This window comes from Emys orbicularis, chromosome 3 (assembly GCF_028017835.1).
Source record: "Emys orbicularis isolate rEmyOrb1 chromosome 3, rEmyOrb1.hap1, whole genome shotgun sequence".
NCBI lineage: Eukaryota > Metazoa > Chordata > Testudines > Emydidae > Emys > Emys orbicularis.
Genome location: NC_088685.1, coordinates 167000463 through 167072551, shown reverse-complemented (window position 1 = coordinate 167072551; position 72089 = coordinate 167000463). Strand labels below are relative to the sequence as shown.

At 41.5% G+C, this 72089-nt stretch overlaps 2 protein-coding genes across 2 annotated transcripts; one reads left to right on the top strand and one right to left on the bottom strand.

Annotated features, from left to right (window-relative positions):
• The first annotated feature begins 25945 nt into the window (after positions 1-25945).
• On the top strand, positions 25946-65742 carry RRP15 (ribosomal RNA processing 15 homolog). The gene is made up of 5 exons (XM_065401560.1): positions 25946-26033; positions 37245-37519; positions 39797-39894; positions 40832-41033; positions 65265-65742. Exons 1-5 carry the CDS (start codon positions 25961-25963, stop codon positions 65415-65417), a joined length of 801 nt encoding a protein of 266 aa, XP_065257632.1. The 5' UTR covers positions 25946-25960; the 3' UTR covers positions 65418-65742.
• On the bottom strand, positions 58216-58680 carry LOC135875648 (signal peptidase complex subunit 1-like). Its single transcript, XM_065400603.1, has one exon. It carries the CDS (start codon positions 58639-58641, stop codon positions 58216-58218), a length of 426 nt encoding a protein of 141 aa, XP_065256675.1. The 5' UTR covers positions 58642-58680.
• Positions 65743-72089: the final 6347 nt, after the last annotated feature.

Genomic DNA, 72089 nt, shown 5'->3' with positions numbered 1-72089 from the left:
CTGACTACAAGTACATTTTTCAGTGTGTGCATGTTTCACTTCCAATCAACTGAAGATGTGACAGTATTACTAGCAAATCTTGTTTTCCAGTATAGAAAGGCCTGAGATTCAAACATTTTTGAGTGATAATTCAATAGGATTAAATTACACTCATGTGACAGTTCAACCTCACTAATGAGGTACATTTCAGTAAACTGTTGACAGAACTGTCTGGAAGATTTCTTTAATTTACCAACATGTAACAACATGGGAAAAGCATTAGTCAACTAGATGAAGATGAATAAGCGGTGGGGTCTAGGGGCATTTTACATTAACACATGACAACCTGAAAGTGTTTTTGTCACTTGCTCTACTTAGCCCAAGGCAGTTGTGGAATAAGTGGTACCTGTTAGCGTGATTGACTTACCAAAGCAACAGAAGGGATTATATTTAAGAATGCCTGTGTGGAAAACATGTCAGAGAAATTTCTCTCTCTTTTTCTTATAAGAGAAAGCTTGTTTTGTGAGAGGATCTCTTATAGCTACGGTACAGTTGAAAGAATTCTTAAATAACTTCAAACAGACTGCTGCATTGACTCTTCCATTTTAAAAGCTCTTTAGGATTGCATTAAAAGACTAAATAATGTATGCCTGTATATATTTCAGTAGAGATGTTGACAAGCAATAATATAACCTTTTACTAAATGGAATACATTTGTCTAAATGGAACAGGTTGGGGGGGAGCAAGAGAGAGAGACAGAATTTGTGACTTCTGATAAGACGTCCAAGCAATTTATTTTCTTTCCATTTATATTTCTTGGTTTCTGTTATCTATCTGATTTAGCACATTTAATTGGAGGCTGTTAGGTATTTAAGGCACTATTGGTATAATTATATATGGGCACGTGAGCTGGTAAAGATCACCAGAAAATTGAAAACACCCTCATGAATTCAGGGGGCAAAGATGTAATGATAGCTTTGAACCTGCAACTTCATGCAGGTGCAACTTAACCTGCAAGTTAATGTAGGTAATTCTGAAGGTGTGATGAAAGGTCTCTCGCCATAATGCAGTCAACTAAAGATTGCATTCAACTATAGGATCTTCTATGACTTAAAAATGCTCTAACTAGAAACTGTTCAATATGTGTGCATAGCTTAAGGCATATACTGAACAGACACATGCCTATGGAGCCACACTTTAGGTGGCACTGTGATGGGGGGGGAGGGTTCCACTGATGGAAGAGGCAGTCTGTCAACAATATTGCTCTCATACTCAGAAAATGCACTGCAGGAAGAGGAGGCTAACCAGCCAGAAGACAAGCCTTCCACTGCAGTGGAAATGGATGGATGGAATGAGAAAAATTTAGGGGGGAAAAAAGATTTTGGGGGTAACCAAGGGAGGTGGGATGGACTCACTTTGCTAGAATAATTAGGACCAGCCCTGAAAACATGTATGCAGTTATCTCCTAGACTGCATGCTGCAGAGGGACAATGTGGATAGAGGAAAAACCCTACGGTAGTGAGGTGAGCTCAGCAGGAGTAAAGCTGGTGAGATTTGAAGACACATACATTGATTCTTTGAAAAGGTTAATCATTAGTGGTTTGGGTTTGTGCTGCTACTTCATGCTGTTAGAGGGGGAGAGTGACCCTTAGCTAACTCTTATAAACATAGGTTGTACTAGCAAAACTACAAAAGTAAGTTGTACTAGAAAAAAATGGTCCTACCCAGCTCTGTCATTATTTTAGACTGTTGAACGATGGGCGTGTTGAAACAGAGGGAGGCTATTAATGCAACTGTACATTTGTTGTTTGGCGAGTCAAAGAAAAAATGTTACGTACAATCTCCATGTCTTCCTGCTCACTGTTCTTCCTTCTCAATCCCCGCACGTATAGGACTAGTCCCATTCATTTGAACAGGAGGCTTGGGGACCTTTGGATCCCAATATAACAATTACTAAGGATGTCCGGAGAAGTGCTGAGTGCTCCAAAGATGGGGCTCAGCACTTCACAGGCTCAACTTCCTTCATATGGAAAGGAGCTGAACTTCTGGCACCATAAGTGACATTAACAAAATCACTCTCATCCATTTAACTAGTCTCTCACCTGAGGTTACTTTTGAGACTCTTCTTTACGTGGGTGTGTTGGGTGTATTCTGGGGGTGGGGTGTGCTCCTCTGTGGCGGGTGGCCGGAAGCCAAGCATTTTACCATATTGAAATTCCATGCATTGGTAAAACTGTTTTCCAAAGTTACTGAGAAGTGTCTCAGATGAGGAATAACCTGGAATGAGGAGAAGGGAAGGGGAAAGCAAGCTGTAATATATAGAACAGCTCATTCCAAATTGTTTTTGAAGACCCCTGCACCTTGTAATCCCAGTGATGGCTGATTGAAAGCACTGATGCACTGCTGCCACAACAACACAGTAGAAAAATAGATCCATGCACTGCTGATAATGTATCTTTTTGAACAGCTTGTGTCTCTTGGGCTAAGAAAGGAAGTCATGCACCAGCCTATCTCCTTCCATTTTTTTCTTTTATTTTGCACCGAACAGAGAACTCTTTAGTTATAAAAGGAAGCTAATTACCTGATCACATTTTATTTTATTATTTTTATTTCCTAGCATCTGAGCATCTCAGTCTTTCACAAATTTATCCTCACCATCTCCCTGCGAGGTCAGGGACCACTATTATCCCCATTGTACATATGGTGGAAATGAGGCTCAGAGAGGCTAAATGATTTACCCAAAGTAACCCAGCCAGAGTAGGGTCTTGAACCCAGGTCACCCCAGTCTTAGGCAGTGCTTGAACCACTGGAGCACCCTGCATTCTCTTGCCTGTACTGAGGCCAATTGGTAATCAAGGGGTCTAATATGTTTTAGTCAAGGCACAGTTTTGAAAATTACTCAGCTTTCACTTCTATCAATATCTGCAGCTGCAAGATGAGACATTCATTGACCTTCAAAAAACAGGGCTGACCATATTAATAAGTTTGTTGCTGGATTTACCTGCCACATTTTCCTGTTCAGTTATTTTCTTAGTAGTTTTCTAACTACCTGTCACCAGTAAAACAGACTGACCATATTCACGGGGCTCAGGTAGCCAGGAAAGGACTAAAACAATAAAATAAAACTGCCAAAGTCATTCAAAGTAATTTGTATAGTGTTCTGAAAACAAACTTTCATGCTCATTTTTTAAAAGTTTTGTAATTGCCTGAACAATCATCACCTATCCAAAATGTAGTAATTATTCTAATATGAATTAGAAAATACCCCCACATTCAATATGAATTTTTAAAGGGGAGGATTGCATTCTGTGTTTTTATGCTAGATATGTATTAATGCATTCATAAAGTCATACATTGTTCTGGATCCAGATTTAATTGAATTTCCGAATCTACGTTGTTGGCCACTGTACCATATGCCATATTTTTTGCTAGTTGGTATAACTTTTTGTATATTGCTGTGACTTCAGATGAGTTATCCAGTCTTGGCTTCGATCCATTATAAAATATGGCAGTGTAGCGAAGTGAGACTCACTGCCGCGGTGCCTCATGAATTGCTGTGGTAATCTGCAACGGGACCAACAGAGGTGATGCTAGCCTGGTGGGGGCCCTCAGCTGGAATATTTTGGGGGGTTTCCCCACACAACATTTAATAAAAAGCAAATAGGGGGCCCCCTTGAGCTGCTTGGGGCCCCCAAGAAATTGCTTAGTCTGCTTATGCCTCGTGCTGGCTCTGGGAACCAATCTTCAATAATTCCTAAGTGAGCTCTAAAACTCCCCACAAGTAAACTGATTTTACTTTTGAATTAAAAAACACACAGACTATTCAGATCTGATCATTCAAAGGAAAGGGCTCTTTCATATAGTTATTCTATGTATTGCCAAAAAGATATAAAAATGAGGAAGATTTCCAATTAACATGTTGATTGCTTATTTGTTTATTTATTTATTGGTGAGACAGAGAGAGCACTAATCATACACTGGTCACTTCTGTTCCTTGACAAGGCATCCAAGCAGAGCCACACAACAGTGGATTATACCACTCGTGGCCTTTTGACCTGACTGAGGAGCACATTGGGATGCTGCTGGGAAAAGTGAGTGCAGTGGTGCCATGTAGTGTGTTCTGAGTTGGACTGGCTGTAACTCCATCACATCCAATCCAGCAGCACATTAATCAGCAGACAAGGTTTCTACTCTTGCACTTGGGCAGTGATGGCTGTGATTTAATTCACGCCCTGCAGCTTCCATTCTTGCCTACACATGAGGAACACCAGCAGCATTTAGGGGAGGGCTATTGAAACCCCTAACGTTGAGTGCACCTCCCCCAGTACAGCCAGCACCAGCTGCAGCTCAGTGAGCAGGGGTTAAATCAAGGCCTTCAAGCCCCCAACCACCTAACCTGAGTTAGAGGGGAACCCTCAAGGCACTGAGGGTTCCCACATGGGGAAAAAACAGCAGCAGCCAGGAAGCCTTCACAGCCTTCTGACATCATCATCACTCGATTCTGAAGGTTGGACTCCAGATTGTTTTTTTTTCTTCTCTTTTTCTGTCTTGCCATTGATGGCTGGTCGCCCTTCATCCTGCCCTCTTCGACTACCGCAGCAACCCATCTGCTCCCAGCTTCACTCTGCCTACCTATTATGCGCCTTCTCTTCCCTGCCCCTTTTCCTTTCCCTTTGTACTTCCCTTCCCCTCCATTTCCCTCTTCCTTTACCCAGGGCTCTCTCTTACTCAACACTCACTCCATCTTCCCGACTTCAACCCTGAGTGCCCCTCTAAAAACAAACCAAAAATTATGTTTGCAAAATAAATAAAAATAAATGTAAAAAACCACCCCCTCAAACAATATGGACACAGTGGTGCTAGCGTGTGCCTGCTGTTACCCTGATCACTTTGCTTGTGTGCTGTATCCTTTTACCCCACTTCTTGTCTGCTTTATTTATTTATAATACTATAAGAAGTTTAGAGCAAGGACTGGACTCTGTATGTGTTTGTTCAGCACCTGGCAAAATGGGGTTCCAACCCTGATTGGGGCTTTTGGGCACTACCCCAGTATAAATAATAACAATTATAATAGTTAAAACCAACATTCTCCTTTCAGATCTACAGCACTCTCCTCCAACATTTTGCATTCCCTTACACTGTGAGAATATTCAGGTAGGGAGAGCAGGATATTAAGTTCCATCTTTCAGATCCAAGAAGAAAATTCCCTAAGCCATTATTGTTCTGTTGTACCAGCTTGGAAAGCTGACAATTCTAAGGCTGCTGCCCTTACCTTTTACAAGATCTGCCTGCCAAAAGATGACACACATGCCTTGTGACAAATTGCTTAATTACAAGTTTGGCAATGCATAATACTTTGTATTTGCTATTATCATCAAAGCAGAAGAAAACGAAAAATACATCCATTACCCTGGGGAAAAAAAGTCGACTGTTACCATAAATTTCTGATAAAGAAATGAAGTAGGTTCAAGTTTAATCACACCAGCAGTAAATCAAATATCAAATTTAAAACAACGAATTACAAAGAGCCTCCTTGCAGTCACTTAGCATTGATAAATTAGTAATGTAATATTAAATTATTCATATCTTTTTTTTCCTTAGGACTATAATGATATACTGTACACAGCACTGATAATTTACTTAGGCTGAGTCCATTCATTTAATTATGCTGCTAAACTTGGTAGGCCAATTGGTCATCATGAGAATTTCCAGGCAAGCTAATCACAAATATATAGAACATGTCCCTTATTGTCCCCAGCGGCTAAGTGCTAAAATGCTATTTAGTGCTCAGAAGGTTAATGTCCTGCTTATGTAAATTGTCCAATTTAACATTCAGCAGCAGTATCATAAATTCTGGCTCCAGGATTTCATTAAACGTATGTTCAAACTAGTTGACCTTAAAGGTTAACAAGCACAAGTTAAACAGGACAATTATTTAACTCGCTTCTTATCAAGAGACTGAAGCATTCTAGCCATTTAATAGTTATGCATACTTCACAATTAGAATTCTTAAAAGGTCCCTGATAAAGCTGCAGGTCATGAATTTTCATAAGGATGTCAGATAATAACTATTTATCTGCGCTTGTTTTTCTTTCTTATAAACTTAAACTTTGATCTTAACATTCAATTAGAAATGATTCCACAGAGAAGGACTAGGTGACTCAAAGAACTTGCCTTGACATTAATTTGAATCTAAATTAAGCTTTAAAAACTTTGTATCCATGTTGTCTCCAACAGAAATTAATTCTCAAGTTAGAGACCTATTCTTCATGTAAAAAACACCTGAGCCTTTGAACTGTACCCAATCAAAAAACATTGGCTGCAAAATTGTCTCAGGCTGACATTTTTATTTTGATATAAATTACAGAAAAAAAGACCATCTCCTTATTGCAAAGTAATTTGTATTATATCCAGCAGAGCTAGCAACATGTGCATCTTAATATGGTAAAAAAAATAGCCACAACTTTTTTTTTAGGTGCTCTATTTTCCTCACTGCTTTTTTTTAGGCTTTGTGAACTATGAGCAACAACAGCTTCTGGAAGAAGCTGCCACAGCCACTGCTACCTTTGGCAGCAGTGATGAATCGAGAGCAACCCCTGTGCTGACATTTCAAATCCCAGCCTCACAACTTCTAAATGCAACAGGATCAAGTCATAGCTTCAGGCATGCATTAATACAGTAAACATGTACCAGAAATCTCAGGAGCAGATAGTAGCTATACTGCAGGAAAGTCATAAGAAACATTTTCTTCTTTTACGCTTAACTGCATAAAGTTTATTTTATTTATCAGATAAAACAGGAACTAAGCAAACAGTTTCATACTCATAAATTGTGCACTGCATTCCTGTTGCATTCTAGAGATGCGGAAAGCATAGGGTGGTTTTGGTTTTTGCAAACATTCTTAGTTGATTTTCATTTCTGTAAAACTGGAACTGGACTTTCTAGAATCCATTTTCTACTTTCTCAAAACTCGCTATATGGTTCTGGTTTTGCAAAACTTTGCTGATCAGTCTTGTTTTGCAAAAGCAATTCTAACGGTGCTTTGGATCTGAATCCAATTTTATCATAACCCATGAACTCTGAGTAGATAGCAGGTTTTTGGTATCTCTAATATTTAATCATTTTATGAAAAAGTAAGTACTCTATCCTGCAAATGCTTATGCACAGAAGTGCACATTATTTGTCCCATTGCAGTTAATGGAAATATTCAAGAGTAAAGTTATATCACCTGTGTGCTTGCAGTATTAAGGTCTGCGACTGCATAATATATATACATTAATAGCTGGTGGAAGCATAATGTACTATATGTATTCACAGCATATGTGATTAGCAGATTACTTTGGTTTGGTTTGTCTGAGTTGTGTTTCTTAAAGACATTTTAGTTTAATGATGGCAAAAAAATAGCTGGTAAGTACTCACTTTTTCTCCTGAAAGTTATTGTCAGACTCGGAGTTTGTTTTTTTTAAAAAGAATTCTGTTGCATAAAGAATGTGACAGTGTTTTATAACCTCATGTGTTGCTCTTTTTCCAAACTTCATCTTTTGAATTCTGGCCTCAAATCCTGCCTGAAAGAGGACATAAATAAAACTGAATGGCTAATGGACTAAAAACACTTATGATCAGGTTTTCATAACTAACATTATTGATAGCTTCCTTTGCACATGCACTCACATATAGTGCGATATTCATTTCTAAAGTATGATTTAGAGCCCTATTTGCAATAAAAAGACTAACACATGCAAATAAAAAAAATGAGAAATTCCATTACATAGCTACATGCAATGGATACTGTTAAGGGTATAAAGAAACTTTCTATTCTATAGGCTAAAAGGGCCTCTGTAGAGCTTCCATTAGGGTTTCATGCATGTCACCATCCTCACAGATATTCATGGGCACATTTCCCTTATCCCCCGAACTGTGCTGAAAGCATATGGACTGATTTTTAGAGGTGCTGAGCACCTGCATTTCCCATTAACTTCATCTAGACTTGTGAATGCTCAGCACCTCTGAAAAATCAGCTGTGAGATTAAAGATACTCTTCAGGAGATTTTTTTTAAAAACTTGTGCCCTTTTTTCTTTGTTATGGTGTATAAAGAAGAAAGGAAAGATTTATATCTAGCAATGAAGTCATACAACCCTAAAAAGCTCTAGCTGATTCAAAATGCAGCAGTCCATCTGTTTAGTAACAGACGTGACCATGAGCATTGTGCTCTCTCTGCTCTAGCTCTTCATTGAATACAGAGACCATTTTGATGTCTCTCTCCTGATATTCCAAGCTCCCCATGCAATTAGCTTTAGCTACTTATGACATTGTCTCTCCCTCCCCTGCCATGATCTCCCATGACAAGTGCATTCCCACAGGACAATTAAACTGTCTACCATTATGGGGAGACTCATGAGAGCACAAGACAGGACATTCTTAGGAGCCTGATCTTGAGTATGGAGTTGTACCTGGTCTACTCTTAAAACTTACACCCGGATAGCTATGTTGGTCAGGGGTGTGAAAAAACACACCCACACACCCACCACCAACACAGCTATGCTGACCAAACCACCAGTGTAGATGTAGCTATGCTGACAAGAGAGTGCATTGGGGAAGGTGGCTATTCCTACACTGGCAATAGAATTCCTTCTGTTGGCGTATGCTGAGATAGCTATGCCGGCATACAATCTGTAGTGTAGACGTAACCTCACTCCTGCAAGAAAATTAAGAGGAACCATGGAACGAACCACCTTCAGAATGCAAAACTAAGGGCTGGTCTACACGAGAAAATTAAGTGACCCAGCTATGTTGCTCAGTGGTGTGAAAAATCCATGCCCCGAGTGACCTAAGTCCCTGTATAGACAGCACTAGGTCGATGGAAGAATTCTTCTGTTAAGCTAGTGAAGGGAATGCTTGTGTTCATTTTGGATAAAATGTGGTTTGCAGGGTGCTTATGCATAGGGAAGCATGCTGTGGCTCACCACCCTAGGAACATTCTAGAGAAGGCCAAGGGGAGGGGGGTGAGCTCAACATGTGGAGTGGAGAACTATGAGCATGTGATGAACAAATCCATATATGGAAAGGTTAAATTTGATTGGTTAGAGGTTTGTGTTATGTAACTTGTTATGTAAGTGCCATGTGCTATAAAATAGCAAGGGGAGGGGCTCCTTGCTGGAGGGACTCTGCCTGATTTTTGTACCAGGGGCTCTCCCTTTGTGCACATTGAATAAAGCCTTGTTGAATCGAATCGAATTGAATCACATCGAATCGAAGTCCCTTGATTCTGCCCAGCATCTGACTCATTGGGAACCACAAAATCCCAACACTAGCTACCGCCTCTCGGAGAGACGGATTTACTACAGAGACAGGAGAACCCCTCCCATCACTGTAATAAGTGTCTACTGTGCCACTGTAGCAATTTAAGTGTAGACATAGCCTAATTTCTTTGATTTAGCTTTCACTCAGTAAGTTCTTCCCACTCTAGTCAAAACATCCACTCACTTAAAACATAAACAGGCAAACAAACAAAAATATAAACTAGTAACTATTTTTCTACAGGCTGGGGTGAAGAGAGATACTGCTATTGGTATTTGTTTTTAAATACCTTGTAGGCACACTGATAGTATAGCCAGGGACTCAAATAAGAACCTAGATAAATGGACAGAGCTCCAGGAATTGAACCTCTATGGTTTCCTGGCCTCTCTGTGAATTTTTACTGTACAGAGAATGATATATCCTGAAAAACTCTATTTTGCAGAAATTTTTAGGGCTGGTTGAAATGACCATAGAAACTGTTTTTGATGGAAAATTGGGGTTCAACTAAATACATTTTCTTGTGAAAAGTGTCTGCTATCCACAGAAAACTTTGACTTTTAGTTGAAAATCCAAACACCAAAAAATGATAGATTTTTTTTGGGGGGGGGGCAAAAATTGGAAAAAAAATGATTTGGAAATGCTGCCTTGGTGCCTCTAGGGAATTGTAGTACAGGTGTCTCATGCCCCATTCTCCTCTTGGACCAGGTTCCCCTGCTGAACTAAATCTTCCATGATGCATTGCAAGAGGGGAGACCATAGGCATCATGGGAGGTTTTACATAGCCACCTTTCTGACACAAACCACACTCTAGAGAGTTATGGGAAATTAACATGATCAGTCTCCAATCACAGTTGCAGTCTGTCCAGTACTCCTCTTTGGGTGGTACAATTCTGGATGAAATGGTCAGTCAAATGAAAAATGGGTTGTAGAAAATAATGGTGATGGCCACATAGGTATGACTAAGCCATGGTTCCAGTCAGTAACTCAATGCCTTTTAGACTGCACCTTGCTTTCTCAGTGAATTATTCTGAAAGTTCATGTGGGTGATGATCATTTCTGTAGGGAGCTGAGGAGGGAGAGGGGAAGAACTTACTTGAAGATTTGTGATTCAGGTTTGGTTAAGTTTTGCATTTAGATGAACTGGTAATTTTATCAGAATTGGTTTGTCCATTAATCATTCCATCATGATGATAAATGCATACCTTTAGTGCTCAAAGTTTTTAAGCAAGGAAATGGAAATGAAGACTCTTACTAATGATAGTTCTTGGGTAAGCAATAAAAGCGTTGGGTGAAATCCTGGCTCTATTGAAGTCAGTGGGAGATTTGTTATTGACTTCAATGGAGCCAGGATTTTGCCCATTGCTGTTGGTCTTTGACTTAAAAAAAGAGTCCCCTCAAACCATATGAAAAATGGCTTCCTTTGAGGATGCATGTTTCATGAGTGCAGGGCAAAGAAGACTTAATCACCACTGATACACCTTTATTTCTGTTTGCTGTACAGGTAAGTATTAATGTGAGATATAATTCAAATATCTAGTGCACTCCATGCTGCTGTGTAGATTTAGTAGCATAATAAAATGAAGGCACCTTTGCAGGTAGATAGGCTGGATGATTTGATGGATCATACCTATATCTACCTTAAGTGATCCTATGATGGATAAATGTCATTTTCCATTCACATATGTCCAATGATAGAATGTGGCTCCTGAGTCATGTCCTCGTGCTTAAACAAGTTTTTACCACTATTAGTCCCACAGATCCCATTCAGCTAAGGGAGAGTGAGCTAGATTCCATTCTATTTACACATATTCGCTATTATTATGATGATGAAAGAGGCAGCAATAATATAATTTGATTTTCAGAAATAAAGGACGTTGCTCCAGTATTGCTAAGCACAGAATTAAACTTCATATGGTGAATTGTAAGTGGCACTTCTGACGTTACTGCTAGCAAACTCCATCTTCCTAAAAAAAGTGACACAATTTGGAAGACAGATAGTAGGAGGCCAATAGTAACCAGTTCCCATTATGCTTTAGTCATCGGAAGAAAAACTTTAGATCTACTTTTTTCTACAAAACACCTTACAATATGGTAGGTATCAGTAATTAAATGCAGATGCAAAATTCCAGGCATAACTAATTATTCACCTATTCAGGCCCCAGTTCAGCAAGATATTTGAGCCTGTGCTTAACTTTATTCCCACAAGTAGTCCCATAGGCCTCAATAGAGCTACTCGTGCTTAAAGTTAATAAGCACTTACTCTACCTTGATGTTTCAGGCTTCAGAAGCCTGACTATGAACCAGTCTGACACTGAGCCCAAAGAGACCACTCATGCAGTCAGGTGCTACTCAAAGTAAGAATGTCAGAATCTGGCCTTAAGTGGGTTGTAAATATAAGTGCAATTGCTAGTATAATTCGCTTTTGTTTCTGGAAGCAAAGTTCAGGTTCAGTTATAAATCAGGGCTGTCATATCTCATAGTTGAACAGAATGTTATTTTTTAAAAACACTGAAGTTATTTTAATGGTTATTCCCAACTTAAAGCAAAATATAAAGTTACCAGCAACCTCTTATCTATTACCACAAAGGGATATTTTTTTCACCTTCCAATACCAATTCTTGCCCTGTAGCTACGGTAGCACTTTGGCTAAACCTTCTGCATCTGTATTTAATAATGATGTTAATGGTCTGTGCAAAGCAACTGCAGTGAGGCTTTACCAGGTTTTATGAGGATGGCAGTAATTGCTAACAATGTTGATTCAGGAAGATTTTATAATTTAAGATAATAATTGGACATATCTAGCAAGGGTTCCCATAACAAATAAACGTGTTAATACAAATGTATATGAATCCTGTTAGACCTGGGACTTTAATTCCCCTGCAGCTGTTCTGAAACACTAAATAACGCATCCTTCATCAAATCACTTTCTGGTGATGATTTTTTTCCTGGAGTTTGTTAAGGTTGCATAACCCCTGAGATGTGCGCATTGTCGGAATGACACAAATCTGTGTAGAATTTACAGGAATTGTCCTTGCAGTATCTTCCTTGCATACAAACCACACCACTCTCCTGTGACTCTCATTTCCTTCATTCTGATATGGGCATTAAGTATTCAGCTGGCCTGGTGCTAAGGAGTTATTTGAGCTGAATTAGTCATATAGTCTCTTTCCAATTTCCGGAGAGCATGACAGGACTTTCTAAATCTATCTAAGCCTCAAAATCTTTCCATGAGGTCTTATTTGCAACCAGAAGTACATGAAGCTGACTCTTACACTACAGCTTAGGTTGTTATAACTTATGTCGCTCAGGGGTGTGAATAAGCCCCCACCCACCCCCGAGTGACGTAAATTATACCTACCTAAGAGCTGGTGTGGACAGCACCATGTTGATGGGAGAGCTTCTCCTGCCGGCATAGCTACCACTGCTCATTGGGGGTGGGGTAATTAAGTTGATGGCAAAGCTCTCTCCCGTCGGCTTAGAGCGTCTCCCATCTGCATTAGCAGTGCTACAGTGCAGCTGCGCCTCTGTGAGCTCTCTAATGTAGCCATAGCCACAGCCTTCTCTTGGTAACACTGATGTAAATCTGACATACTCCACTGACATTGGTAAACTCGATGTCGTTACTCTAGTTTTACATCAGGGTAAATGAGAACAGAATTTGGCCTGTGGCAAACTTCTATACAATGCTATTAATTCACCTTTTGTGGTGTAAAATTAGGTCTTTACTTTTTTCCAAAAATTGTCCTAAGAATGTTTGGCTGGTTTTAGGTATACTGGTGTAAATCAGAAGTAATTCCAGCCACTGACTATAATTATGCCAGTGGAAGTGAGAGCAGAATCTGACCTGCTGTCTTCTAAAGCAAGTCAGAAACTGGATTAGCAGCAGAAGCAGCAGGAGTTTCAGAGTCAGGCTATGATGTGGCTTTTTTTAAAGTGGGCCATGTGTTTACAGTGTGTTCTGGTATCTTTCTCACATCTGCATACATGTTGCACAATAAGAATGAGTATTACACAAATGGTGTTACACGGATACCTGACAAGCAGGGGTGAAAGTAAAATTGAAAAACTTACCGGTACGGGGGCCGACTCTGGCCCCCCTGGAAGGGGCGCGGCCTCGGGTGGAAGGGGTGGTGCTGGGGGTCAGCATCCCCCAGCCAGCCCTTCCAGGCTGCCGCTATCGCAGAGCAGCCGGAGCCCTGGGCCCTTTTAAATCACCGGCCCTGGGGCAGCTGCTCCTTTTGCCCCCCCACCCTCCGTTGGCAGCCTGGGGGGGCAAAAGGGGCAGGGACGATAAAGCCCTTTAAGCACATTTTTTGCCATGGCAGTGCTTAAGGACCCTGCTTTAAGCACTGCCGGAGCAGCAGTGCTTTAACGTTGCTGCCCCTTTTGCGCTCCCCCGTCGGCGGCCCTGCCGCTAGGGACCTGGCAGGGCCGCCGCCAGGGGGTGCAAAAGCGGCAGTGATGTTAAAGCGCTGCCGCGGCAGCAACGTTAGGCAGCGCTTTAAGCAGGGTACTTAAAACCCTGCTGCGGCAGTGCTTTAAAGTAAGGCAGTAGGGGCCGGTACCAGCGGCCACATTTTACCGGTGCGCCGTACCAGCCCGTACCGCCTTACTTTCACCCCTGCTGACAAGTGACTTAGGATCATGGAAGTGATTAAACCCCTAGACCTGAGCAAGGAATTGGCTGATATGATGATATGGTTTTTTGGTTCGGTTGTTGAACTGAAAAACCAGGAAAAGCATTTGTTTGTTTGACCCAAAATTGATTTTTTTTTTCTTTTTCTCACTGAAATGGAAAAAAAAAGAGAGACAATTGTTTTGTGTTGAACTAAACATTTTGTTCAACCCCAAACAACTTTTGCTGTTTGTTTGTTTTTTCATTTTGTTTGTGGGTTTTTTTTTAATTTTGTTATTGTTTTTTAAATTTAAAAGTCAATAAATTTCAAAATGAAACATTGTTTTGAAATGAAAAGTCAAAACATTTAATTTGAAAATGTGGAAATGAAACATTGCAACTTTTTGAATATTTATTTTCACCAAAACTATTCGCCAAATATGACACAAATTTGCAAATAGTTTTAGTTGACCCAAAACTGCATTTGTTGTCAAATAAACTATTCTTCAGAAAAATGTCACCCAGCTCTATTCACCACTTTTTGGCATAGGAGTGCAAAATGCCCCCTCTGCAAGAGTGAGCATTCTCCCATATGGGAGAACCGGTGGTGTTTGGACTGCTAGTCGGTGCTAGACATTGCTCATTGGGGCTGGGACTGTCTTATATCATGTATCCCTGCTCTTGGAGTGAGGTGCCTAAACCACTTCTTGTGAGAAAGAATTACATGCCTGCCTCAGTCCATGCTAAATGGCCAGAGGAGAAGGTGCTGCCACCTTCCTCATAACTTCTACCTGGTTGATGGAGCACTCACTAGGGATGTGGGAATATGAGATTCAGTTCTACCCTCTGCCTTGTGGGGAGAGGGGATTTAAATAGGGATCTCCCACCTCTCAGATGAGTGCATTAACCAGTGGGCTATGAGATAGTCTGATATGGATTTCTCTCAGTCTATCCTGTTGAAGCTGTTCCATTTTGGATAAATTATTAGTCATCGGAGTGGGGGCACTGGACCCTTTGTCTCCCGTGGGGGTGCCTAAATGACCAGGCTAGAGAGTCAGTCTCTTGCTCTGGCCTAATGACTCTAAGTAGTTATACAAAGTGGAACAGCTTCAACAGGAGAGACAGAGACCCACCCCGTGGAAAAAATAATATATGTTCATGTAATTAACAACTTTATCATAATGCATCCATTATGGATTATGTTCATCCATAATGCACAGGCAATCTGAATTCTGGCATTTCCTAACTTTTGAATGCTTGACTTTGCAACCTTAATAATGTTCTTTTAATGTAGTACTTTGGGATGTGATATCCCCAAACCCCTGAAAACAGAAATTTCGTTATGTGGACCCACACCGACCCCCAGTTTGGGTCACCAGCAGGTTTGGGATCCACAACACAGACCTCTACCACTTGAGCTGATGAAGTTACCAGTAACACTAGAAGGCTGTTGTTATCTTTATGGACCAGCCACTAGCAAGTGATGAGACACATACTTTGCCAGTAGGTTTCACAGATACATGCAGACCTCAGAGGAATGTAGAGACTCAGGACTCTTTCCTCCCTCCATTCCAGGTTTGGGGTGAGGGGTGGAGTGTGCGCTAGTGATTATAAACACTTCTGCTCCCAGCCTGTCTCCGTTCCCCTCTGCTCCCATCCACCCCCATCACCTCCCTTTCAGTAGCTAAAATGTTTGTAAAGGAATATATAAGCTTTTATTGTTATTTATTAATAAAAGTTTGGGCAAGTATTGCTAGCACATTGGTTATTGGATGTAGGTGCAATATAGTTAACTGACTTGCTCACTACTGGTTCTTCTCTCTTCATTGGTAAATGATCTGAAATGCTTAGGGATAACTTGGGACCAGCTAATTCACAGAAATGAAAATGGAAACAAACATGGTGAAGTCTAGGGCCAATGGAGAGCTTTAGCATGCTCATCTTCTATCTGCTGTTATTGATCTTTTGTAGTATGGGAATCAGGCCGTGAATATGACTTATGAAGGTGGCAAACATTTTGAACTTTCTCATATTGGCCAGGGATTCAGCCTTCACTGGAACTGAAAGGGCAATTGTTCTGGGGATATGTGTGATTCAAGGCAATTTGTTCACAAAGTGAAGGAGAGGCGAGTGATAGAAGCAATAGGGGAAAGTGAGGAGAAAAAGAAACAAACAAACAAACCCCCAAACCAAAACACCACTGTTTATTTTGGATAATGTTCAAGTCTTCTACATACTGTAAGTGTATTATAATACCATAGAAGCCTATGGGGAATGTCCTCCTGCTCATTTCTGATGGATATCAGTAAGAATTCTTCTAATAGAACAAGGAACTATATATCCCTATATATGTCTTCTTAATTATTTATAAATTGTGTTATATCTCTCATCTTATGAAAATTCGGGATAAAGGGTCTGATCCAAAGCCCATAAAGGAGCTGATTTCAATGGGCTTTGGATCAGACACAAAAATATAGGACTTCATAGCTGTGGCCATGTTACACCCCATTGGGACACCATCATTAAACCTGTGTTCTGTTTTGCACTTAAAGAGGAAGTCCATCCTGTTTTTTGACAGAGGAAAAAAAGGGTAGATCTGTCCCAATTTTTCAGTACATAATCTCTGAGTATAGCATGGATTTTTCTTGGGAGCTTAAAAAATAGGCTCATTCATTTGAGTTCTAACGTCACATTCTGAGTCTCATGATTCTTGCGGGGGGGGGCCTCCAATATAAACTACAAACTGAAGAAAGTTTTTTTTAAATGTACATAGTGGGCATTTGATGGGCTTGCTGGGGCTATATAATTTTGTTATTTAACAAAAAGAATTTAAAACAATTACTGTTATTGGCCATAAATGAATCCTTATGCACCACAGCTAGCCAGCAGAGAACAAGGCTCATGATGACTAGGGTCCTCTGAAGCCATGGCTGCTGGTTCAGCAAAGTCTAGGAGTGCCATGAAACTTCAGGAAAGCTCTTGCACTAGCTAAACAGTTTCACAGAGAACAGCACCAAAGCAAAACATTAGGAAAGCATTAAACAGAACAAAAGCGACTGTGTCAATGATCCTGTTCTTCATGAAACTGCACAGCAGCTCAGGAGCTCCTGCTCTTAGTGAAGAAAATGACTACCAGTGTCAAAGATCCTGTTCTTCATCAAACTGTTAAGCCAGTTTAGGAGCAGAGTGAACTTATAAGGTCTGTGACAAGGCAACTGCTACTTTGATAAACACTAGGATTTTTGTGAACACACCCAGCTGGTAGAGAAGCAGCTCTCGTCCTTTGTGAAAGGAATCACTGCTGTGTCTGAGGTCCCTATGTAAGCATTATGTGTAATACTGCATTCCTCAGGTACAATGACGAGCTAATAAAGAACATGAAAAAGTTTCATTTTCACAAAGGAAAGCAAAAAGTGTTGGTTTAGCAAAATGTTGATTACTTTAGGGGAGCAGTACAATATTGCCTCAGTAAAATGCCCTCCATCCAAATCTGGGGCCTACCCCAGCAGAGGAGAAGTGGGTTTTTAAAGCCCAGCAGCATTAAAGTTGTGTTGTCGAGGGAAAACTTTGATAAAGCAGTGGTTGCTTCCACAGAGAAAAGGACCTTCATGAAAGCGGAGCTCCTGAGCCAACTGGACACTAATACAACAGGATTTTTGTGAAAAAAGCTATTGCTGTGTTAGAACCTTTTTTTAGCTAGAATGATTAGGGGAAGATAATACACACAAACACTTCTCAAGTTGTGTGCATAAGACACCTAACCCAAAACCACCAAAGACAATGAAAAGTTAGTTTTGGATTGTGGATTTCATTTTCATATATATATTTTTGTTCCTGACATAAATTGTGGATTAATCTATGTAGTTACAAGAAATATGGTCTCTGAGCACACAAGGAATCTTATCCTCTGTATTATCTAGAAAAACAATCATAGAAATGTAGGGCTAGAAGGAACCTTAAGAGATCATCTTGTCCATCCCCCTATGCTGTAGCAGGATTACAGATCTGTGCTTGTATTGCCAAAAAGTAAAGAAAAACAAAAGCAAAAAACCCAAGGGAATCGCCTCTTTTCCTCTTTAAATATTCTCCTGTCTTCTCTCTGTCTCTTCTCCTACTTCTCTTTACTTTGTTTTCTTTTCCCCGTCTTCTCTAGCCTTGTGTGGCCTCCTCACTTTATTTTCTGTCATCTCTTCTGGATCTTACCTCTCTTTTCCAGGTCTCCTTCCTGCAACACAATAGCAGGTGGTAAACTCTATGGCAGTGGTTCTCAAAGTGTGGGTCAGGACCCCAAAGTGGGTCGTGACCCCATTTTAATGGGGTCACCAGGGCTGGCATTAGACTTGCTGGGGGCCCAGGGCCGAAGCTGAAGCTTGAGGGCTTCAGCCCTGGGTGGCGGTGCTCAGGTTACAGCCTCCTCCCCTCCCCCGCTTGGGGCTGAAGCCCTTGGGCTTTGGCTTTGCCCTCCCCCCGCCCAGGATGATGGGGCTCAGGGGCGGCAGGGCTCAGGCTTCGGTCCCCCTGCTGGGGTCATGTAGTAATTTTTGTTGTCAGAAGGGGGTCATGGTGCAATACAATTTGAGAACCCCTGCTCTATGGTTAAGTGACGTAACAGAGTCCATAGCACACTGCAAAACAGTCCTGCATGGGGTTGGAGTAAGATATAGGCTTGGGCCCCAGCTCCTGAAGTGATGTCATCACCTCACTCTCTGAGCTTTCATTTTAAAAAAAAGCTTCTATGCCTGAACGGAGTCTCACAGAATTCCACACAGGTCTAAGGGTATATACAAGTTGATCTTTTTTGCAGGATCAGGACCTAATGCTTCATTATTGGTATTTACCTCTTTCCAATATGTATAGAGAATTATCGTAGGTGTCATGCAAACCATTCTGGGTTTGGCACTTACTATCAGAAGTAGTCCCATTGAATTCATCAGCAGGATCGTTCGCAGTAGAAGCTATAAGCCTAGTAATGTTTGCACTTGCTTGGCACTTAACCAAGTGGTACATATTTAGCTCTTTTAATCTTTCCTCATAAATCAATCTCTCCAGCCCCATATTCACGTCTGTTGCTATCTTCTGAACTCCCTCCACTTTATCAATTTTTTTCTGATATTGAGGTGCCCAAACTGAATTTTCTATCTCCAGTGCAACCCACATGATTGGGGGGGGGGAGGGGGGAGAGGAATGATAGAACATCATCTATGCAGAGCAAAGCATAAAATAATGGAAGTAGAAAATTAGCAGAAACTAAAAAGTCTCATTTATAAAATACATAGTGTAATAATTAGTTAAAAACTCCAACTATTAACATTGTTCAAAATGTAACATTGGTAGACCTATCTACTGCTATTTTTAAGGCAATCAACAGCATGATGGATTTTTAAGAACAGGTTAGACAAACACCTGACAGGATGGTCTAGTTGTTTTGTCCTGCCTTGAGTGCAGGGGACTGGACTAGATGACCTATTGAGGTCCCTTCCAGTCCTATACTTCTATGATTCTATGATATTTGAACTTTACCATCTTAAAATCAATCTTCCAGTCTGAGATCAGTAACACCCACATGTTGCATCTTGTCTGAAACTAGGTCCTGCTGAAAATCTGCTCTGGTGGATCCATAGCCTACACTGAGTCCCATTTAAGTCAATGATGAGCCACACTGTGGAAGGGGTTCACCCCATGTTCAAGCTGTAGTATTAGGACCATAGCTTATAAGCTTTACAAGCAGAGACCATGTCTTGACAAGTGTTTGCATAGCACATATGGGACTCCAATACATACAGGAACCTCTGGTTACCACTATAATAGTAACAATTATTAATAATAACAAGCCTTCATGTGTTTTGTTTAGGGCACATTTTAGGAGAAAGTTACTCGAGAACCTTTCTTAATTCAACATGTTTTAATTGGTACTCTTTATGTCCCTCCTCTTGCAAAGCCAAGTCGCCATAGTTCCTGTATTCTATGGGCTGCGTTATGCAGGAGGTTAGCCTAGAGTACATGATCATAACAGTCCCCTCTGGCCTTAACTCTATGAATTGATATGATGGCCTTGGAGTGACTAAAAGTACTAATAAACTAATGTGACCCTCTAAAAATGATGTAGGAATAGTGTTTTATGTCAGCTCAATCATGAACCACCAGAACGAAAAGCAAATGCCTATTACTATTAAAAGGAAGGGATCCCAGTCCTTGTGCCAAACAAAGGCCCCATTTCTAGTCGGCCAGATATTGTATATTAAAACTGTTACTGGTCCAGGACTAAAATTTATCCATCCTAAATCTGAGACCAGTGTAATTTGGGGATGTGAGGAGGATATTTCTCATTTGGAAAGAATTTTTTTGTGACAGGTTCCTTTTATTAAAAAGAGCAGCTGTTTGAAAGCCTTTAAGATATTTGGAATGTCATAATAACCCGGGAGGATGGTGAAAGTGCAGGTGAGAAAGTCAAAGTTGCTGAATACATGCAGTTTATTCCTTAGTTCTGCAGTTTATTTAATGGACACAGAAATAAAAGCCATTTATTCCATGGCTATCATGACACGTATACAATTTAAATATTTAGGGCCAGATCCTCAAGTGCACCAGAGCTGTGCTTGCTGCACTGAAAGAGTGTGTGTGGGGGGGGGGGGGGGGAGAGAGAGCATATATGGTTTTCTGCCACTCTTCATACCACCTCCTCAATCCTGTTTCAGTCCCCAGCCCAAGTTGGAATAGCCTCAGGACTGCTCTAGTTTGTGTCAGTAACACAGCTCCCCAAGGGGCTATTCTGCCAGCCCAGGATAGCCAGAGTGCAGTGTGTTCTGGCCATGCTTCCTCCCTGGCCTCTGTGATGTGGGGGAGCAGGCAGGAGCAAGAGGGAAAGACTTGGCTACACTGGTTCTATGCTACCCCTTTATAAAGGGAATCCTCCACTGGCTGTTTAGGCCAGCTTTCTAGTCCCTTTGCACTGCTGGAGTGGGAGAAAGGAACTGGAGTGGGGCTAGAGATCTGTCCAATATCCACTATCTATTCCTTTTCTGATTTACCTTTCTATAACACTGAGGCCTATTTTCTTTTTACAGGATATTTCTGATGTAAGTAGGAAAAAAAAACCTATTCAAAATAGCACATGGACACATCATGACTAAAATGGTACATCTTTATATTTTGAAGAGGATGCAATAAATGTTTTAGTCATCTTTTTATAGTTGATTCTCTGAGTGAACAGCAAACAGAATAATAATTTCAATTTCTCATTCTTTCCCATGCAATGGATGTCTTTTAAACTGAAGTGAGCCTAACACAGGGCTAAATTCATCTCTAGTGTAACTCCACAGACTATTATGGATTTACACCAAAGATGACTTTGGCTCATGATGTTTTTGCATAGTGAATATGGAAATTAGCATGCAGTGCACTATGGCATGTTAGTATTATATTTATTGCATTTGTGGCATAGCACCCTCTTGAAAATGTAAGTACACTGACCCTGAAGTCACATTTCCCAATAATCTGCTGTATAAAACAAACGGTTTCCTGGCTAAATTGGCTTGTTTTGCAATTAAGAAATATAATATTAATTAAAAAAATACCCTACTATTTTAGTAGATATCTGGAAGGTATAAAATGCAGAGGTTATGACACAAAAATAGTCTGATGCAAAACTGCAAATCAGATTAGAGGGCCAGATCCTCAGTCAGTGTAAATTGCCATAGCTTTATTGATGTTAGTGGAGCTGCACCAATATACATCAGCTGAGGATCGGGCCCAGAAACCTGAATCACCCTTTACATTCTGTATGGTTTGAATAACTAGAACTATGAATATGCTTTGAAGTATCTCAGCTAACTTCTGTCTTGTTACTGGGGCTTGAAAGAATGTATGAAACTGTGTTTAAGCCTTCTAGGGTGCATCTACAATGGAAAAATTGGGACCCAGGTACACTAGTCATTGCAACAGAGGAGGCCATAGTGTAGACAGGGGGCAGGCATTTTTACCAATATAACTTCCACCATAGCTAGCACTGGTAGGGGTTGCATAGGTGGTGAATAATGGTTTTGAATTTTTGCAGTGTAGATGCACCTATATTGCTTAGATTAAGACATGCTCCTTGTCTCAGTGGCTCTGTCTACATTAGGAAAACTGGGACCCAAAATTCACTACCAGGCAGCTTCAGCAGTGGTAGCATCAGTGGAGATTGTAATGTACTCAGGGATTAAGTCTTTTTACTACTGTGTCATAGGATCCTGATGCAGTGGGTTTCTGATATGTTCACAGCATACACACATAGAAATCAGATTAAAAACATAGGTTTCAGAGTAGCAGCCATGTTAGTCTGTATCTGCAAAAAGAACAGGAGTACGTGTGGCACCTTAGAGACTAACAAATTTATTTGAGCATAAGCTTTCGTGGGCTACATCCCACTTCATCGGATGCATAGAATGGAACATGTAGTAAGGAGATATATATACACATACAGAGAACATGAAAAGGTGGGAGTTGCACTACCACTCTAAGAGGCTAATTAATTAAGATGAGCAATTATCAGCTGGAGAAAAAAAGCTTTTGTAGTGATAATGACAAGAAGGTGTGAGGCTACTTAATATGGGGAAATAGATTCAATGTGTGTAATGGCTCAGCCATTCCCAGTCTCTATTCAAGCCTAAATTGATGGTATCTAGTTTGCATATTAATTCAAGTTCAGCAGTTTCTTGTTGGAGTCTGTTTTTGAAGCTTTTTTGTTGCAAGATTGCCACTTTTAAGTCTGTTACTGACCAGAGAGGTTGAAGTGTTCTCCTACTGGTTTTTGAATGTTATGATTCCTGATGTCAGATTTGTGTTCATTCTTCTGCATATTATTTTATTAAAAACATAAATACTCTTGCTGGAAGGTTGCAATGTAACACTATATTCTCTTAGAATTCAGAATCACACACAAGAACCCCAAAACAGAGAGAGACAAAGCAGGCTGCTCCCTAAAACAGAGCCAAAGTTCAACCCATCTTACTCCAGGCACGATGTCTGACTGCTGGCAAGCCCCGCGGCCCCGCTACCCCGGCCGGAGCACGGCAATCCCCGCGGCCCCGCTACCCCGGCCGGAGCACGGCAATCCCCACGGCCCCGCTACCCCGGCCGGAGCACGGCAATCCCCGCGGCCCCGCTACCCCGGCCGGAGCGCGGCAATCCCCGCGGCCTCGCTACCCCGGCCCGAGTGCAGCAATCCGAAGTACCGCCGAAGACTCGGAGAGCCGCCCGGTGAGACAAGCCCCACGAATCGGGCCCCGCACTTGCTAAAGCCGGCCCTGTGCAGGGCCACAGAACCCCTCCCACTCTTAAAGCTTTTCTAGCTGGAATTAAAATATAGTCCTTACACCAGTGTTCCATACAGAGATCTTGCAGAACCCCCAGAACCAGAAGGAGGCCAGGGAAAACCCACACAGAGCCCTTTGACTATGATAGCTTTGCTTAAGCTTCCCTTAGCTGCTGCCTTTGGCATACTCCTCAAGAGGGTTTTTCTAATGCAGAGGGTTTCATGACATAGTTGTTACATCCTCAGGCTGCAATTTCTGAAAAAAACTTTCCCTTGTTGTCTCAGGAGGCCAGTGTACATCCCACTGGCCCTGTTGAGTTCTTTCTTCAGCCATGGCTCCCCCTACTGAGAGGGGGGTGAACCCTTCTCCTTCCTCCCCTCCACACTGGAAATAATGGGAGAATGACTGGGCCCTGTGTTTCTAGATGGAAATGCTAGGCTGCTAGTAAGGTGGCATTTTGATTTCATCAGAAAGATGGTGAGTTTGGTGTTCTTAGCATCAACCCCTGCTGGTTAATCAGGAATGGAGCACAGTTCAGCTTCCCGGATCAAATTGACATGAGACTTGTATAAAGACAGGTAAGGGAAGATAAATTGGTTGAATTAAGAAAGCAATATTATATCACCAATGGCCATAATATTTTTGGCTTTAACCTTTCTAGTAAAAGGCAAACAGCAAATACCATGGTAAAGTCAAATACTGTGGCACAGTAAATGTTGATTGTCTAATTCCTTGCAGTGTACAGGGAAACCTAAGGTTTTTGTGACAGTGACATTTAAACATGGATCCCCAGCTGCCATGTATTTCAGGAATGGGTCAGATTATTTCAGCCTGGACCAAACTGTCTGAACCTGCAAGGTCTGAATCTTTTCCCGCAGCTAGATGAGAACTGGATAGGGCTGGAACACCTACCTTTGGATGGAGGTACTCCAAAACAAAGAATAAAAAAATATTGGCTAGTATGGGAACAAGAGCAGCAATTCTAAGCTGATCAGTCTACTGATCACTATCACGGTGTTTGCTTAGTATTTCTCAGGAGCCTAAAGTATTGATTTTTTGTTTTTTTTTGTGAGCCATTGAACACAACACTTAAATGTGTCTGGTTTTGTAGCTCAGAATTGATTCCTGAAGAAATTCACAAGGTCTATGGGGATCAGAGTACTAAGTGGAAGCATACACTTCCTGCGCAGGAGATACTGACTAGGAAAAGAGCCTAAACTGAGAGGTTCAGAGCTGCAGGACTACATAAGTTTTAAAACAATGCATGATCCTAATATCATCATTACGACAAAGCCAAAGGATCATGGCGTCCGGACCTTTGGATACCGAAGTGGTCCTTTTGCAAGGTTTCATTGGTCATTTTTGCCTGAGCGGCAGAAAAACTCCTGGCTGTTTTAGCTACCAGATTGTTGTAGCTGGTCAACTTCAGTATAAACACCCTCAAGACACAAATATACTGACCCCAGAGGTCCCAGATCTTAAATGTCATAAATGGGGGGAAAGAGGCCTGGGAAGCCACAGTGTAGCTGCCGCAATGGGTGCAATTGCATGGGCTTGAAGAGTCGTTCTCAGTACTGTAAAAAAGACTTCTGCTATGACAAGTAACTCCCCACTTTTTATCTCTCTCTTGCCTGTTCCTTCAAAACATCTTGGCAAATTTTGTCAACCTTGATGAATTCTGTGTGAGAGGCTGCAACCCCCATGGTAAGGTGAGGATTCTTAATGGAAAGGTTTTATGCAAGGTGGAATATATCTCCTTGGGTACGTCTTCACTTACATCCGGGTCCGGATGTAAGCAATCGATTTTCTGAGTTCGATTTATCGCGTCTGGTTAAGACGCGATAAATCGATCCCGGATCGATCCCGGAAGTGCCCCGGATCGATCCCGGAAGTGCTCGCCTTCGACGCTGGTACTCCAGCTCGGCGAGCGGAGTACGCAGCATCGACGGGGGAGCCTTCCTGCCGCGTCTGGACCGCGGTAACTTCGGACTAAGGTACTTCGAATTCAGCTACGTTATTAACGTAGCTGAATTTGCGTACCTTAGTCCGAAGTGGGGGGGTTAGTGTGGACCAGGCCCTTGATGCATGACAGTAGCCATCTCACTACTGTAGGCTTTGAGCCTGGGAGTCCAAGTATAATTTGTTCAAATCAAATAAAATGTATTAGTCTTGCCAACATTCACATTGCTCAATATCAACCAGATCATGTAATCTAGCCCTCTCTTGTTTACTAGAATGTTTCTTGTTTCAAGGCGGCCATGAAAATTAGATGCTACTTTTAATACAAAGAACACAGTCAGGACAGAAATAATATGATTACCAAGTATCACACAGCTTATGGCAGAGTAGCCTGCGAGCAAGGTCTGCAGGTTTTTAGGAGGAAAAGGAAAGTTGCCGCCTGGAATGTATTTCAAAAGAAGTTTATTAAGGAATCAAACTCTAGCTCCATACGAACCTGAATTAGTCCCATAAAGTCCCCCCCGGTGCTGCTGCCCCCCGCCCGTGTTCCTGCCCCGCCCCACTCCTACCCGAGTCCCGCCCCCTTTGAAACGCCGACACCGCGCCCCACCCGAGCAAGAGCCCAGCGCCGCCGTGCGGGAAGCGGGTGTCCCCCTGTTTACGGTCCCCCAGGGGAAGGCGGCGGCTCTCACCCTGCGCGTCTGAGGCCCGGCTTCTCCCCGCGAAGGCAGCTTCCGGAAGTGGGGCCGCGGAACCCGTGTTCACAGCTCCAGCGGCGCCGCCCGGGCGGGATTAGCGGGACACGCTGCGGTCAAGATGGCGGCCGCCATGGGGGGCCCACGTGGGGTCGGTGCTGCAGATGCCGCCGCCGACTCGGCAGAGGAGAGCGGTAAAGGGCTGATGGCTCCTGACCCTGGGAGGGGCTGGGGGCACCGGGTAGAGGCCTGGGCTTGGGGATGTAGTAAAACTAACTGCGGTTTCGCTGCGGCCTTGTGAGAGCGCGGGCACCCCGCAGCCTGGCCAGGGGCTCTGTGCGGTGCGGACATCCGCAGCCCAGGGGCTCTGCGTGAGCATCTGCAAACCCGCCGGTGTCTTCTCCCCAAACCACCTTTCGGTGTCCGCATCTCTTCCCCTCTTTCGTTCCTCGCTGCTGCAGGCTGCTAATGTTCCCACTTCCATCCTCCAGGCTCCTCCCCACCCCCCATAGGTTTTTCATAACCTCCCTTTGTCCCCCCTCACCCCCTGACCCTCTTCTGTTTCTGCTTCTCAACCTTCCCGTGCTCTGATCCCCCCAGAGCCTCCGCTCCAGCCTGCCATGTTCCCGTTTTCCTCCTCGCTTTGCCCTGTGCCCAATCCCCGCTGCTGCTCCTAAAGATATCTTCGTTTTCGGCTCCCTGCTGCCTAGGAGAGCAGCACGAAAAAACAACAGTAGGATGCAAGGGGAGGCAGGCAGTAACTGATCTACTGGGGTGTGTGTGTGTGTGTGTGGGGGGGGGGGGGGGGGTTGTTGTGCATCTCCTTGTGGAATAACAGTCACTTATCTTCCCTACGTGGCCCCCCAAGGGGTGTGAATAGGTTTAGCCTGTGGTGGAGAAGGCCTGTCATAGCCTGTATGTACCCAAGGCTCCAATACATCTGTTAGTCTATAAGGTGCCACAGGACTCTCTGTTGTCATAGCCTGTATGTACCCAAGGCTCAGGGAAAGCCACTTGTGGGAGCTTAGGGCTTGGCTACTGTTGCGAGTTAGAGCACATTAAAGCAGCCCCGGGCGCCCTAACTCCTGGCCCTTCCACACTGGCAAGGCACTTAGAGTGCCTGGACTCTGCAGCTGGAGTGCTCCTGGTAATCCACCTCCAGGAGAAGCCTAACGCTTGTTGCACCTTGGCTGAAACACCCCAGCCTCAGTGTGAACGAAGTGTTGCATTACTGTGCTTTGCTTGGCCTCCAGAAACGTCCCATAATCCCCTTAAGTCAAGTGGCCACTCTTGTCATTGTTTTGGAATGCGGATATCCCCTTTCAAAGCTCCATTTCTGAGGGCCGGCATGCTTATCTGCTCCGGGACAAAGCAAGCCATTAGTGTGGAATCTTGCTTGCTGTGAGTGTGTGAGAGAGATGCGGGGTGGGGGGGTCTGAATTTACAAGACAGCATGCTGACACACTCTCAGCGCCCCAAAAACCCACTCTCTCTTCCCCCCACATACACACAACACACTCCCTGTCACACTCCACCCCACCCCCCCGCATTTGAAAAGCATGTTGCAGACACTTGAATGCTGGGATAGCTACCACAATGCACTGCTCTTTGTGGCCTTGCAAGAGCTGCTAATGTGGCCACGCCAGTGCGCTTCCAGCTGAGAGTGTAGACACTCGGCAGCGTTTTCCCTGCTGCGATCTCCGAAAGCTGGTTTAACTCCCAGCACTCTAAATCTGCAAGTGTAGTGACTTCTTTTCATATGAGAAATATCCCTTGTGGAGTTGCAGGAACCTTGGTTTTTTATATGGTTTTTGAGCATGATGGGGAGTGCAACATTTTTGTTTTTGTTTTTTGGCAAAGTCCACACTAGGTGTAGTGCTTCAGTGTAGACACTACCTATGCTGACAGGAGCAGTTCTCCACTACCCTGAGAGGCGGTAGCTAGGAAGAATTCTTCCATCGATTTATTTCAGAGTAGCAGCCGTGTTAGTCTGTATCCGCAAAAATAACAGGAGTACTTGTGGCACCTTAGAGACTAACAAATTTATTAGAGCATAAGCTTTCGTGGGCTACAACCCACTTCTCGAAGAAGTGGGTTGTAGCCCACGAAAGCTTATGCTCTAATAAATTTGTTAGTCTCTAAGGTGCCACAAGTACTCCTGTTATTCCATCGATTTAGTGCTGTCTAAACTAGAAAATTAAGTTGGCTTAACTACATTGCTTAGGGGTGTGAATTTTCCAAAGCTCTGAGTGATCTAGTTAGGCCGACTTAATTGTCTAGTGTAGATCAGGCCTAGCTAGGGCGCAAATAACATTTGAGATCCTGTCTACACTAGAACTTACTTCAGTATAACTTACGTCACACCCAGAGCAATGTGAGTTATACAAACTTAAGTGCCGGAGTAGACAGTGCTATGTGGGCAGGCGAGCTTCTCGCGTCGACATAGCTTCCGCACCTCAGGGGAGTCATAGTAATAAAGCCAATGGGAGAGCTCTCTCTGGTATGCTTAGAGCGTCTTCACCAGAAACGCTACAGTTGCGCCGTATGTAGCGCTTCTAGTGTACATGTAGCCCGAGATGCTCCATTTAGGCTTTGTGGTTGCCTCCTGCTGTTCTTGTATGGGCTTTTGTGTGGTCCCTTCCTCATCTTCTCCCCATCTAATTTGCCTGGCACTACAGTAGCTCTAGTCTTTGTTGATTCCTGGATGTGTAAACCCCTTTGAGAGAACACTTTTGTGCTCTGAGAACTGCAGTACTTGATAGTGTATATAAACTGTGTACTGCTGTTTCTTTCCAGAAATAAGTTTTATTTTTATTTATTATTTTTAATAAAAATACATGAAACATCTCCATCTGCTGCAGGATCTACAGAAATCCACTTGAGGCAGCACAGAATACAAATGCACATAGAAGCAACCAATATAGATTAACTGGTGTTTGCTAATATGCCTTAGTGATGTACATTTAATCCTCTAGTGATTATCTTCATCCTCTAACGTGTTGTTGGCAGCATTCAAATACTAATTTACCTGATTAATTTTTCTCTTAAAAATAAGGGCAAGGAAAAAAAGTTTTCTTCCAATGAAAAATTGTCTTCTGTTCAGTCTGGGAAGAGGTAATATGTCATAAGATAAAGTGTCCTGTAAATGTCAAGGTAGCCATGTCAGAGCCCTGCTCTAGGGTGGTCTTGTTTGTTTCAGACAGAGAGAGGTATTTTAAGAGAGGCAAAACTAGATCCTGAGAGAGTTTAATTCCTGTTTAAAGTCTGTGCATATGTGGTTACAGTACTACTACCATGGATTTGAAATTATGCCAGGTTAGAGTTCTTGTAGTTCAAGATAGAGCCCCAAATACCTCTCTCAATAAAACTCAGTTGCTAAAACTAAGCACTCCACTTTAATTTAGTCTGAGCTACCTATGCTTTATCCTGCATTTTTAAGAGATGTTTCAAGATGCACACAATTAATATGCTTGGTTGAAAAAATTTGTTTAGTATGCAAAACTTGTCTGGTAAGTAGGACTAGCCTCTCTTGTTACTACTGTGGGCAATGGAAATGTCTCTAAATTATCTAAAGCAGACACTTCACTTGAACTTTCATGGTACCACATGTGATTTTTAGCTATACCATTCCCTTTGGCAATTTACAAGTTCTGTAGTAAAGTCTTTGGTTAGGCCTGTACTATGGAGCCTGTGTTGGCATAGCCTGCTTGTGTAGATGCTGACGGAGTTTTTCTGTCAGTGTAGGAAAGCCACCTCCCTGAAATTCATTAGCTATGTTGGCAGAAGCACTCATCCATTGGCATTGCTGTGTCTACGCTGGGGGTTTTGTTGGCATAGCTGTGTTGGTCAGGGGTTTTGGTTTTTTTTACATCCCTGAATGATATAGCTCTGCCTGTAAAACTTTTAAGTATAGACCAAGGGCTTGTCTACACTACCGGCCGGATCGACGGGCAGCGATCGATCCAGCGGGGGTCGATTTATCATGTCTAGTATAGATGCGATAAATCGACTGCTGATTGCTCTAGCGTTGCCTCCGGTACTCCACCTCAACAAAAAGCGCAAGGGAAACTGACAGAAAAGCGTCTCTTGTTGACACACTGCAGTGAAGATACCGTGGTAAGTAGATCTAAGTACGTCGACTTCAGCTACGTTATTCATGTAGCTGAAGTTGCGTAACTTAGATCGATCCCGCCCCCCCGTAGTGTAGACCAGCCCCAAGACTGTAACTTCATGATTGGGAGCAAAGGAAAATGTCACTAAATCAGCAGTTTCCAAACTTTATTGGTTCGTGTACAACCACCTTCAAAAATTGTTTTGAAGTGAATGATGGACCATCAAGCTCATCTACACAGACCACAGTTTGGGAAACCCTGCACTAAGTCATAGCTCTTTGCCATTCCAAATGCTGAGTCAGACCCTAGTTCAACGGTGCTTTGTATGCGTCTCTTGCCGTGGAACTGGCATTTGTCTGAAGATAAAACTTTGTTCTCAAACTAATCTAAGCAATGTGTAGTGTTTGGAGTTGACTCCAGATAGCTGTAAATTAAATTACAAATTGGAAGCTGCAAGGGTAGATCCATTGTTGGTTTTATTTTTTCCTGACTTCACAATCAGCTTGGCTCTGCTTTGATTTGGCTCTTGTAAAACTAGTGTTTTTTAAAGTCAATAGAGCACTGTTGCCAACCCCAAAGACAAAAAATCCTGAGATTTAAAAATAATACATTTTGGGTTCATTTTGTCTGTCTTCTGGATTCTGAGCCTTTAGGGTACACTTGTATGATGTTTTCAAGCTTTTCTTCATAACCAGGAAGGCCAGAAGTTTTTTTTAATGAAAGCTGAAATTCTCACATAATCACATGCATCCAGGAGCTAGAACTTTACATCAGATCTCTCTCACCAGATTTGTGATCAAGTTGCAAGAGTTGGCAACATTAAGGTGGTGTGTAGGACTCCTGAGTTTTGCTTATGACAGTGCTGCTGACTCACTCTGACCTGCGGTAAATAGGTTTACATCTGTGTCTCAGTTTCCCCATCTGTAAGCTAGGAATAATACGAGCCTAGTTTAGCTAATGCTAGTAAAGAGATCCTCAGACTAAAGGTCCTATAGAAGGGCAAATTTAGAGCTGTGCTATTACTTGAAGATCTTGTGTACATGAGAAAGTCGCAGTGGTTTAATTAAAGGTGTGATTTTAAAACTGATTTAGTTGAACCCATTCAAAAGGCTGTGTGAGCACTCTTAAACCAAAATAAATCTCAACACTGGGGTTTGCACTGATTGAACCACATTGGTTTAAAAAACCCATATAAATTAAACTGGTCCAACTTTGTGGTATAGATGAGGTCTAGAGTGGATTGCTGAATAATTGGCAAATTCTTTGTGTTAGTAGGCAATAGACAACAGCTGTGTGATTACCCATTCTGACATGTCCAAAAAACCTGCTGGTGACTCACGGAAGCAGGGTGTGTGAAGATGTCTTGGTAGTATAAGGACAGTGCAGCTTTTAGAAATTACTGAATAAGATGGGATGATGGCAGAATAAGAATCTAAATGAGAGTCTTCCATTTTATCATTGCGCTAACTCCAGGATCAGCACTCATGAAGTTCTCCTTCCTCCTCTCATGATGGGCCATGTGGGGCATACAGCATCATGACATGGAGACAGAACACTAATGGAATTTGTATTTTGTGGTTTAAATAAATATACTTCTGAGAACACTGCAGTTTTATTCGATCCAAATGCTGACTGTTCACAATAGTGTTCATATAAGCATAACAGAGCCAGATCATAATACCCTTACTTGTGTTGCATAGTACCTTGCACCGTGAGACATTCCATTGAAGACAATGAGACTACTCATGGAGTAAGGTATCCAGTGTGTGCAATGGTACTGCAGTTTGGTCTGGGTTACTGAGGGGCAGCATGGTTTTGTGCTTAAATTAAGAGCCTGGGACTCAAGTCTCTTAGGTTCTGTTCATGGCTCCATCTTGCTTTGCCAGGTGATCTTGGACAACTTACTTAACTTACCCATTCGCTGGGCTTGTAAAATTCACTCACCACTTGGCTCTGTGCAAATAAGAAATTACCCCCTCAGGAGTGGGATGGGCTGATTCTGACTCTGGGATGAAATAGTTCAGTTCTTCAAAATCTTTTTTTCCCCTGCTTCAGCTAGGTATTCTGTACTGTTAACTAAATATGTGTTAAGGATTTGCTTTCTTTAAAAGTGCATGTACAAAAATTCCATTTGCAAGCTTTGTGAGCCTCGGTTCTGACTGTGTTTTCTCCCTTAAGCATGACCCCTTTTATTGCTGTCCAAATGGAACATTTTGAGAACCGTATAGTTGGGGACGTGGTGTGGTGGTGGGGATTGTAGGTTGGGGAAATGGAGGGTGAAAGAGGAGATGAGATTTGGGAAGGGAGGAGGAAGGTGAAGGGAAAATGCATGCTGGGCACAGTTTTATGAATAGTCTTTTCTTTGGTTCTCCTTGCCGTAGCATCTGTCTGTAATGTGTGGAAGAAAAATTGTGGGGTGTGTGTGTGTGTGTGGGGGGGGGGTCTTCCGTCTGGAAAACATCTGCTGGAGGTCTCATGAAGCCAGCAGTAAAATATCATTAGTTTCTTAAAATTATAGACAAAAGGTAGTGCACCCAACATGAAGTAACTCTACTTTGGATCTCACTGTAGGGAATAAATCACTGGACTGAAAGTTGGTGGTTACTTAGGGCCCAGTTATCATGTCCTGATTATATCCAATAAAGGCAAACAGAAGACCATCTTAACCAACATAAATATATTTGCTCCTTCAAAAAGGGTAGCTTTCCAAAGCTGAGGAAAATTATGAGTGAAATTGACTGGGAGGAAAAATTTAGACAGAAGAATGTGAATGAAAATTGGACGTTCTTTAAGAAGCATTTTTATGTATCAAGAAAGAGCACAACTTTGGCTAAAAGGTCATCTTGTGAAGGCTGCAATCAGAAATAAAAAAGCTGTATATTTACCAATGGAAAAAAGGGGGATATTGATAGCAGTCAATATTAATGAGACATTATGAAATGACGAAACTTGTCAGGGAAGCTAGACAGCAGGGGAAGATCCATGGCTGTCAGGGCTAAGAACAATAAGGAGTTTTAAAATATACTAGGAACAAAAATCATAGTAATAGTAAAGGCCCATTAATAGATGGAGATGATAAAATTATTAATGATGGAGAGAAGGCAGAAGTGTTCAATACACATTTCGGTTTTTTATTTAGATAGAAGCAAGATGACATACTCATATCCTAAGGACTTTCTATTTCATTAGTAATCTCTAACCAAGGATGACATTAAACATGATCAACTTTTTTTTAAAATCAGCAAGCCTGGAGAACTTGTACCCAAGAGTCCTAAAAGAGCTGGCTGGGGGGATGTCTGGCCTGTTGGCATTAATATTTAGTAAATCTTGGAATACCAGGGAAATTCCAGAAGACTGGAATAGTGCTAATGTTGTGCCTATATTCAAACAGGGCAAGTAGGAAGACCTAGGTAATTATAGGCCAGTTAGCCTTACATCAGTTCCAGGCAAAATAATGGAAGCGCTGATATGAGAGTCAGGGGATAAGAATTATAGTATGGAAATATAATTAATGCCAGTCAACATGATTTTATGGAAAATAGATTTTGTCAAACACACCGGATTTCATTCTTTGAGGAGATGACCAGTTTGGTTGATACAGGTAATTGTGTAGATGTAATATACTCAGATTTTGTAAGGTGTTTGATTTAGTACTGCATCATATTCTGGTTAAAAAAACCCAACACTATGCAGTATCAATAATGCACATGTTAAATGCATTGAGATCTGGCTAACTCAGATCTCAAAGAAGTCATTGATAGGGCATCTTCTTTGAATTGGGGTGTTGTGATGCTTTGGGGTCAACCCAGACTGGTAAGGGGTTGTGTTACTGCCTGCCCTGCAACTCTGGGTACCTTAAATGCTATCCTGCTGTGGCTCACAGCCCTGACACCAAGAGCCAGCATACAAGTGTGCAAGTCACACCGGGTATGTCTACGCAGCAAAGAAAACCTGCAGGTGGCCCGTGCTGGGCTCTAGGACCCTGCATGGTAGGAGGGGTCCAGAGCTTGGGCTCAAGCCCAAGCCCGGAAGTCTACACAGCAATGAAACAGCCCCACAACCCAAGCCTCGCGAGCTCAAGTCAGCTGGCATGGGTCAGCCACGGGTTTCTCTTTGCTACATAGCCATATCCACGCTGGCTTTTACTGCCAGGCTCCTTTTTTCAGAGTGACCCCAACACTCTCCCAATCCCACATTTCCCCCAAATTGTATGCCGTTTAGTGTCCAGCCCTATTCCTGCCCATTTAAAGACGTTATTAGGTTTGCTGTTTCCTTAAAGAGACACTACCCAGCGGCTTATCTTAACTCGGGTTAACAAATACTCTATTTTAATCAAAGCAGCAAATTGGCTTATAGTAAAAATAAAACAAGTTTATTAAACAAAGAGTCATGGGTTTAAATGATAACAGGTATAAGGAGTAAGGAGAGAAAAGATTAGAAACAAACAAAAATACACTTCTAAAACTAAAGCTTAATTTCAGCAAATAATCTTTGTCTAAGCAGGTGTCTCACTTATCCTGAGTTCCCAGAGTCTTCAACCCCTTGGTTGAAGGACACAACGTTCTGTGATTTCAAGAGCTCTGGCCTCTTTGGTCCCTCAAGAGATGGATGCCAAAATGGCCTTTTCCCCTCCTTAGATCTTTCCAGAGTTCACTGACCTTGCTTCAAGAGGCACAAATGCTTCATCGGAGCACAGTCTCCATTCCCTCCAAGATTGTTTATTAGTCATCTCTCCCTACTTGCTCTCCTGATGCCTCTGTTTACCTTGCATAAATGTGCTTTTTTTTTTTTTGTCTTTGGTCACAGCTTGCTTAATTTACATGAGACGCACATTCCTTGGTGTGGAACAGGCGTGGCCTAAGCACTGCTTACCAAGTACATTTTAAGAACATATTTGCAGCACATCTCTATAAATCTCTTTCTGGATTTTACTGTACATACATCATGCAAGAATATTAATGATCAGTGAGTTATTGGTTTTCCAGTGATACACCGAAAAGGTCATGTTATTTATTATGTGCCACAACAGTGTGCCAGCTAATATTGGGGTTCTATTAAGGTCCCAGGTGTTTCTAGTGGGGTTCTGCAGGGGCTAGTCCTAAGCTTGATGCCATTCAACAATTTCATCAGTGATCTGAAAGTAAATATAAAATCACTGCTTATAAAATTTGTGGATGACACAAAGATTGGTAGATAGTGATCAGGAGAGGGCAGTCATACAGAATGATCTGGATCACTTGTAAGCTGGGCCCATTGAAGTAATACAGCCAATTGAAGGTCATAGATATAGCAACAGTGTTTCCAGGCCCTATGTACAGAATGAGGGACTGTATGCTATAAAGCAGTGACTCAGTAGGGGATTTAGGGGTAGTAGTGGGCAAGCCACTGAACATGAGCTCCTAGTGCGAAACTGTGGGGGAAGAAGGGTCAATGTGATCCTTAGATGCATAGACGTGAGGAGGAGTGGGGAGATTGTTTACCTCTGTATATGGCATTGGTGAGACCAGAGCTGGGATAGTGTGTCCGGTTCTGGTGTCTACATTTTATAAAGGATGTTGTAAAATTGGAGAGGCTGCAGAAAAGAGCCACAAAAATGACTCACTATAAGGTGTTTTCTCCAGCCCTAGAGAGACTTAAAGAGCACAGTCTGTTTAGTTTTTCAGAAGGAATTTTGAGAAGTGGCTTAATTAGTGTGTAAGTAGGACCCGGTATTTCCACATGAAGGTAAAGAGTTCTTTAATCTAGCAGGGAAAGGCATAACAAGAACCAAGGACTGGCAGCTGAAGCCAGGCAAATTTGAATTGGAAAGAAGGCACAATTTTTAACCTTGAGGATGATTAACTACTGGAACAAGCTACCCAGGGAAGTGGCTTATTCTCAATAGCTTGATATCTTTTAATCAAGACTGGATGACTCTCTGCAAGTTGTGCTTTAGCCAAACACAAGTTATCGGGCTCAGTACAGAGCTAAGTGGATGAAATTCAATTGCCTGTGATATACAGGTGGTCAGACTAGATGATCTAATTGTTCCTTCTGGCCTGAAACTCTATAAATCTATGAAACAATGCCCCTGTACAATAGTGAAGTATTGTCTTAGTTGTACAGATGGAGAACTGAGGCACAGAGAGAGACCTTTACTCCTACTAGGTTGTGCCTTATTCCTCAAATAGTCCTATTAACTTTATTGAGTTGCTACCCAACATGAGTAAGGGTAACAAGTATCTGGCCCTAAGTGACTTGCTCACGGTCACACAGAAAGTTTGTCAGAGAGGAATTAGTTCTGAGTTGCAGACCAGTTCATTAACCACAAGGCAGTCCTTTTTCTGAGGGGTCAAGCATGATATGAGAACTAGAGCGCTTGAAGCAGCTGTTACCAGAGTCAGTGCAAAAGGTGAAAGGGTTGGTTATCTATGCAATGAAAGATCTCTCCTTGTTCCCAGGTCAAGCTTCAAATCTGATTGCATCTGGGGAGAATTGAAACCCATTAAGGGCAGCCCAAGAGGTAGCAATAGAGTTGCTGCCCCACATGATGCCCTCAAAGCAGGCTTCATCAGTCTGCTTCGGTGGTTGAGGGATGTATATTGGGGGCTGGTGGCCCTTTCCCCTTTTCTCACATACTCCTGCTATTTGTTTTCAAAATCCAGTCTTACTTTGTTAAAAAGAAAGAAATAGGTGTTTCCCCATATGTCTCAGGGGAGACCTGAGCATCTCTTTGTGACATAGGAGCTCAATGTTCTGGGAAAGTTTGACCAAGCGTTTTGGATCCTAGAGCCACAAAACATAGCCCTCTGGATACTTTCTATCTGCCTAGGAAATTGTGCTTTGAGGATCTTTTACTTTAATTTGTCTTGCGCACTAATCTGAATTAGCTTTGTGTATTTGTGGGTAAATGTCACACAACCATTAAGCTAATCTGCCTGGTTCTATTTATTTAAACACTAGGTGTCAGTGTTGTGGTTTTAATATTTTACCAGAAAAGCTTTTTCTCAGAAATCTGCCGCTTTTAATCATCAAAATGTTCATTAATCCCGTAATAAATTATCGCGGCTCTCTTCTCTTCCCTCCCACCCAACTTCTTAAATCATCACTCAGAGGAGCAAATGCTTACACAATGTACTTTGTAATAAATTCATTATAGTGATGTATGCCCAGTTAGACATCTTCTTGAGGAATTAGTTGTAACAGGAAATGGTGCATGGTCCTGAACTCTTGTAACATTTCAGCTTGAGAGGAATTCTCTTAGTGGTAGGGTATTCAGAAGCAGGGAATCTGACATCTTCCCTCTTTCTTCAGGTTCTGAGTGGAGTTCAGAGCTCCCAGAAGACGGTTTCTCTTCAGAGGGCGAAGCGTTAGATGGTGACGATGAGGATGAGGCGATGATCCACGGCAACATGGATGAAAATGAAACAGAATCCCAGGCTGGCCCAAGTGCGGGTTGGGCGGAGGCCATGGCCAAAGTGCTTAACAAAAAGATTCCCAAAAGTAAATCCACCATATTGGTTAAAAGTAAAGAGCTGGAGAAGGAAAGAGAGAAAGAAAAACAAGAGAAGCTAGAGAAAAAGAGGCAGGTGAGAAAGAGACCGTCTGTGATATCCCTGTGCAGTACTGCCACACCAGCACTTAGTGGGGGTTCCTGAGCTGGAGCACCCTGGTAAAGATGGGGAAGCTGCTGGTAGAGTGTTCTCCATGCGGATTCCTCAATTCAGAGCCATTACAAGGGCATTTTTGCACCAGGGTGAGCAAGCATATTTGCATCCCCTACTGTTTTTCCCCCCTTCATTTCTCCGCCCCATTTTCCCACCCCTGTAGCTATGTGCCCTGGTGGCTGCTCCACTTACCCTGCCCTAGTTATGGCCCTGCCTCACCTTCGGGATGCATTCACTCTTTGACCATTTGGGGATTTAGTTGGGGATTGATCCTGCTTTGAGCAGGGGGTTGGACTAGATGATCTCCTGAGGTCCCTTCCAACCCTAATGATCTATGATTCTATGATTCTTGATCTGAAATAGCCTGAATCTGCTGACCTTCAGGGCATGCTGAAGGCCTGTCTCTTTATCCACACAGGCTTTTGGGTCACAAAAAGGTCTGGTGTTTGGCAATGGGAGTATTGTGATTGGATTTTGCTCTCATTTTGGATTAAGTATGTGTTGTTGTGGGGGTGAAAAGCATCTGCTGGTTCACTTTTCTTAAGACTATTTTTAATATATGGTATAGGTGTGTTTTGGAGTGTTACAAACGGAAATAAATGTGAAGTTCCAATGTCTTAGTATCATAGAAGCTAGAGACAAAAAAGTTGCCTTGGGCTAAATTCTGCTGTGTCTTAACTTCTGGGTGTAAATCAGAGCGGAGCTTGATTACCTGGTCTAGTGGATCATGCTGCCAGTTCAATTTCTTTCCCAATGAGTATTTTTTCTCATGTTCTGTCTATGGTTATTTTAAACATCCCAGGTTGTATGCAGTTTTGAAATTGTCAGGTGAATAAAACAAAATTGTATAGCTAATTAAGTAGAGTAGCTTTTCCTATGAAGAGTTGTGATTAAAAATAGAAAATTGATTTACCTTGGTATTAAAAGTACAGAATAGAAACACTTTAAATGCCTCGGCCTAACAATGCGGTTTTAATGGGATGACCCAGTCAGCAGTTTAGTTAGCTGGGACATACCGTGGTGGCTGCAGCCCACCTTTTGAGTACAGAGTATTACAGTAAGGAATCTAATCAGTACTGTTCTCGCTGAATACCTGGTTTTATCCAATAAATATGTGGGGTACCACAAATTAGTGGTGGGCTGTGAGGCTGTAAACTGATTTGTTCACCCCTGGATAAACTTGAAAACAGTCTGCCTTTTATTAATTCCATGCTGATGGAAGCTAGAATAGGGTAATTCCTTTGATCAAAGGCCAGAGCATGCTCATAAACTCATGAATTCATAGTAGTCTGCCTGGAATGATAAAGATAAGGACACTCTAATTTCATGAAAGCGTTTTTGTATGATGCAGACTTAATGTAAGATCCCTATGACTAGAACACTGTTAAATTGCTTTAAAAAATGCTGCTAACTTTTCCCTGAAACGGGTGGGGAATACAACTTTCCACTATCATAGTGGAAATAAAAACACTATTTACTGTGGCTGATGATGGCGGCAGAAAATATGGTTGGGTTGGATTTTAAAACAGCGAGCTTCAAAAGAAAACTGAAATGTTTTATATCTCAGCTCTTTTTCAGTGGACACAATATTCTCCCTCTTTGGTCCAAATTCTTTCCTTTATAGCTTTCCTTTTGCTGTGTCATTGCTTATTACAAAATACAGTACATTGTATGATAGTCTGTTCAGTGGAGAACATCAAGTAGTGTAGGCCCAAAATGTGACAGGCAGGCCCTGAATATTTAACTTAAATTTTTTGACTACTATGCTGTTCCTACACTGAGATGAAGAATATGATTTTTGGGGGTGGGGGAGAGCGAGAAGGATTCCTTTTTGAATAATTTTCTCCTAGTTGGCCACTCTCTTGCTGAAAAGGGGTGGGCTGAGTTTCCTCCCAGAATCCATTAATCCTTCTGGGTCACCCAGAAGATTTTCTGCAGGGGGACTCTCAGGCTTTTTACCTCCTGTGGGGACAAGAGGCTGTTTGAGAATCTGATTGGCATCCTTGTGTGAGTGTGGCAAACTTACCCCAGGACCTGTTGTCCAGCCCCATAAAAGTAATATTTAGAAGTTCCCCTTACTCTCATCCAAACTGAGTCCAAATGGTTTATCATTTTTGTCGTCTTACAAAATATCCTATCAAAGCATGTTACATTTTAAAATGCCTAATGTTTTTTCACATAACAATATTTATACCCCAGCTTGATAAAAAGCGGGAGTGGGAAATGATGTGCAGAGTGAAACCAGATGTTGCCAAAGACAGAGAAACGGAAAGAAATTTTCAGAGAATTGCCACGAGGTAAGAAAGTGTTTTTGTCCTTTTTTTTTTTTTTTTTTAACAGATATAAAAGCATGTGTGGGTAATCTGTTTCCAATCAGATTGAACTCTTAAGAAGTGACTAGTGGGAGCCAAGTGATTTATACCCAGGTTTGCCTTGTACAGTATTGAGTTCAAAAAAGATTTCAGAAGTCTTATAAGAACATAAGAATTTAGACAAGAATATAATACGTTAAGTGTTTGCCCAGCATGAGTGCTGTGCCTGAGCTCATCGTTTGGTTAATTCTGTACTTAAAAATATATAGATCAATCACATCTACCACTTTTTTTCTTTTTTTCCTCTCCAGAGAGTTCACCAAATTCATTGTTCTTGTGGTCAGATTACTGTTTCGCGTTACCCTAGTGCGGTACCACGTGTCTTTGGCATAACGCATTGCTGGTGTTCTCTCTATATTTACATTTATTTTGCTGGGGTCACTCTGATGCTCCTTCCCCTTTCCATCTTGATAGGAGGGAGTGGCAGGCGATAGATTTTGGGGGGATGGAGCATTGTCCTGTGGTTGACTCCAGCACTTTGTACCATCCTTCAGCAACTTGATGTGGCTGCTGAATAACCTGTTAAGAACTCTGGCTCTAGTTCAGTTATGCATGTGAGTAGCCCCATTGATTTCATTGGGACTGTTCATGTGCTTAAGTACCTTGCTGAATTGGGTCCTATAGCGGTAGATGTCTATCTGGTTCATAGCAGCAGGTGTGAAGAAAGAGTTGAATGCTGGAAGTCTGAGGTGCATTATGATTACTTACTCTTTAGCTGTGTGAGAGCCTTAAGTCATTGTTTTTGAGAACAGTAGCTAATGGTCTTTTTAGCATTTGTACCAGCCCAATGTTTTTTGGTGTGTGTGTTTCTATAATGACAACCTGATGCAAAATGCAATATTTTCTTTCTCTTTAACCCTAGGGGTGTTGTGCAATTATTTAACGCTGTCCGGAAACACCAAAAGACTGTCGATGAGAAAGTGAAAGAAGCAGGGAATTCCAATAGGAAACGTGCTAAACTGATGTCATCTGTTTCGAAGAAAGACTTCATCAATATGCTCAGAGGGAGTGAAGGAGCTAAAAGCGAACAAAGTACTTCTGGGAAGACCCTGAAAAGCAAACAGGTAGGCATGGTCTTGCTGAATTTACACGAGGGGTTCTCTTAGTGTAGTTGTTTATCCTGGTTTTATTTGATGGAGCGTAAATACTTCTGCCCTTTAGCACAGTGGTTCTCAGAGTCTGATTTTTTGTGTGTGGACTACTTAGAGAGTGAGCCTCGCTAGACCCATCTCCCCTCCCATCCTAATCTTTAGTCCATTCTGTGAAGCTCAAGGTAGACTTTGGTGATCCATTGATCATTTTGCTTTAGTGATGTGTAAAAGTTGGACTTATACTTGGTACATAATCGGAGACAGTAATAGAAACCATTGGATTTTAATGGCTTGTAACTTGATTTGAAGTCTCATACAGTGGTAAATGGCTGGGACTTTCCTGTGATAACATGTGGCACTGACCTGTTCAACTTACTCATTCACACAGGTAGTCTCTTTGTGCTCTCTTGCTCTGAAATGATTATCGAACCTGAAATTGAAGGGCTTTGACACAGGTGTGAGGGTGATTATTATTATGGAAAGATGTACTATATTGGCAGGCAATAATAAGGGTATTTAGAGACTTTATTAAAGATCAGATGTGGGGGGTTTGTTCACTTAATTGTGTGCACGCTAGCCGGGTTGCAGAGTTGGTTAGGACATTATACATTTCTCTTTCCAAGAGTTATCAAACAAAATCACATGGTCATTACAAACAGATACTGGAGTGACACGGATTTTTTTGGGTCTGCCAACCCTTGGACCAATCCTGTGAACCCTTCAAGTATCTAGGGTTTAATAACAAGTTGCTCAGACTTTTCTCTTGCTCTCTGAAATTTCAGAAGCTGCCCCATTTTTAAGCATATTTGTGCTTGTGTTTGAACTTTATGCTTGGTAGTGGGTGGAATACTTCTCTTGGCCCAGATCCACACGAGCTAACTAAGTGCTTTTGTGTGCCAGGAAGAAATACTTTAATCAGTTGGGAGACAACAGTTTGTCATATGTTTTTTGTTTGTGTGCATTTAGGCAGCATGTTGAAACACTCCATGGCATGAAGAGCACTTAGAAATTTCACTCAAGTGTAATAATAAAGTATTTTTAAAACTCTTTGGGTAATTAGAGCAAGTTAGTTTGGTGCTGACGCTTTATTTTTCTTAAAATCTGTGTAGCTTGCTTGATTTCAAATAGCAAAAAAAAAAAAAAAGCTGGTATAACAGCAATGCCCACTAGTGCTGCTGTGGTTAAGGGTCTGACAGTATTTATAACTCTGTGGTCAGGGGAGATTGTACATCACCTGCAAAAATATGGCAGGCTGAGATTGGGCCAATAGTTGAGGAACTATTGGTTTTTTGTTTTTTGTTTTTTTGTTTATATCTATCAAATTGTGGAGCAGCAGTTTTCTTCTAGTGACAAGATCACAAAATGTCGGTTTCGAGTGCCTCTTTGTGTCCTTATATACACTAGAATGACTGATTTTGGAGGAGTCAGCATGGGCGTGTTCGTTTTCTGGTGCTTTGGAAAATCAAATATAACTCTTTGGATGCTGAATGGTGGTTTGTCTTTTTTCTAGCTTTATATCTGATGTCTTCTTTTTCCCTATCGGAACAAATTTACAAAGTCCAGGACTTCCTGAGGTGGGGCGTGGGGCATGAAATTTGGGGGTTGTGCAGCTTGGATTTGGGGCCAAATTTGCCCTTTTATAACAGCCATATCTTCTCTGTAGATACCCCAGTTCTTCTCTTCCCATCATTTCCTTTTGTCACCACGGTCCTACAGCCAGGACTGAACCATGTCAGGAACTTTGTTCAAGCTGCTCTTAATCAAGGCTTGTTTTCTCTTGGCAACTTAGCTCTCTCATAGCTCACTAGTTATGGACACTCCCAGCTCGAACCTTGGTGAGCGAGACTAAGACAGGTATCTAAATCTAGGTTTTCTCCTTAGTATAACACAAACATTCTGCCACTGAACAGGACTTGTATCTTTCCTCACATCATACCTTGCTGTTTGGAGTTTGTGGATCTTTTGGGGGATTTTGTGTTAATTAATTAATTGAGATATCCTATCTCCTAGAACTGGAAGGGACCTTGAAAGGTCCAGCCCCCTGCCTTCACTAGCAGGACCAAGTACTGATTTTGCCCCAGATCCCTAAGTGGCCCCCTCAAGGATTGAACTCGCAACCCTGGGTTTAGCAGGCCAATGCTCAAACCACTGAGCAGGAGATTTTTAGCTTGTGTGGAAGGTCTGTAGGCAGGTTTTGGTAGCAAGTTGCTGTACATTTCAGCATTGGAGCGTATGGTCTTTACTTTTTAAGAAACGTGAATGTGTTTATTTCAACAAACAATTCTAAAAGATGCCAATCCCACGCTATGGGCACCCTGCCATCAAGTAGAATACAGTTCATAACAATTAACCACCACGACCACTCCACCCACATAAAACAACCAGTCAGCAAGAGGAACATAGCAGAACAAAATTTCCCCGTGAAAGTGAACCTTTCTTAAACCAATCCTTTTGCTATGCAGATAGGCAGGCTACGCTCAGGAGTGTATCTGCTGTAAGTTGCAAATGCAGTGAACCGTGTACTCATGAACTGCCATGTCTTGAGGGGCTGCTAATTTTTCTCCTCCCCTCCAATATCCTGGTAGCTGTTCTTTGGAGAGGCACTGATGGGAACTTTCAGGGACCATTAGTATCTGCTTTTTGCTGTGATTTGCTTATTAAAGCATCTGTGTACGGATCTGTGCATGTGAACATTTTTGAGACACATAGAAGTCCACCTGTGGAATTGGGATTTATTTCAGTAGCATAGGCACCCTTCTAATCGGGTTTGATGTGTTCCTTCTTTACCCTTACAACTTGGTATCTTACTTAGAGGAGGGATTACTTGTACCTTTCCTAGAACTGTATTTGTTGTATATGGTCTTGTAGACTTGCTTTATATCCGTGAGCTTAAAATCTTTTCAGTGTTTCTTTTTTCCCTAATACAGCTACAAAAGGAGGATCCATGGGCTTCTGTAAAATATTTGCTCATACAATTTAAAACTGTAGCCCTTTTGCAGGTTGTGTGTGCCCAGATGGGAGTAATTACTTTTCTGAATTGAAGCCAAAGGCTTTGCCTTTCATATCATTAACTGTTTATCAAGGTATTTCTTAATCCTGGCTGAGCCAGCTAGCTTGTGGAATATTTTTCCTTGTTTTTTTCCCAAGGTACTGTGCACAATACTTATTTCTGGGCAAGATCCTCCACCTTATCTGAAAGCCTTTCTATGTGGGAGAAGAATGTAGTCATTGAAAAGTACTCCAGTTTTTTGAGCATTTATTTTACAATGAGATGTATTTTGGTTTAAAGTCCTACTAGAACAGCTTTCTGTACAGTGCATTGCTTCTCTTTCTCTTCCGCCCCCCTTCCTTCCCTCCTGACCCCACCAAAACAATAACATAATCTACAGTATCGACAATCTTTTTAAAAAAAAATAAATAGTGCCTGTGAAAGGTGCCATATTGCCAGCTCTGGGGACAGAAATCCTCTGTGAATTCACAGAACAGGTACAACATGGATAGTGGCAGTGCAGGGAAGCGTGCACTGCTCTCCAGATATGCCTCAACTGTAAATTGGAAGGACAGCCTCTAGGGTGGGAAAAGCAACTTGTCTTACATGTCCATTGAGTACTTGACCTCTGAGATTGACCTCAAGGGAGTCGATTTAGGTAGCGAACAAGTGTCTGTCATAAAACAACCCATAGGTTCTCTGAGCTACAGACGCATTTCCCAGAGGCCCCCAGACCACAACTGTGATAACTTTGATTATTAGGGACCTGGCCCAGATTAGAAGTGATGATCTGGAGGTGATGGTAATGGGATACAGAATTGCCTAGAGAGGTTGTGGAATCTCCATCATTGTCTAACCCTGCTCTTAAAACTCTCCAAACTCCTGTCAGGGATGGAGATAATACTTCAGTCCTGCCTTAAGTGCAGAGTACTGGACTAGAAGACCTCTCGAAGTCCCTTCCTGTCCTACAATTCTATGATTCGAGGTTAAGGAGAACTTTCTAATTATAAGGGTAGTTAAGCTCTGGAATAGGCTTCCAAGGGACATTGTTGTAGAATCCCCATCATTGGAGACTTTAATAAAAGGTTGGACAAACCTTTAGTCTAAGGTTAACTTGGTCCTGCCTCAGCACAAGGACTGGACTTGATGGCCTCTAATTTCTCTGATTCTTTGCATTTGTACTACTCACAAGTAAGATTGTCTTAAGTGATAAGAGGTATCTCAGTGGAATGTAATTTACATGGGAGTTATTTAGAAATATACTTTGTAACAAGCTTAGTCTGTATTTGTCAGCCTTTTTTTGAGTTAGTCAGTGGTCTCCTGAGTGTGATCTTCGAAGTCTCAGCTGCTTGCTTTAACCAACAAAACTATACTTTTACTATAGTTTTTATTGCAGAGCTGTTGCAATGGTGAAGTGTGAGCAGGACTCTTCTGCCCTATTTATAGTGAACTAAACTATGTTAAATTGTTATTCTAGAAGCTTCATTGGTGACTATACAAATCAGTAAAAAGCATAATTTGATTCTTAGACCAAATTGACTTTCCCATGGTGACAGCTAGAAAAATCCCTTTGGTTTCTAAACAGAGTAAATTTGCAATGGCATACAAAAAAGTGAAAAACCAAGGTGTTATTTTCAGCCACCTTTTGGCCCTAAGTGTAATTCTAAGTCCTTGGTCTGGAGTTGTATCATGGGCCTCAGGAGATGGAAGAGCTTTGCTACCAAGGTTTCTTCTTCCCTCTTACTTTTTTGAAACTGAGGTTCATTCTATGAATGCTCCTGGTATTTAGTAAGCAAATCACAATGCAGATGATTGCAGGAGCAGATTGGCTGGGGAGTCTAAAAAGCACGAGCTTTGTTTTTGTTTGTTTGCCGTGTCCTGGTTTTTGAAAAGTTTTAATCCATAAATGTGGAAGTTCTGACAATAGCTTGCCATTAGTATTTTCTTTTGCTTCTGAGAATGTTAGTTTGACTCTGTTACCATGACTGCATCAGATGCTGGATCACAAATAGATGCAGTATTTTGGGTTGTTTGTTTTTCTAATCAGGTTTGAGGAAAACAAAATCACATGACACAATAGAAAAACATTTTTCAGGTGAAAAGTCAAATATTTTTTAAATAGGTGCAAAATTTTTTGTTTTGTTTTGGGGATATTTTTTGGTTGTTTTTGTTTAGTTACATAGCTTTATGGGCTTTGTCAAGTCACATTGCCTTGTTCAGGGTCCTGAGGGTACAGATATGAAAATAAGCTCCACATCCAGACAACTTGTTGAAGTCACAAGAATCTCTAGGGCTTTTTGGGTCAAGTAGGATCAGGAGGATCATAACAGGGTTAAAAAAAGAACGAGATAAATTCATGGAGGATAGGTCCATCAATGGCTATTATCCAGGATGGGCAGGGATGGTGTCCCTAGCCTTTGTTTGCCAGAAGCTGGGAATGGGCAACAGGGGATGGATCACTTGATGGATTACCTGTTCATTCCCTCTGGGGCACGTGGCATTGGCCACTGGGCTAGATGGACCTTTGGTTTGACCTAGTGTAGCCGTTCTTATGAGTGTTGATGAAGGCCTAGAACTCTGCTAGCAATCTGAGGTCGTTTGAAACCTGTTTTGACCTTTAAAAAGCAGTTGCTTATTGCAACAGGAAGGCAAAAATATTGCAGAGTAGAGTATGGTGCCAGATCACTGCTGTGGATGTTCTTACTGGCATTTGTTTTCAGTGCTACAGCTACTGTCAGTTTTCTGCGAGTGTGGTGTGAGCATACCGTAACTGTCAGCATGTAGTACGCTGCTCTTACAGAAAGCACTTAAATATAAATCCAAAGTGATAGGAATTAGTTGGGGACAAATAATTTGGCTGGATTTTCTGCAAAGTAATGTCAGGAGTGACAGCAGCAAGAATTTATTGCAAAAGACTAGTATTTTGAGAGGAGATAACAGTGTACAGTGGATGCCACTTGAAAAAAATAGCAGGAGTTAACACATTGAGTGTTTGACTTTAGCATGGTATTGACACTATTTCTTATACTTCAGGTAGGAAATACCATAGTAAAGTCCAATACTGTAACATAGTAAACCATTGCTTTTTTGGAGGAATGCACCTACATTTTAGAGTGTTTAGTATTCAGGTAAAGTTACAGAGTATGTAACTTGTCCAGGCAGTGAACAGTTCCCTTTAGCCCAATTGACCATGCTGACAGCTGCAGCAAACCTGGAGTAATCTGGTTTGGCAAACTCCTGGAGTAAAGTGAAAATCTCTCTCACCATCCTAGTCCACAGTGATGGTCCCAGCGTCAATACGTGAGGATTTTTCCATATGAATTTTAGTTTAGGTTATTGTATAAATCCTTTTATTTGTATCAATTTCTCTAGCTATACATATCTTTTATTATTGCCAGCCCACCTGCTGGATCATGTTTGAAGCTCACTTATATTTTTAGTCTAGGTTTTTGTTACAATGGAATGTGATCATATAATTAAATACTGTATTATACTGCATAGGCACAATGGGGCTGAATTAAGGTTGTGTACCTGTGCAACCTTAATTCTGGCATTTCCTAACTTTTGAGTGCTTGACTTTGCAACTTTAATGATCTTTTAATGTAGGTTTTCTTTGTGTGTAATTTCATAATTTTTTTTTTTTAAGCAAACTGGAAAAAAACAAAATTCTATCCTGTGAGACCATGATCTCCACCTTGGGTTATCGGCAAGATTGGGATGTTTACATCCATAGTACGGTTGTCTGGCGCTTGAGAAATGGAGTAATTGGCAGCAGTAGAAGGCTGTATTCTTCTGTGTGAAGCAGCCACTAGACAGGGGGAGAGACAAACTTAGTTTTATAACTATTTGCTAGACAACAAAGGAATGTTGAGACTCAGCATCCTGAGTTCAGTTCCAGATTCTGGAGGAGCATGTGTTCTACTGGTTACAAACAGTTCTGCCACTGTCCCCACCCCCTTTCTGCTATCTTTTCCCCCTTCCTGGCTCCTGCTCCTCCCTCCCCTCTGCTTTACAGTCAAGCTATTTCTTCCTCTCTATGCTGTCTGGGCACCAACAGGGGGAGCATTCAGAGTATGAGAGAGAGTCTCCTTGCTCTCAGTTCTGATTCCTAACACCAAAATGACCCCAGCTGCTGGGAGAAGGAATTGGAGGGCAAGTCCTGCAGCTGTGGGATTGAGCATGCTTAATTAGTTTCCTTGTGGGGATGGTACCTGTGCAGTCTGATCTCATGTGAGAGCTGTGAGGGATCAGAGCATGGTCAATGAAGACCGACTATTTGGAATTTTTATCTGCCAAACTTTAACAAGTCTCTATTAGCATGTGCAAATTGAGATTTTTTTTCCCCCCAAAGGTTTATAACTTGACCAAATTAGAATGAATCTTCATGAGAACATCAAAAGGCAAATCTCTGGCATCAGCGTGACACCCCCTCCCCCCCGGCAAATTACAAGTCCCTGCTCCAAAGCATGAGGGAGTCTGAGCTTCTTAACAAGGTGGTTGTAAGAAATTTTTTTATCATGGGCAAAACAACATTTTTCTCTAATCTCACTCTCGATAATAGCAGAACTGTTTTAACTGAAACTTTGCTTCAAGCTGGATTTTTTTGGGGAGACACCTAGCATAGAAAATTTCAGCCCAAAGGGTTTGTTTGGCAAAGTTATAAGCAACTAAAAACAGGGTCTTATAATGGGTAATGTTGGGCAACTTTAACTATAGGCAGTGCTATCAGCTCCACCCATAATATAAAAATAAAGTATTTGAGAATTACATGCCTTGTTACACGTTCATTAGTAATGCAAAGGGGGCTCCAGTGTTACTTTATTTTCCCAGATGTTGCTGCCGAGCTGGTTTTCAATGAAATTGTGTCTAAAACAGTCACAGGGAGGGGGTACATTTGAACAATTTGCGGTATACATCTTCTTTTGATCTTCTGTAAATGCACAATGCATAGACATCCAAAATGTCTAATCCTATTAAGACTACTTTATTGAACTCTCAAACTATGATCTCCAAAGCTATTTTAATGGGAAATATGTCTTGAAGAACTCAAATTGGATGTCTAGTTGTGTTGGCTGTGGCTTTAATAGCTCATGGTGTCATGATTGGCTTGTTGAAGCTTGCCCTTTTTTTCCCCAATGTTCCTTTTTTGTTGTATGGGATAACAGACATTTGTTGCTTTGTGGATAAATCACTGAGATCACTGTTAGTTCTCCAGGTCCTTTTTAGGATGTTTGACTGTCTCTTTCTAAATTCCAATTCTTTCAGTTATGTTTGTTTACAGACTTTCTAAACTGTCAAATGAACAGGAGTACTTGTGGCACCTTAGAGACTAACAAATTTATTAGAGCATAAGCTTTCGTGGGCTACAACCCACTTCTTCGGATGCATAAACTGTCAAATAGCGCCTTCTCTTTGATTGCATCAAATGATCTTCTGACCATTGGCTAAACACTAATTGGTAATTAAGTTTTTCTGGTCACTGCTTATATGCTTTTATCACCGAATCAGTTTAAAGCCAAGGAAGTTCAACATATTGGCCCAAACTCTAGCAGTAAGCAAATCTCAAAAAGTTTAGAGTATGGATTTCGTTTCGGTTAAAAAACAAAATCTGGACTGCTTGCATGAAGGATTCACTTCTGCAATATTGATCTGAACGTTTCCCAAAAACAGACTTTCCTTGAGAGGTTTCTGTCTTTGTTCATAGCAGTTATTGGCAGGACAATGTATGTAGAGAAGAATATATATATAAACACTTCAGAACCTTTTATAGAAAGATTTTGTTCTGGAAATAACTGAAGATTTGGTGTAGGTCTTTTATCTGAACTAGCTTGATTTAGCCCATCTGAGTGCTGTCTTTCACAGATTATCTTGGGGAGCAATTTCTTCAGCTCTGTATTACTTAGGTTTTTTCGGTGTGATGTGTTCTGATTTCTGTTTACCATAATACAGATATGCTCTTTTATAAGTATGACTTCTCTGTGCACCTACTCTTTGTTTATTTATGTGGGTAAATACAAGAGCTCTGCAGTATGAACTGGAAGAACAGTTGGAAGACTGAGCTAAACGTTTTCTTTCATCAAAGAATTTGACCAATTTTTAATGATGGTTTCTGAAAGGACACTGGCGATTAAAAAATAAATCACATAATTGAGATCTTTTTTAAAACAACTGTTGTTACAGAAAACACCAAAGATGTTTTTAACTGAAAGATTAGAGAGCAATTAACCCTTTTCCAGTTTGTTTGAGCATGTGACACTATTCTGTGTATAGTCAGTTTAATTTCCCCCTTAATAGCCAGTTGGCTTTCCCCTCTTTGCAGGGTAAAAGACCCACACAAGAAAGAACACCCTCCTCCCCCCCACCCCACCCCCAAAAAAATCAACCCATGAGAATGGGGTGGAAGAGTGGAACAATTGATGGCAACAAAAGAGAGGGAGGATGGTCCACTGCCTGGGGTGGTAGCCTGGAACTCAGAAGACCAGGCTTAAGTTCCTTGTTCTGCTCCAGACTTCCTGTGTGACCTTGAGTAAGTCACATAGTGTCACTGTGCCTCTGTTCCCTCTTCATAAAACGGGGATAATAATGGATAATTCCTACTTCGCAAGTGTGTTCTGAGGATAAATATACTGAAGATATGTGCGGCACTCACATACTGTGTTAATGGGTACAATAAGTAGGGAGTATATTCTCAGATAGATAAGTGGGGGATTCGGGGACAAGGTGTAGTGCCTGAAACTTTGTAACTTGTTTCTAAAAACTGACTGAATTTCAAATTAACTGCATTCCTTTTAAACAAATCAAAGTCCTGCACTAGCCAGACACTTTTCTTTAAAGGAGACTTGTCTTTATTAGCTATGTGCCTGGGATTAAAAATTACATTGGTCTAAGGCTTGCTGTGTTAGATGCTGGACCATTGCAAAAATAGCACTTCTGCTCCATGCCAATTTTAAGGCCCATTATCTCACAAAACACCAGGGCTAGACATACTTAATTATTTAGAAATGTGGTTATTTTTTGAATTGTGAACCTTGAAAAATTCATGATATTAATACTCTTTCATTTTTTCTACATTTCCATTCCAAACTGATTTTAATGGTTGCCATCTTGAGGATTTCAGATGTGCATCATCTGAAAAAGTCCCATATTTTCCACTTAACTTAGCATTTGTAACTCCTGAAGGTGGAGGCACTGACTGCTTTTATGATGATAGCAGCAGCATAGGACTGAAATAGACGGACAAGCTTTGTTGGGAGAAGGAACTACAGTGATAGTCCAAAAAGGCCTGAATTTGCAGACCTTCAAGACATCCTGCCAAAGCTATGTGTAGGAGGAGGGACCAGATGGGGTTTTGGGTGGAAAAGATTTGCACAGCTATCAAGAAGTTTCCAAGTTATTCACTAACAAAGATTTTGAAACAATAAATTGGGTGATTTTCACTCTTGAAATTCCACTATTTTATAACTTTGGTAGACCAGTAATCTCATTTCAGGATCCATAAACTTAAGCATTTGCCCTGGACTGGTGATCGGAAAGGAGGACCTTTTCCAAACTGGGACCCATTTGATTGCTTTGTCAGGTCACTTCCTTACCTGAAATGCCAGAGGAACTATCATTACTTTAGTCTTCATCTATTTAGCAAGTCTGTCTGGGATTGACTCTTTTGTGTTTATTGATCAGCCTTGATAAGAATGGCAGTTGGTATTTGATTATCATTTGCAGAGAGGTTTTAGTGTTTCTTTGGGGTTCCCCCCCCCCAGCATTAAACATTCATATTTATAGTAAAACTCTTCAGACTTAACATTAATTCACTTTTGGGGGGGGAAAATGTACTATGGGAACTGTATTTTTAAAAGAGATCTCATTTCTAAATTATAATTGGACTATTTCTAACCTAACTGAGCTATGATCATTAAAGCCATAGCCATTCAAATTTAACAACTAACTTGTGTTATCAGATTTATGAATTTCAATCAGTTTTTCAGTTCCTCTACGAGACAGATTGCTTGCCTTACAATTTGAGCTCCCTCAGATATGAAAGGTATTTTTTGTCTGTTTTTACAAATATCTGGCTGACTGTTCAGAGTTTTCACTGCAGAACTGATATGCTTGGTCAGCTCCTGATCTTGCTCCTGTTGAAATCCGTGGAAAAACTCATGTGGACTTCACTGGTAGTTGGATGAGGCCTTCAATCCGTGCAATATTCTCACTTTGGGAGTAGATCCTCAGTTTCCAACAGCCACCATTTCAAGCAGTGAATATCTTAGATGTAATGTTTTGATAATTAAAGTTATTAATTTGTCAGCTTCATAGGGAATGGAAACTACTATAAACTTTAATAGTCTCTACCCATTAACTTAAATTAGTTTTTTTTTTTTTTTTTTTTTTTTAACTTTTAGATTACTTTAATTTCCACTGGTTAAATTCATCACCCTCAAATTGTCTGAAACTCTGCAGCTTGTGTGTTTACTCTCAGTTGGATCTGGATAATGCTCTTCTTGACCGTGTTCCTGGCTGACTCCCTTTTTCATACAAAGCTCGTACCTTATAGTTTCCAGAAATTTCTTGGCACCCAAACCAATCCGATGATGCTTGAATTGCAACGTTTGACAAAACGTATGACACAATTCTAATCTGACTCTAGAATGTTTATCTAAATAAGATTTATTTTTAAAAGCAATAATACTTATTATTTGTATATGTGAGCGACTGGAAGCCCCAGTCATGGACCAGGACCCCTTTTTGCTCTGCATTCTCCCTCCCCCTCCCCCCCCGATCTATCTTTATGCAGCAATCTGTGCATTGGGAGGTCACATGGGGGATGCTGTATAAAGTTTGGGTTCAGTGTTGGTCCTTGAACTCTAATTCTGGCCTGATTTTAACTGTCACTATAATCCTGTATCATTTGATCCCATGACACTTGGGTACACAGTAATTTCATGAGTATGTTACTCTATCTCACAGAGTATTAGTTTAAAATATTAACATAAAATAGGACCTCTTATACCTGTAATGCATCTTATATACCTATAAAATATCACATTGCATTTCACTAAGTCAGGCTTGTTTTCAGGTGTTTCTGCATTGGGTACATGAGATTAATATAAAAAGAGCCTGATTACATTTTGCTAGACAACTTTCAAATGTCTTGTGGGCTATTGTGTTTGTAAGTAAAATGGTTTGTCATGGAAGAAATGAGAATGACAAGAATATTCAACCTAAAAATATAATTTAAAGGGGTATCAGCTTAAAAAACACTTCTTAACTCTTTGTATCCAGTATTGGTCCATGTAACACCTACAATGACTATAATTGAAAGAGATTGAGAGAACAGTGTCTGTCCAATTTCTTTAGCATATATTTTACTAACTTTGTATATAGTCAATTTCACAATATCTGCTCCCCTTTCCTCTTTTCATAGTACCTTCCCTTCCTCATTACAGCAAGTTTGTGTGGGGGTTTTCAGCAGCAACACAGGGGAGAAAACCATGTTTAAAATAGGAAAAGTGACTGTAAAATCGCAAATTTTCAGAAGGTTTATTACCTGAAACTGCTTTGAATGCTTTTTTTTTAATAACGGATTAGATTTCATGTTGATTATGTTCCTTTTAAAAGTCATATGCTTTCCAGAATACATGTATATTGTGCATAGTATAATCTGGAACCCAAATTTATGTTTTTTTCCTGGGCAGCTCCTAGTTATAATACTCCCATATCTTTCCCTACTACTTTCAACAGGTATATGTGAATCTCTTTGCCAACATGTCTGTATGTTGTCTTGCAGCAGCATGTGGTAAAATTCTTCTTGCAGTGGAAAGAATTCCCAGATGGCTGCTATCAGAAATGGAATGCCCCAAACTCTGCAAAGCACCAAAACTTCCAGCCAAAAACCAGGCCCCTCCTAACTCTATTTTTTTCTTTTAATGTCTTTTACATCTTGTGGTACAAATGCTCTTGAAACTCATTGGGTTTCTTTTACCAGGACTAAACAAAGCTCCCCCCCCCCCCCCCATGTAAATAGCTTAAAATATAAATGACTTCTATTACGTCTCTTTACAGTCAAGTGTTAAGTAATGGTATTAGAGAATGAGGTTGCTGTTAATTTCTTTTTTTCACTAAAGCCCAGGTGAATGTTTATTTTCAGAATTTATGTAATTCAATTCTGGGCTTTATTAGGTTAGTGTGTATTCAAACCTCTGTGCATGCCAACCCAAGCATTCCTTCTCATTCACACATCCACCTTCACAATAAACCCAAGAAAAGGATGTAGGGATAAGGGGATTACTCACTCAGATTGCTAAACTGTGGATTGCTCTTCCAGTTGTGCCCAAAATGCAAATCAATGTTTGTTGAGCCCGAGTTGCCCCTCTGTGCAGTAACTCCAATGTTTTACCCATGTAGAAGTTTGAATATTAACGACTGGAATCCAAATGCTGTAAACAATTGATTGTAATGGTTGTTAACTGGAAATGGCCTCCAATACAAGACTCCTGGGTAGAGCTGTGAATAAATGAGATTGTGTATTGCTCCTAAAGTCAACAGCATAGATCTATCTCAAATATTCAGTTGCATTTCAATTTAGTCACTCTAACTTGAAGTCCAGGGGAAGTGTGAATGTGTGTTGAATGACATGCTTATCATTAGGAGTAAGTGTTTGTGAAATTACCCTGGAGCAGAACAGGCACCTGTTGTACAATCGGCATGTTCTACAAGCTTTCACTTTAAAATACTTTCCTAAACCAAATTAATATGAAGTGTGTTGTTCAGAGAATGTAATTTATCCTGTTACGACAATTTTTGTGTGAAGGGAGTGTTTGTGAAAGTTGCCAGATTGAGTGTCCAGATGCTAACAGGACAGAATAACATAAAACATAGTTTATAAAGTCTTCAGAGCAGGGATGTTACTTCTGTGTCTGTTCAGGGTCATGCATATTTATGATGCTTTATTATAGATGAAGTTGGTATCAACACCAATATTTTTCCATTATAAGCCTCTGTTTTCAATCACTTCTTATATTGCCAATTTTTAACTGCTTGGGCTGCAATTTTCCTTACATGTTCTCTGCCTCAGGAGAATTTTTTTAAAGCTTCAGAGAAAAAGCTTAGATATTCCAGAGAATAAGGTTAGAAAGAGTAGATAGTTTTGGCAATGTTAAAAAAAAAAAAAAGTTTCCAACTGTTTCTTTGAAGAGCTTTAGCACTTTAGACGTTGGGAGCAGGAACCGGAAATTTAGCAGGGAAATTGTTGTCAGAATCAGAAGAGCCTTTTATTATTTCCTTAGAAATCCATCCAGATTTATCCCAAGTTACAAGCATCTGAAAATCCCTGTCAAGGCTGCTTCCCCACTTTGAACTTTAGGGTACAAATGTGGGGGCCTGCATGAAAACTTCTAAGCTTAACTACCAGCTTAGATCTGGTCCACTGCCACCACTCCCAAAGCTAATTCCCTTCCCTGGGTAGCCTTGAGAGACTCTTCACCAATTCCCTGGTGAATACAGATCCAAACCCCTTGGATCTTAAAACAAGGAGAAATTAACCATCCCCCCTCCTTTCTCCCACCAACTCCTGGTGGATCAAGATCCAAACCCCTTGGATCTTAAAACAAGGAAAAAATCAATCAGGTTCTTAAAAAGAAGGCTTTTAATTAAAGAAAAAGGTAAAAATCATCTCTGTAAAATCAGGATGGAAAATAACTTTACAGGGTAATCAAATTTAAAGAGCTCAGAGGACCCTCCTCTAGCCTTAGGTTCAAAGTACAGCAAACAGAGATAAACACTCTAGCAAAAGGTACATTTACAAGTTGAGAAAACAAAGATAAACTAACACGCCTTGCCTGGCTGTTTACTTACAAGTTTGAAATATGAGAGACTTGTTCAGAAAGATTTGGAGAACCTGGATTGATGTCTGGTCCCTCTCAGTCCCAAGAGCGAACAACCCCCAAAAACAAAGAGCACATACAAAAGCCTCCCCCCCACCCACCCAAGATTTGAAAGTATCTTGTCCCCTTATTGGTCCTTTGGGTCAGGTGTCAGCCAGGTTACCTGAGCTTCTTAACCCTTTACAAGTAAAAGGATTTTGGAGTCTCTGGCCAGGAGGGATTTTATAGTACTGTACACAGGAGAGCTGTTACCCTTCCCGTTATGACAATCCCCATTTGCACTTGTTCAGTAGACTTTATTCGAAGTTGACTGCTAAAATCACTAAACATTCTATTCACATGGGGCATATTCGCCTACCCCAGAGTTCGACTTCTACACAGAAGCGGAAGCATCAGCCAGCCCTTTTTGCTTATGGGAAGGAGTGCTGGGCCAGGAGTCAAGAGGAGACGAATTCTAGGGCTTGTTTATACTTAAAATGCTACACAGCAGCACTTTGGTATAGACACTACCTATGCCGACGGGAGGGATTCTTTTGTCAGCAGAGGTAATCCACCTCTCGGAGAGGAGGTAGCTAGGTGGATGAAAGAATTCTTCCATCCACCTAGTGCTGTCTATACGGGGACGTAGATTGACTTAGCTACGCCATCCAGGGGTGTGGATTTTTCACACCCCAAGCAATGTTGTTATGCTGCCCTAATTTTCTAGTGTAGACCAGGCCGTACTCTCAGATCTTCTACTTATTGGTGTTCATAATTCCGTGTACTTTCATCTCTTCGTATTGAGCAAAGTCTCAGATCCCTATCTTGAAAGTCAGGTAGTTCTAATTCCTCGCATTTTACAGATGGTGTAACTGAGATGCCTCACAAGGTCACTTTGAACAGAGCTTATAATAGAATATGATCTCCACTATAGCTACCCAAGCCTTATCTACTCATCCACACATGGCTTTTCAAAACAGCTGGCCTGAATTTATATGCTTACGTGTGCTGTTGTTAACTGCTAGACCTATTCACTAGAGCCAGGAGTGGATCCCAGTATTTATGATTTCCAGCGTTCTACTGCTATCTAGCAAAATGTGTCTTGTTCCCCTCAAGTGACTGGTCCATACAGAGGTTAACGCCCTACTGCTGCTTCAGGCACTCCTTTAGCTGAAGTGGAAGGGGTTTTTTTACTGTAATTTATAGGTCCTGGGTTCCAACTCTGCTAATGAAAGACCCAGAAAGGGGTTCAGTATGGTTCCATATAAGGGAATTTCCTCAGTTTTCTGTTTTTTTTTTTTTTTTTTTTTTTAACCTTAAAATAACCAAAAACAAATCTGTGTTTAAAGAAATGTTGTAGCTTCAAAGTCAAGCAGAAACACCAGAATTAAGGTTGCCTCTGAAACCTCAATTTGACCAGTTTGTGCATATGCATTATGATAGTCTTGAATTACATGATCATTACTTGTTCCAATGGGATGCCTGCCTCATTCAGTGCACGATCTGGACAGTGAATGAGGCAGAGGGTTGTAAGAAAAGAACAGTGTTCTTCTGTGGTAAAGGCAACGTGATTTCTGATTCTACCACATACTTTCTATGTGATGTTGCACAAGACTGTCGTGCATTGGTACAAGTTAAGATTGCATAGACCAGTGCTTCTCAAAGCTGGTCCGCCGCTTGTTCAGGGAAAGCCCCTCGCAGTCCGGGCCGGTTTGTTTACCTGCCGCCTCTGCAGGTTCGGCCGATCGCGGCTCCCACTGGCCATGGTTCGCCGCTCCAGGCCAATGGGGGCTGCGGGAAGGGCGGCCAGCACATCCCTCAGCCCATGCCGCTTCCCGCAGCCCCCATTGGCCTGGAGCGGCGAACCGCGGCCAGTGGGAGCCGCGATCGGCCGGACCTGCAGACGCGGCAGGTAAACAAACCAGCCCGGACCGCCAGGGGCTTTCCCTGAACAAGCGGCGGCCCGACTTTGAGAAGCACTGACATAGACAACCATAGTACTCGCATTGCCTAACTTTAGAGTGCTAGACTTTGCAACCTTAATTTTCTTAAAACATAGGGCTTTCTTTGTATGTATTAAGCAACATGGCACAGGTAGTGTCAGTGCAGACTTTCCCACACTGCACTGTTGATGTCCCTCGTTCCTGTCCAGGAGCAGTTACTCTTGGGGGGGGGGGGGAAGAGAAGTTCCAGTCTCCTTCGCCATTCAAAATTTTGCCTGTCTTATACTGCCAACAGGGTGCCAGTCATGATGGTGGTTACTGTGGAGTGTGTATGCAAATACCAATTAACCAGGAAAGCTTTGCCACAACTAGATACTATTTAAATAATAAATGCTAGTTATTGATTGTTTTTCTAGTTTTTTTTTTATCATCCTAGAAACCTTTAATGAAGCAAAATTCTCCAATGTTACATCATGAGGGTTCATATTCTTCAACTTTGAGTATGCCTTTTCAGTTCTCTCTGCTGGCTTCTTATCTTCTGTTCCCGACTCTTGGACAGGTAGCCATTTCAGAGGATTGCGGCGGTACATAGGCCATGGAGGGAATGTTAGCAGGCACGATAAAGCAAACCCAGCCATAACTATATAGACAGCCCAACCGAACTGTTCAGCGACGTAGCCATAGATAAAACCATGTACCGCAGAAACAAGAATGATCCCTCGAAAAATCTGTTCTGCTAGTTTTGGACTCTTGTAGTCCATCTGGGTGGGGATGGAGCCGAATATGTCCAGCATGGTACTAGCGACGGAATTCGCCTCTTCGGCTGCTTCCCCGCTCTCGCTGCTCTCCTTGGAATTGCCTGCCCTGCCCTGAGAAGCGCAGGCCTCGGAGATGCTCCCAGCCTCCAAAAGGGAAACTTCAGGAGTGTCCTGAGAGTCAAAGCCGGACCTGGCCTGGGAGGTGGAGGCCTCAGTGGCACCGGCCTTGGAGGAGGAGGGAGGCGAGGTCTCGCGGGCGGCAGCCTCCCTGCCGGACCAGCTAGCCCGCATCGACAGTCCACCAGCGGCGGCGGAGGAGCGGGTCCGAGTCCCAAAGGTAGGCACTGAGCTGGCCGGGTAGAAAATTATTTGCAAGCTTCTCTCCAGCACTCCTATTCTACCAGGACCTCAGACAACACAAGACTATGGTCAGACAGCTAATTCCAGTAGTGGATTCAGAAATGTCAAACGTATCAAATGACTTTTGTCAATTACATTTCACAGTTCTTTCATGGCAGTCAGTGTCTCCTATGTTTCAAGCTTTCAGACTGCTGTCTTGAGCTTAATGGGTGCAATTGGAGATGTAGTTTGAATTAATTACGCTTTAAGACAAAAATGTAAAAAAAAAAAATTCTCTAGATGTAAAGCTGTTGCTTAAAAATGTTTATATTAGAAATTCCTTCCTTGACAGGTACAAATAAACACTTACTGTAGGTGAAAGGTAACGCGAGAGGGATGTCAGTGCGGTGTCTGGTAGTTCATCTTTGAGTATAAAGTGAAGGCAAGGAAAACCCAGTATGTTGGTTATAATTCCCAGGCTTGCAAAATGCCTGCAAACGTATCTGTTAATGTTCTACACTTCCAGATAAGGGTGTCAATGTACTTTACACCAGAGGTGGGGAACCTTTTTCGTGTCAGGGGCCATTGACCCACCGAAAAAATAAATGGCGGGCCATACACATTCAACTTACCTGCCCGGGGGTGGGGAAGAGGGAGGGGGAGGGGGCGCAGAGGCTTGGGGCTTCCAGCGAGCCGGTGCTCGTGGCTCCGAGCCGGCACTCGTGGCTCCAACCCCGCGGGTGGGAAGCCCCGAGCCTCTGCGCGCGCACACCCACACCCGCGCACACCCACACACCATGGGGCTGGAGCCACGAGCACTGGCTCGCCCCACCGCATGGGGGAAGCCCCAAGCCTTCGCACCCCCCACGGGCTGCAGGTTGCCCACCCCTGCTTTACACACACAGCCTCACAACTTCCATGTGAGATAGGTTATTGTTTTTGCAGATGGGGACACTGAGGCAGATAGAAGTTAAGTGACTTGCCAAAAGTTTCAATGAGTTAGTGGAAGAGCGGGGAGTAGAACCAATATTCTTACTCTGTCATGGGTTCTCACTACAGGAGTTCACTCCCACCAAGAACTATACTTTTGCTGATGTTGTCTCACCCTACAAGGTTTAGAATCTTTCCTTTCTTTCGCCTTTAAAAATACTGTATCAGTTGAATGACTGTGCTTTCCTCATTCACTTAAACTTAGTTTCTGGCACACTAGTTATTCTAATCGCGTTTGCCAAGAGCGAGTTACATAACACGTATTGGTACAAGCAGTAAAAACAACGGCTAAAAGCAGAGAGGGATGCTCAGTTCTAAATTCCAAAATTACTTCATCACAAATATACAGATCCCTGCTGTGGTGGCCTGGAGGCTGCACAGAGCTTGTTACTGCACTGGCCCCACGACACCCCCAAAAATTAGATGCCAAGGCCATATTGTTGTGTTGTGCTGTACGGAGTGACCTCCATTAATGATTATGTCCTCCTAGTCTATTGGACCCTGACTTTACTCATTTTTCAAGATTTGGCTGGCAAGATTCAGCTCACCGTGGGCGAGTCTGAGCTCAGGTGATCGGCGCTCACGGCGGGTCCACGCTGGGAACTTAAGTCAGCATAGCTGCGTCCCTCGGGTGTGAAAAATCCACACCCCTGAGAGACGTGCTGCCCTAACCCCAGGTGTTAACAGTGCTGGGTCGACAGAAGAATTCTTCCATCAACCTAGCTACTGCCTCTCGGGGCGGTGGATTAACTTCGCTGACCTAGGTAGCATCTACACTGAAGCGCTACAGTGACTCAGCTGCTGCACTGCAGCTGTTGTAGCGGTTTGTGTGGGCATTCCCTCAGACTTAGCCTAGCCCTGGTGGAGCATCCTCTCTGCAAAGCGTACCCATGCCAGACCCGTTTGGTTGCATCCACACGAGTAGTGTGCTCATGGATGAGAGGCTCTAGGAAAGAAGGAAAGATGTGGAGGGGGTTGGCTGTCTTTTAGTGTTTTTCAGTTGACCTTAAGTGCAGCTGCTGTCCTGGTACAGAAACATATCTGGTTTTGGGAACAGAATAGGGTTAGTCTGGGTGCTCTTGTGAGATAGAGGTCATCCCAGTGCACTAAGAACTGCTGACTTAGCTTGTGTCCAGTGTGGTGTTGGCTGCCCAGATGTATTGTTCTCAATGCTTCAAGCCAGTGTGAACATTTATCTTGTTTGCATGTCCGATATCTTTTATAATGTGCCTGTGTTGTGCAAGCAAGCAAGTTTCCAAGAGATGCTGTGGATTAGATTGCCTATATCAATTAATTCATGCAATACTTCTGAATATTATCGGTGAAAATATAAGAAGCCATATATGAAATGTTCTCCAGCCTCTTCCATCTTTTAAAGTGATAAATGGAATTAGCCATCGGGCCCCTGTTGAAACTGTGGAATAAAACAAAATAACTTGAACATCACTAGGAAACAGCGACTCTTCAAACATATTACTGTATATATACAGGTTTCAGAGTAGCAGCCGTGTTAGTCTGTATCCGCAAAAATAACAGGAGTACTTGTGGCACCTTAGAGACTAACAAATTTATTAGAGCATAAGCTTTCGTGGGCTACAACCCACTTCTTCGGATGCATCCGAAGAAGTGGGTTGTAGCCCATGAAAGCTTATGCTCTAATAAATTTGTTAGTCTCTAAGGTGCCACAAGTACTCCTGTTATTTTTGTATATATACACATTGTTCTAGTCTCCTGAATGTCATAACCTGTTTGAAGAACAGTTTGCTCTACACATGTGAAGCCCTTGGTGCTTTACTCTTGCCTTTCCAAAACAGTCCTTTTGTGTAGCACTACACGCTAATGTTTACACACAGTTTTTTGTTTTCATTTGGGGATGTTCAGAAGGGACTTCAATACCGTAGTAAAATCTGGAAGATGTGGACAAACAGCTGAGAGAAAGCTCAAAGCAATCATTTGGAATGAAAGCTGGTTTACTTGGCAAGTGCCAAGAATCAGTTTGTTTTTACTTCGATGAAACTAGATTATGGTATTAAAAACCCTAAGACGTGAACATTCTTGCATAGATAAAGCATGTTGTGAAATTAAACTTGAACTAACTGCTAATTATACACACAGATTTACTGCACATTTTCCTAGAACTTAATTTTGTTTGTTTGATATTACAACAGCAAATAGGTCAGTCTTGTATTTTCTTCAGTCTTAATTCATTGACCCCTTCAATTTTTCCTTCCTGCAGTAGAAGTGCCCCACCATTAAGTGGGATGAACATGGGTTTTCTCCTAGTGGTAATATATTCACAATTGATAAACCACCTGAACGTAAATGTTCATCTTCCAGATTGAGACCTGCTGCCGCTTTCTAACTCTTTAGTTAATGCTTGTGCAAGTCTCTAATCAAACTTTACATGTAATTCATTTACACAAGAGATGGTAGCTATACTGAAGTTCAGCCTTTGGTTTTTGTTGAAGTCCTGTTTTCACCCAGGTGTTGCCGTTCAGTTGGCTGAGCCAAAAGGAGGCCCACTGGCTTGCTGAAGGTCAGATGATACTGGATTTGAATCTAGGGCTTTTCTGGTTCCTAGCACTTTTCTCTAATCCCCTAGAACTCACTGCTGCTACCTCTTGTCCTTTATCTTTTTAAACGCACCATGTGGATTAAAATGTAGTAATCTTTTTCTGTTGCATTTTTCTTTAGCAAAAGCAGCTTATTGGAAAAACAAGCTGGATTTTTTTCAGTTGAGTATTTAGAGTTTTACTTCAGTGCTATATCCAGACTGTGGTGATTATTAAATGGGTTTAGCAAAGAAGGGTTTGTGAGTATTTTCTTTCATCATTTTAGCCTCTCTTCCCTGACAGGGTAGATGATGAGATATAAAACAGCTGGGGCCCAGTCAAGCCCCAGATTATCTCGGCAACAGTTTTCTTTTTAAACTGTTCTTGTGCATTCTGGCTATCGGCCAAAGCGAACACCACTCTGTCTTCTGGGCAGAGCTCTTCTGCAAGCAGCCGTAGAGGAGCCCACCCTGCATGCAGACAAAAGAGACTCCTGGTATGGCTACTTGAGACTTTTATTACCCAGAGTTCATTGATGTTTGTATCCTGGAACAAACATTTGCGAAATATCCACATTAGCCTTTACCAACATGTTAACTGCTTTGAGTTAATTGGAAATCATTAAGGCAAGGTGAAAAAGCCTAATGTAGACAAACGCTGCAGTAGGTGGAGGTCAAGTGTGGTCTGCACACAGTTTTTGTACTAGTATAACTGTTCAGTTAAGAGGATGATTCTTTTACTGATCTAGTTATACCTAGTACAATCCCTAGTTATGCTGGGATAAAGGGGCCTATTCCCCTTCCCATATGGGAATAATTTATACCGATAACTGAGCCCATGCTGTGGGGGAAGCAGGTGTTACCGATTCCATACTGCAATGTAGTTACTGTAGTGCAACTTCTGTGTGTAGCCAAGCCCTCTGTGGAGTTAATCAACTTCTCTTGAGGCCAGTTGCCATAAGAGTAGGTGGAATTGGAGACACTGCTGTTGGAGAAGAGGATGTTGCTGATTCCATGGTGGCTAGAGATGGGAGAACTACTCCTTGGAATAGGAAGTTGCGGAAGTAGATGTAAAGGCCAGGCAACCCATAAGGAGTCAAAGCAGCAGCTGCAGAGGGTACTTTTTTCTGGATTGGGCTTTTGAAAACTATTTTGAGATGGGTGTAAAATAATAAAATAACCAAGCTTATGAGAGGCATCTTTTTAATACAAGTGCAGGACAAGTTGTAATTCTAGATGAATGCTTCTGTTTTTTGACATCCATTAGCTTAAAGATCTCGCTCTTTCTGGGACAGATTTGTGTTCCCATAACTTGTATTCATTATGCAGAAAGGCTTTCTTGCTAGTCTTTTAATATGTTTGCTCTTTACTAACTGACCTGAGTTCTCCAGTCTCTTTTTCCCAGGGCACTAAATCCTTATAATCTCCGTTTGCTCTCTCCCTGAGATCACATGAAAGTAGGCTTACGCATATTGTGTTCTGTACTCTTAATATATAGCATCTAGAAATGCACTAGAACAAGGGAAAGCATGCATAAATTTGAAGAGAGTGACTGTGCAGTAGGCAGAGCAACAACCGTCTCATAGTATTCTCATTTCAATTAATTCCTTGTGACAAGATTCCTTTAATAAGATAGTATTAATCCTGACGTATCCCAAAGCACGTTACAACAATGTTATGTGTACGCTCTGTACACACCGTACAGCATCACGGAAGTGCAAGCGCTTCTGGGGTGACCGTTTACTAGTCAGTGATAGCAGTGCAGGGGGAGAGGATATTTTTAGCCAGGGACAGCAGGGAAAACCCCTACTTTTTATGTTTGTCTATACAATCTCATCTCAATAACCCTTCAGTGGTAAACTACATGTTACTCCATTACTCCAAGCAGATATTGAGCCATGTTGTTCCTTGAAATATTTCACACCGGAGGCTTAGATCACTAAACTACCACTTTAGTACATGGAACAGTTTTGAGTGATTATCTTCAATAATAGGATATAGGTACAAATTTGTATAAACTGTGTTGCTTAAATTATTTCCACAGGGTGGTGCTGTTGCACCATCTGTGTTTTACCATGTAATCTTTGGAGATCATCTGCCTTGCAATACATTAAATGATAAGCTAACCAAAACTCTTTGTCACCCTTCTTTTTATTAACCCCTGAGCCTTTAAATATTGCCTCAGTTAAACCATTTTCATGCAGAAGCAAATTTGGAATCAAGGTGCTGTTGGCTTGCTGACCATAGATCAAATTTCCATTTCTTTTGGAAGCATCTTTGTACCATATGCAGGCCCAGGTAGTGAGGCAATAATAACCCACATAAAGGGGATTTGGTTCACAAATCACAAACTATGTTAAATGTTAAATTTGTTTTTTACAAAGCCTTTATTAAATCCATATTTGTATTGCAGAAATGTGCCAAAAATGTTCTAATGAAGCAGCACCTGGGGGTTAATAAATGATATCATGAGTCCATTTTGATTGCCAAAAATGATTTTACTAAAGGAAGCCATGCCCAGGGTTGACCGTGTTTAGTCCATGAAAAATAATTGTTTTGTTTCCATATTTCTTTTATTGCTTTGTCAAGTTTTTTATAATTCACTTGCATGCTTGTTTGCACTGAAAGCAAATGAAGTCAGCCCTCAGTTTGTCTGTGTCTTTGCATACATTGTAAACGTGGGTTTGGGGAGTGGGAGGGGGTATTGTGGAGGATCAGAAACCTTCATACTGTCTGATTTCCGCATTCACCTTTTCGGTTTTTGTTTTATCCTATTCAGGGTGAAGTGAAATCTGATGAAGAGCCAGCATGGAACATACTCCGTGACGATTTCATGATGGGAGCGTCTATGAAAGACTGGGATAAAGAGAGTGACCGGGAAAGCCACACTGGACAAGATGATGGACTAAGGCAGGATAGTGAAAGTGACTGATGGAGGAAATGAAAGAACATTCAAGATAAAATATTAGTTTACTTGAATAAAAAGCTCTACATTCTGTGAATGCACAGCTTTTGGGGATTGTAGAGATGCCTATTTTAAGGAAAGCAAAGACTTTCTTAGGTTTGGGTGTGGCTTCTTTCCTCATTAGCTTCAAACTTTTATTTACCAAAACTTCACTCCCTATACTGAAATCCTGAAATATTTTCCAAAACATGTATAATTTTCAACATATTTCCAAAACATTTTGTACAGTCAAAATAGTGGCACCTGCCCAATGAAAGATATGTTTTGCCAAGGTCATTAAAAGTGAATACAGTGGTCATGGCTATTGACGTATTATTGTGCCTGCATTTCCAAAGCTAGGTTGCACCTTGAAAAGGTGTCAGCAATTTGTAAAAGAAATGACTTACAATAAACATAAAAATTCCATCACCTTGTAAAATTATTGGTCTCTTGTAGAGTCTGCAGTCCTTTGGCCAAGAAAGATTTTGTAGATAATAAAGAAAACTAACCACTAGTGTCATAGTACTGGTCTCTGAGCATTGATTTGGTGGGAGACAGTCTTAGAAACTTAATTAAAAAAAAGAAACTGAGGCCTATGACTGATGTCATCTCTTTATATTGTCCCTTTATTTTTTTTTGCAAGTCTTAAGTTAATCTCAGTACGAGACTAGTGGGAGAGGAAAGGGCCTCTCGCTTTTTATGTTATATTTTGCCATAAATAAAACTTCAGGGGGCGATGTTGAGATTTGGATATTCCAGATTCAGAAAGGAACCTCACCTGCGAGGTCCATGGCATAACTGCTGTGACAACTGTACAGCTTGATTAATTAATGGTTTTATAAAGTGCTGTCTGTACATGGCGATAATTTTTAATAAATCTGTAAACTCGGGGGTGGTACCGATGGACTGGAAAATAGCTAATGTGGTTCCTATTTTTAAGAAGGGGAAAAAAAGTGACCCGGGTAACTACAGACCTGTTAGTTTAACTTCTGTAGTATGCAAGGTCTTGGAAAAAATTTTGAAGGAAAAAGTAGTTAAGGACCTTGAGGTGAATGGCAATTGGGACAAATTACAACATGGGTTTACGAAAGGCAGATCGTGCCAAACCAACTTGATCTCCTTCTTTGAGAAAGTAACAGACCTTCTAGATAAAGGAAATGCGGTGGATCTAATTTACCTCGATTTTAGTAAAGCGTTTGATACTGTCCCGCACGAGGAATTATTGGTTAAATTGGAAAAGATGGGGATCGATATTAAATTCCAGAGGTGGATAAAAAACTGGTTAAAGGGGAGACTGCAACGGGTAGTACTGAAAGGTGAACTGTCGGGTTGGACGGAGGTCACCAGTGGGGTTCCTCAAGGTTCGGTTTTGGGTCCGATTTTATTCAATCTATTCGTTACTGACCTCGGAACCGAATGTAGGAGTGGGCTGATAAAGTTTGCGGATGACACAAAGTTGGGAGGTATTGCCAATTCGGAGAAGGATAGGGATATTCTGCAGGGAGACTTGGATGACCTTGTAAATTGGAGTAAAAATAATAGGATGAGATTTAATAGTGAGAAGTGTAAGGTGATGCACTTAGGGATGACTAATAAGAATTTTAGTTATAAGTTAGGGACGCATAGGTTGGAAGTGACGGAGGAGGAGAAGGACCTCGGAGTCCTGGTTGATCGTAGGATGACTATGAGTCGGCAATGTGACGTGGCTGTGAAAAAAGCTAATGCGATTTTGGGATGCGTCAGGCGAGGTATTTCTAGTAGGGACAGGGAGGTGCTGCTTCCGTTATACAAGGCGCTGGTGAGACCTCATTTGGAGTACTGTGTGCAGTTCTGGTCTCCTATGTTTAAAAAGGATGAACTCAAACTGGAACGGGTACAGAGAAGGGCCACTAGGATGATCCGAGGAATGGAAAACCTTTCCTATGAAAGGAGACTCGAGGAGCTCGGTTTGTTTAGCCTAACCAAAAGAAGGCTGAGGGGGGATATGATTGCTATCTTTAAATATATCAAAGGGATTAATACCAAGGAGGGAGAGGAATTATTTCAGCTCAGTAGTAATGTGGACACGAGAACGAATGGATATAAACTGGCCGTGGGGAAGTTTAGGCTTGAAATTAGAAGAAGGTTTCTAACCGTCAGAGGGGTGAAATTTTGGAACAGCCTTCCGAGGGAAACGGTGGAGGCGAAAGACCTTTCTGACTTCAAGATTAGGCTTGATAAGTTTATGGAGGGAATGGTTTGAAGGGATAACGTGATTTTAGTCAATTAGGCATTAACGTGCCATCGCGGGTAAAATGAGGATCCGGCTGTAGAATCTTGCCTGTATGCTCGGGGTACTGCTGATCGCCATATTTGGGGTCGGGAAGGAATTTTCCTCCAGGGTAGATTGGCAGAGGCCCTGGAGGTTTTTCGCCTTCCTCCGCAGCATAGGGCAGGGCTCGCAGGCTGGAATATTCTGTTGTGGGTGGGTCAGCTTTTGTGGCCTGCATCATGCGGGAGGTCAGACTAGATGACCATATTGGTCCCTTCTGACCTTAAAGTCTATGAGTCTATGTGTCAAGGAAGAGTCACTGTTCTGAATTGCTTTTAGTATGAGGGTAAGATTCTCAGCTGGAGTAAACAAGTGTCGCTCTGTTGGCATCATTGGACCTAACCAATTTACCCCAGTTGGTAATCCAGTCCTTAAAGTACAATGGGTACAATACATATACATGTAAAGAAGGGATAGTTGTGTGGATAAGGAAGAAAAGTAAGAACCAGGGGACTGAATTCTCTCTCCGCCCATCCATAGGCTTGCTGTGAGATCTTATGTAGGTCAGTACCTCAGTTCCCCAATTGTAAAATGAAGATACTTCATGGGTTTTAAGGCATAATTCATTGATATTTTAAACCACATTGTGATGATCTGGAAGTTGTTACAAAACTGCCAAGTATTCTTGAGTCTGCTGCTATGGATTTCTCATGCACCTTTGTATCTTATTATATGCAGAGCACTAAGGAGTATCTTCACTAATTTAAAAAAATATTCTAAGTATTCCCTTATTCAGCATCTAAGTGAAAATATAAAGGACTTCATTGATGTAATAGAGACAAACTATAAATGTTAAATTGGATTTAAATTTCTTAAATAAGATGAGTGGAGGGATTTGTATATATTATACCATGTAAATATAATATACATATATAATTCATAAAACCAGCCCCTAACAGCTGGCAGTAGTTCTGTTATACTGTAGCCTGTTCATGCATCTGGTATATATTGTAGCATAATTCTTTGAGGAGAACTCGAAGTTAACAGCAGAAATGTTTACGTTTTCAAACTGGTTTGAGTGTTAAGTGTATTAGATATCTAAGGAGACATTAGCTTGTGGCCTCATGATTATTATCACAAATGAAGGCATGTACCCAAAATATAGAGTGGCAAAACCACAAAAGTTTGATGTACGTTTATTCCAACTTCTGAGGATTTGACATCTGTATAGTTATTAAATTAGTAGAATTGGCATCTCATTATTGCAGTGTAAACAAATATTTTTAAAATAAGGTAATATAGTTTGAATCTTATAATGTACCATTATAGTCTCACATCACATTTCTTGGTTTCTGCAGAGTTTAATTACTTTATGAGTAAAACCTACATGGACAGCCTTAAATCTATAACTTTACTGAACAAAGAGTTGATGATGCTGATTTGAATTTTCTCTGTGGTTTGATCTTAAGGCCTGGTACTGACTTACATCCAACATGCAAGTCCTGTTTGATATCAGCAGTATCTGGCTCTGACCAGTGGCTCATTGAGATCAGCTACTTTAAAAAGATGATTTTTCCTACCAGAAAGTTGCTTGAGAAACAATAGTATATTTTGAAATGACTAAATTTTATAAAATTATTTTTAGCAAACATTTCCATAATTTTTTAAGTTTTCAGAACTTGTTTGTATGCACTTAGGTTTTTGCAGTAAAGTTGTAAGTGACCAAAGCATTGAGTTGCCATTTATAAATGTTTTTAAGAAAAACACGGAGAGATTATACATAAAAGATAATGTCTTAAGCTATAATTTTAGATCACACATCAGCACCTGAGTGGTGTGTGTGTGTGTGTGTGTGTGTGTGTGTAGGCCACATGTATTGCCTTTCAAATCCCTTAACATTCATAACTGACCTTTTTTATGTACTACTTCACAGACTGCCTAACCAACCCTCTCACCCTATAAAGCCTCCTTGCTTTTTCTTTTGGGTTGCATACAATATGCTTATGAATAATTAAAATCTAAATCTGAGCCCTGATTGTTTTAAATTAATCTTAAATAGGTACTTTACTTGGACTGAAATCTACAAAGCATCAGCACATCCGTGTGCTGTTTGAATTGCTACGTTATTGACAGCATTATTGTCTAACTTTCAGTGAAGTACATATATGTGAACTTCAATCCTGCAACTTCGCTGGTCAATAGATTTTTTTTGGGAAAAAATGTTTGGGGGACATGCAAATATTGTAATATTTCATCAAAAACAAATCTCTTTCTCCCACCACTACCTTCTCCATCCAAAGCAATTCTGAAACTTATTTCAAGGCACAGAAATGGTCCACTTAGCTTAACCCAACTGCCTTCTACCTTCTCTGCACCTGAACCATTTCCATGAACACAAATCCTGCCTTGGTATTGTGGTTTTAAGCTGAGGATTTAAATGTGTAGTAAAAGTAGATTCCTGTTGTATAGAAGCAACTCTGATACTGATTTCCTTTCGCAAGAGGGGAAGGATGATCAGAACCATGGGCTCAGTAGATGCTCAACACCTCTGGAATAGTGTGGCAGAGACCGAGCTTGAACCCACGTCTGCTGACTCCCAGCCCTACCCCTTTCCCACAGAGTCATTCAGCCCGCCCTCCCTAGCAGTGCTCTCTTCCTCTATCATCGCAGAGAGAGCAGAACTTGGTTCTCAAGCTCAGTCTCCTGCTCCCATGAGTTTCCAGGCTTCAGAAGAGCTGTGCTACTACCTGAAGGGAGGAGTTCATGATCCTACTTACCATTATATGGTGTCTTTTTACATCCATAGAAACAAAGAGACCTAGGACTGGTTCCAGATGTGCAAGGCATCAGGTAGGCTCCATAATATGCACATCTGGAAAAGGATTCTTTGCTGCATGGATTGCAGACAATACATTTTCACTGGGGAGAGGAGCAGTTCACCTTAATCTGTTGATTAATTTTGCCTTCATCTTCTGATCATCTTAGGCTTCTCTTTCTGTGAGGAAAGGACCATCTTCCCCTGGGGTCTGCCCCGTGAGAGAACTTTTGGTGGGGTGTTCTTGGGGTCTGTTTTATATTCTGTACTAATTTTACTGGGACACAGAGAGGCTCTGGGAACTTCCCTGCCATGGCTGCTTGAGTGGGGAGAGCTCCTGCCTGTGGTGCTTCTCTCTGGCTGGTGATCTCTTGGTTCGGGGCTGAGGAGCGTCTCCCTTCTGAAGTTCTATGCTCTGACCAAGATGAGTAATGTGAACCAAGCATTCCCTTAGTGCTGATTGGGGGCCCTGCCTGTTTCCTTGTGGAAAGTGGATTTCTTTTTAGAAAGAATGAAACTGTTCTGGGTAGGGTGGTGCTCCTAGAACAGGCTGACCTGTGTAGCTGCATGACCTGCATGTCCCTTGAGCTATCTCTGCAGTCACCACCAAGGAGGAAGGCAGTAACCACCGTATCACATCTAGCTCTTTGATGGTTAGAAGGACAAACCCTTAACTCTTATTAAATGGGTCCTGGCATCCTTAATAACCACACTGAGCAGTCATCAACTTTGCTTTCTTCCAGCCCTTGCAAACCGATCAATGACTTATCCAGGACTTGCTGCAAGATAGAGGCAGGGGAAGACTTGAAATGTCAGGAAGCCTTGAGATCTTGTTAAATTTTGATCATACTTGGAGCAAATGTGCAGAGATCCTAAAGCCAAACGAGGTGCACATTAAACATATAGACAACGAACAGATGCTTACAACCTTAGCCATCGGTTTTGCATTCTGCAGTAGATGGGAGGATTGTGAATGGTGGTTTTCCAAAAAGGCAGTTGAAAACCTGGTGACTTCACTCCCCTGCTTTCTGATATACTGGAGATGCTTGAAGCAGAATGTTCTGAATAAGATAATAAATAATACCACAGGGCAAATACTGTAGTAAAGATTACATTTGGGGAATGAGGGGGTATGGGCTAGCTTCCTGAGCTGTCTTACAACAGGTGTTTGCTTTCAAAGGCAGTTGTTTCTTATCGCTCTTATCTTTTGGGTACACATTGACTGAACAGAGCTTGACTCAAAATGTGCAGCTTCAACACTGAATAAAATACTTGCTTTTATCCTCGTGCAACATTTCAATCTTTAGAGTGAGTTCAGTCACACTAACATGTATATAACTTGTGTGCTGCCAAATGCTTTAATAAGTTTAAAGGGGGCCTTTTCAAAAGCTCCTAAGGGATTTAGCATGGCATTACTTTCAATGGGATTCTAAATCCTTTTGGTGCTTTTGGAAATCTTCCGATAAATCAACAATATTTCATTATAGTATCATAGTTCATCCATTCCAGTGAAATGACCAATAGCCTCTTCCCTCACTCCACTGAATGGCGGAGATTCTCAAGCACCAGCATGCAGCTTTTCAGTAATAATCTT

Excerpts from the sequence above, each read along its gene's own strand:
- RRP15 (XM_065401560.1), top strand. The coding sequence starts at position 25,961 with ATGGCGGCCGCCATGGGGGGCCCACGTGGGGTCGGTGCTGCAGATGCC. Across the intron at positions 26,034-37,244 it reads CGACTCGGCAGAGGAGAGCG|GTTCTGAGTGGAGTTCAGAG; the intron begins GTAAAGGGCTGA and ends CTCTTTCTTCAG. Across the intron at positions 41,034-65,264 it reads AGACCCTGAAAAGCAAACAG|GGTGAAGTGAAATCTGATGA; the intron begins GTAGGCATGGTC and ends TATCCTATTCAG.
- LOC135875648 (XM_065400603.1), bottom strand. The coding sequence starts at position 58,641 with ATGCTGGACATATTCGGCTCCATCCCCACCCAGATGGACTACAAGAGT.